Genomic DNA, 68,476 nt, shown 5'->3' on the forward strand with positions numbered 1-68,476 from the left:
AAATTACAAGGCATAGAATGCGACATAAGATACAAAAAGGGGAAGGAAAACGTCGTCGAAGGAAAACGCCATAAAAACAGATTTTTCATCTCGGATGCCGCAGAACAAAGAAAACGTAGAAACAATTGCAGTCGCTCTACACGAATCACGGAGTACTCTTCAATTTTCTCGGTGCTTACAGGTTCCGAAACGTTACACTAGCCCCAGCGGATCGCCGAGCCCGCGACGGGCCAGTTTTATGCTATCGCGGCAACCCAGTTTCCGCTCGGAAGGTTCTGAATTCAAAACAGCCCAAAACCTACAGCCAGTACCTTTGGACGACACACATCCCCGGCCGCTTTCTACCCAGCCAACCCGTCACCCTAAAACGGGCGAAAACCCGTTCTCCCTCCCCAGGAGAACGACACTCCATACGGAACTGGGCCCATACCGGTGCGTAGACAGTGTAAGGTATCCGCTTGTGTGCGTTTTGGGTGCGCATATTTCCACGAACAGGTAGATGCACAAGGACTCCCTCTACGGCGCCCCGGCGACGCATTAATCCCCCGATCGCGAACATTAATTTCCACGATCACCCGGCCCACCCGGAAGGATCCGGAAAAAGAAGGTGTTGGTGGCAACCAGAAAATGGTCAATCGAGATCCGGCAACAGGTGAATCAGTGTCCATGCTAGTCAATTGGCAGTGTAACGCGTACACGTGCGGGCCCGAAACAAAAATCCGGAAATCCCATCGCAACGAAAAACACACCTAGTAACAACATAAAAGTTCGAGCCCGGACCCCCGCCCAACACCCCAACCAGCCAGATTCCAGCTGCATAAACGTCGCCTCTCCGGAAATACCAACCTCGTCGAAATACAGATAAGTCCCCACCACACACCCAAAAACTGATACCAATGACTATATACAACTTTAAATTAAAATTCAATAATAATAATGTGGGAAGTGGACGAAAGGAATCCCCACACACGTCAAGGAATGCATCCGCCAAACTCCCCACCCTCCTAAGTCAAATCACAAACAAATCTTAAAGATAATCACTCCAGTACACTAACGCTCCAAGGCCCTTAGCAGGGCAAAGGATGCACTAACACAAAAACAACAAAACCTCCAAGTCAAAAGTCAGCCAGCTCTCCCAGAGCCAGCATTTTTGATCTCCACATCCCCACTGGAGTGGTCGTCCTAGGCCGTTGCCCAAAGTACAATTTAGAATGTATACAAACATTCATAGACTGTTTTTGGTGGTGATGAATAATCGAATTTTAAATTACCAAACATGAGAGGTGAACTTTTTTAGAGTTAAATTGAAAAATGCCCATAACCATAACCATGCGAAAAGTGTGTACAATAGTTCTTGCAAAAAACCGCATACTAGAAAAATGAGTAGTGGATGAATAAATGGATTGGAATGGAATAAACTGTACCTAAGCGTTGTGTTCCTCGGAAAGCGAGGGGGAAAGTCCCAACAAAAATCCAGCAAAAACATCAGCGGTTCAAAAAGGAACCTTGAAAAACTAAAACTGTCAAATTAAAATATCAGAAATTCAAGTAATTGCATGTTGGAGCTACAACAAAGGAGCTCCAACACAACTTCTATTACGTTCTAAAGGCACAGAAGTTTACCATACTGACCACAAACGACGAGCAAAACGAGAACATTTAAGCAATTAAAAATATGCTCAGAATTTGGCACATCTCTAAAAGTGCTTGAGTATGCCCTATTCGCAACATAAAGTTGACCACTAGCGATAAAGAACTTGGCGACTTTACGTCAAGCCACGTTAACACATGCGAATTTGTCTAATAAAAACTACGGCCTATAAAAACCGTTTCGGCCTATAAAATCGTCTATATTGTTTCTCATTATCTCACAATTATCACAATCACCGAATTTCATAATTACGTCACATTTTTTCACTGACTTTTCGCACTTACACATTGATTATTATGAAATCACTCACTCTCCTTATCTCACGCTTAGACTTATTACGGCCGTAAGGATATGACCACCACTTGCTTAATGTATGGATCACAATGCCAACGACTCGGAAGCCAACTACCAACTGAAGGATTCATTTCAAATTTGCGTTATTTATACTTCACTTACGTTACCTGATCATTCCCTAACCGAGCAACGGTGCAAAGTACAGGTGCAAAAGACCACAGCAAGCACGGGAGGAATTAATACCTCCTACCCGGCCCATCGAGAACCAGCCAAAGCACCCTGTTTAGTACGGGTACCACATCAAGATAAGGGTGTTTTCTTTTCCTTTTCTCTACACTTCTAACATACCTAAACCCTAACACCTGGGATAGGAAATCCCAGTTTTTGAAAAAATGTCCACCGTACCTCCGGGCGCGAACGAATACATCTTTTCCACTCGAAGTAGAAACAATTTAACCGGCTCCTTACCCTTTAAAATTTGGCAACTGGCGAACCGATCATAACACATGCTACGCGCGCTTAACAACTATCTTTAAAATCAATGAAAAACGTCCCTCCTTACCCCCTCTTTAAACCTCACCAAAATCCTTTCCCTCCAATCCCTCTTCAATTCCTCCAGGGTATCAGATATTTAAATGATTAAGTTATTGAATGTTGAAGCTATAATAATGGAGCTCCAACAAAACATCTGTTATGTACTAAAGGTTCAAAAGTTTACCTTATTGACCAACGAGATGTGTAACATTTAAGCAATTTGCTCATGCTCAGAAGTTGGTACATCCCAAAAAGTGCTGGCGTATTCGCACTTCGCAACATAAAGTTGAACTTGCAGCAGACAGTTGACCTGGCGGAAACGATTTGAAAATGAAATAGAATTGAATCGATTTGAGTGAATCAAATAAATCCCGATCAACAGATCGTCCGACAATTCAACAGCGCATGTTGGACGTTTGCTTATTTTCAGTACCTTTTCATTTATGGCGTATGAAACTAAATTAAATTGCACAGTCTTCTCGTTCCTTGCCCACGTTTACCGAGAGTTTGAAAATATCAGTACGCCGCAATCCAAAGAAAGAATTGACTACGAGACAATCTTTTTGTGGTTGACATTTTCTAATGATTACTAGCGGCAAATGATTACTAAAAGTGAGAAATAACTATTTTAAATTTTTTTTGTCATTCGCACCTCAACCTGTTGCCTACTGTGCTATATGAGGCACCCTGTAATGTGAATGTGTCAAAATCTTGCATTTTCAAAACGAAGAAAAAACAAAGAACTAGAAGAAGGAACGTATCTGGGTAGGGTTGAGTCGGACCCTTGCGCTTGCACAGGGTCGAGTCAGGAGGCTACAGCTGCAATAATCACTGCTGCCAGAGTAGATCTTGCTACAGCAAGAGGGAAGAGGGAAGAAAGAAAGGAAAACACAGCATAGAATCGAAATAGAACCATTGTAATATTATTTGTTATTGCGTTCAGCTAGCCTGCGATGTTTACGTTTTTATAGTGTAGCGTATTCCACAATCCAAGTGTAGTGCCTGCGAACAGCTGCGGAATAATGCGCGAATGCGAGCCAAACTGTTACAACATCGCCAGGGCGCTCTAAGATGAAAACTCGCTAGTGGAGGCTCACGCGAAGCACAAGCCGAGTTGGGGGTGGCAAAGCACAAGAAGATTCCCCGCCCAAGTGCGCGAACGGCCCATTGACTTTCTGGCGGTTTGTTCAGTGTGTGCAATTTATTGCGACCCGCGGTTCTTCTTTCGCAGCTATAATTGAACGCCGTACGAGAGGGCGTTTCCGATTGGAGTCGGAGTCGAGCGCAACCGATCGAACGGTCCGTCGATTGTTTCGAAATGATGGTTCCGTTCAGACGCCGAAAAGCGAACAAGCAGTTCCCGGTGAAGGTTTGCACGTTCGATTCGGAATTGGAGTTTCATTTGGAGGTATAATTGAGCCCCAACGTAAACGACCCAAGCCAACGACGCAGGATGGAATGGGCCACTGATTGATTTTGTTACTCTTTCAGCACCGTGCCACAGGTAGGTTCCTTTTCGACCTAATATGCCGAACCATTGGCCTGCGGGAAACGTGGTACTTTGGGCTGCAGTACGAAGATTCGAAGGGCAACCTTTCGTGGCTGAAGATGGACAAAAAGGTGCTGGACCAGAGCGTGAACATGCCCAACGGTAGCTGCATGTTTATCTTCCTGGCCAAATTTTTCCCGGAAAATGTAGCCGAAGAGCTGGTCCAGGAGGTTACGCAGCATCTGTTCTTCCTGCAAATCAAGCAAGCCATCCTTTCGATGGACGTTTACTGTCCACCGGAAGCGTCGGTTTTACTTGCCTCATACGCGGTGCAAGCAAAGGTAGCGGTTTCCGGAACGCCGCCGGAACTCTCGTTGTGTACTCTCACCCCAGTCTCACCCCATTCGGTCATTTACAGTACGGAGATTACGATGAGGCGGTCTGTAAGCCTGGCATGCTGATCAGTGAGAACCTGTTGCCACAAAGAGTGATCGACCAGTACCAAATGACGCCTCAGATGTGGGAGGAACGCATCAAAACGTGGTACGCGGATCATCGCGGCATGTCACGAGATGAAGCGGAGATGGAGTATCTTAAGATAGCACAGGATCTGGACATGTTTGGGGTAAACTACTTCCCAATCACGGTAAGCTGCTGCACCCAGTGTTCGCAACGAGTTTCGTGCGCTATACGCAAGCTTCTCCGGTGCTTTCAGAACAAGAAAAATACAGAAGTGTGGCTCGGTGTGACGGCACTGGGGTTAAACATCTACAACAAGGAAAACAAACTGCTCCCGGTGACGACGTTTCAGTGGAACGAAATTCTTCACATTAGCTTCGACGACAGAAAGTTTGTGGTAAAGACCAACGACAGCAAAAACCCCAAACCAGTGATATTCTACTCGCAGAAGCTTCGCATCAATAAGCTGATTCTCGATCTTTGCGTCGGGAACCACGATCTGTACATGAAGCGCCGCAAACCGGACACGATGGAGATACAGCAGATGAAGGCGCAGGCGAAGGAAGAAAAGCAGAGGCGGCAAGTCGAGCGGAACAAGCTTACACGCGAAAAGCAGTTGCGTGAAACTGCCGAGCGCGAGAAGGCCGCGATGGAGCAGCGTCTGATGCAGTTGCAGGAGGAGATGCGTGCCGCTAATGAGGCTTTGGTATATATTTCATTTTTATACCGCTAAACGGTGTGCGCATCAATAGAGAACCCCCATTAGATGTGATTTCGTTGCCCCTTTTTCGAACATTTTAGCGACGCAGTGAGGAGGCAGCCGAACTGTTGGCCGAAAAGAACCGGCTGGCCGAAGAGGAAGCCATGCTCCTATCGCACAAGGCACAGGAAGTGGAGCAAGAGATTAGCCGCATGCGTATGACCGCACGCAAGACGGAGGAAGAAAAGATGTACCTGGAGCGCAAAACGCAAGAAGCGGAGCTGCTGACGGCGCGCATGATGGAAGAGTCGCGCAAGCGTGCCTTTGAAGCGGACAAGCTCAAGAACGAACTAATTCACGCCCGAGTCGCCGAAAAAGAGGCCAAGGAAAAGCTACTCAATTTCCTCAGCCGGACGTCCACTGAATCGATACTCATAACGCCATCATCCTCGCCGGAGTCACCGATGCACGAGCTGAACTCGTACGATCTGTTAGCCGATGGCGACATGGAGCAGTTGTCGCTGGAAATCGAAAAGGAAAGGTAAGCCGCCTCACAGCGTCACCAAGTTCGGAAACTGTCTAACTGCCCGCTTCGTTGTTTGTAGAGTTGAGTATTTGGCGAAATCGAAACAAGTTCAGAGTCAGTTGAAGGAACTTCGGTCGGAGATTGAGCAGCTCAAGATTGGTGAGAATCAGTGTCCGTTGGATGATATCAATGCCGAGCAGTTGCGGCTAGGTGAGACCAAATATTCCACCCTGAAAAAGGTTAAGTCCGGTTCGACGAAAGCACGAGTAGCATTTTTCGAGGAACTGTAAGTCGTTTGTTTAATCACTGCATTATCACATAGTCGTCTTCATTTTGTGTACCCTGTTTTTGGTTTTGCCTTCTTTGAATGCGTTCTTTCGGAAGAAAGTTGTTTGGCTTTACCGCGGCTGTTCGCTTATAGAGTCTTGTATGTACCGTTTAGTTTCAGTTTTATTATTGTTCTGTGTATTCTGCTGTCCAGGTTTAAGAAATGATAGGACCAGATTTGTTTCCAATCAACCCCCATAGTTCATTCGCTTCGATCTCTCTTTTGAAACAATTGGAGACTATTGGCGATATAGATAAGATAGCAAAAATGATATTACTGTTTTAAATTGTGGCTGGTTACGCGGCAAAGAGACCGTTGTTTTAAGCATAATAATCAATGATTTAACGCTCCTCGGAATTATCCACAGATCATAACAATTCTTCAAGCGGTTGACTACTAAAAACATAAATTGTTGCAGAAAGTTTGTTTATTCAGCATTCCCGTGCATAGGAAAGGTTGAATTTGATATTAATAATTTAATTCAGAGCTTGATTTTATTTATCTTAGCAAAGTATAATTTACATTAGCGTATATCGTAGAGAAAAGTTGATGCATCCTGAATGCGATAAAAATGTGTTTGGAAGCTAATAGTTCTTCATACGCGTGGCTCGAAAGACGTTACTCGTATAAACGTGTCCCCATTTACATGCCATTTGGACATCAGTTTGTGTGCAGTAGAACAGTAATGTATCATACTAGGATTTCAGATTTCATCACAATCAACTGCATTTCACAATCATTTATCAGTATCGTTTCTATTCATTAGTCACTGTCCTGTTGTGTACTAGTAAAAAGGGGTAAAATCCTTGTTCAATCAGTATGTAGTACAATGCATAATAAAGTTTACAAAATGATCTATAAGCTAGTTTCAATTTATGTTCCTTGTGGTTTGTTCACCATTATTTATTGCTCATCATCGTCTTCATTATGCGCAACTGGGTTGGTTCATTGGTTTTAGTTGATGTGTGTGTTTGGTTCTTTGTTGTACTTAATTTGGTGTTGTGGTTTTAGCTCTTTGTAATGGTTCGTTTGTTCTTTCTTCCCTGGACAAAGCAGCGTTTCGTTTACTCGATTTTGCTTTTAAAATCGTTGCTAGTGGTGTTTCTTTTATTCTTTGTATTTAGTTGGTTTATATTTCCATCACTTGTTCTATCATTGTGCATTTACGCCTTTCTCGTACGTTTTAGCCTCAGGAGTATGTGTTGGTGTTCCTAGCGCTGGTATTATTTGTAGCTTTGCAAGTTCATCACCATCCTGCTATTATTAGCAGTGACCGGATACAGTGTTTGTTTAAACGCGGCTATAATTAAAACCTGTTGAATGTATTCTATAAATTACAGGGAACCGGAGGAGTCGATAGTGTGAAAAACACGGAGTATTTATTTACGATTTCCGTTGAAAGTCTCAGGAATGCCAACTACCGTAATTAATGCTCGCAACAAGAAAGCACCCGCAAAACTATGATGCGATGAAAACGAATAGGTTACGAATGAAATCATCTCAATATGCCTTATCCCCTTCGACTGTTTTGAACTGCCAACCTGCGCACGGGGACCAAACCTACAGGGACTGATTTTACGCTTGATAAAACAGAAAAAATGACATTTCATTTGATGACAATAAAAAAAATGATGTTTTAGGTTGATCCTGTTGGTAATTTTATATTGGTTTTTTTATTGTTTGGACGTTTTGGTAGCAACCATATAATCCTGTCGGAGTTAGATACAGCGTCGCGAAGTCTAGTAATCTTTGCCTAAAGGATTATAGATTGAGGCAAAACGTATACACTCGAGGAATGGGCAATACTTTTTTTTGGAAACTGTATGCTACAGTTGTAGGTAAAATGATTTCAACTATCTTGCGTTTTTCCATTTCGGCAAATAATCTTGGTCGAGCTTTTCTTTGCTCTCCAATACACGCACAGTTTGTACAGGTGTACTTCTTTTAAAACATATTGCCAACTGCCGATTCAAAACAATTGCAATACAAACGTGAACTTTTCGGCAGTGTTGCCTGCTTTCGGTCGACAAAGCGCGCTAATTGACGTTTATCCCCCCCGCCATTGTTGTGTCTGGGAATTTGCTTTGCCTTATTTGTTTTCTACCTGGAAGGAACAAATCCAACAATTCAGTATTACAATTTTTTGTAGGTCCATTAGTTATTCCTTCTAATAATTCACTCCATTGCTCTTAGTCAACATTATTTCTTAGGGAAAAACCTTAGCGAACGATAGCAAATTAGGTTGCATTTCCTCATTGTTTTTGCATCGGAAAGCTTTACGCTTACAACTTTCTCTCCTGTAGTACGTGGAGAGAATGTCTGCGAAAACTTATTTCTCGTTCAATGATCAATTCACATCCATCTTTTGAATATCCCGAAATCATGGAAAAAGTAATAATAATTGTTTCCGGTTATTTCTTTAATGGACGAACACGCCGGAAAAAACGCGTTTTAGATATAGATGCACATCACTGTTTCGGCTAGCATCAGCTGCATTCGATTCGCCATCTTGGTTTACCGGGCAAAAATCGATGCGATGACGTGCACACAGGGGCGTAAGAGAACGTCGCGGCAGAAGTTATTATTCGACGCCCTATTGACCAAAACTCCACAATTACAGTTGCCACGCCAAGCACGGAATTTTATTCCAAGCTCCGCAGATGCATATTTTGGAAAAACCGCATCTCTGCAACTCTTTTCGTGAAGTAGCGACTTTGTAATGTAAATGCAGATGTATAGTCGTGAAAAATGAAGCGATGTAGAAGCGAATCTTTCAGAAATACAATCGTTGGCCCTGAAAAGGGCCGTTTTGTTAAATTGATGATGATGCTGTTGATGACGGGCCTAGCAGTTTAGCCTCCGAAACCGTAGAGAGTACGGCCCTGACGCTTCAGAGCGTACACCACATCCATGGCGGTCACGGTCTTGCGCTTGGCGTGCTCGGTGTAGGTGACGGCATCACGGATCACGTTCTCCAGGAAAACCTTCAGCACGCCTCGGGTTTCCTCGTAGATCAGACCGGAAATACGCTTCACGCCTCCACGGCGGGCCAGGCGACGGATGGCCGGCTTCGTGATGCCCTGGATGTTATCGCGCAGCACCTTTCGGTGACGCTTGGCTCCTCCTTTGCCCAATCCTTTTCCTCCCTTACCGCGTCCTGTCATCTTGATGCGATGAGATTTCACTAACGACTATCACGAGTTCGAACGATTTTCTGGGCACTGACCAGGAAATCCGCGATCTCACCCTGTTTATATAGACGGCTATGCTATAAAAATGAACCATAAAATAGCTGTGTTGCCAGAAAAGCGCGCCAAAATCCGTAAAGACGCTTTTCACAAGGGAAAATTTGTTTCGATTCTACCGACTAGTTTTGCTCATTTTAGCACTTATGCATTTTAGCACTTAGCAATGAATCAGTTCAATGCACAGAATGAAAAAACATTTTGCATTATAACCGAATGGTTTCTGTTCCAAGCTGTGTTTCAAGCGTTCGTCCGCGCTTCTATTCCTTTTCCGCTTACATTGGCATTGGCAACTGCATAGAGTGAAAGAAACAGTATGTTTGCCGTGCTCGTGGCAACCTAGAAATATGGTGGTATTAAAAACAGTCAACATTTTCATAACCGCGAGAACATTGTTTATGTATTTTGTAAACATTTCCCACTCGGTTAATGGTCCAACCATTTGCTTCAGAGAACCGCGTTATGGCACGGACTCTACTGTAAAAACCACACCAATCCAACCATGAATCGCCCGGAACCTCACATACACACACTGCTGAACTGTTTTTGCATTTTCGCCGATAAACCGAAGTCTTGCCCACGGCACTACTATTCTGCCGATCGTACAAACCGCGAAAGAACACTTTATCAGGAAGCTCATTCAGTTGCGACTCAAAAGTACGTGAAACAGTGTAATCGATTGAACCGAGGCTTACGTTTCCGGCGAATTCTACGTTCTCTGCAATATGCCGCTGAAAGCCGTGTGCGTTTTGAATGGCGAAGTAAAGGGAACGATTTTCTTCGAGCAGAGTGTAAGTATTTCGTTTGCACGCCTTTTTGCACGTAAATAAGCCGCAAAATGGCTGGCAAGATAGTGTAGGTTCTCCCCACTGCTATTAGTACGTCTTCCGGATCGATGAGAATTTATGTAATCTCTTGTTTTCTGTGGCTTCTGCGATTTGGTGCTCCTCTTAAGGGTGTACTTTCGGGAAGCAAACCCGGTTTTAAGTGGGGTTATTCTGAGCAACCCTTGACTCCGTCCTTTGAAGTTTGCCTCGTCATGCTAACTTGTCATTATTTCGCAACAACTCATTTCTTCTCTCTCTAACGCATAAGATAGGTGTTGTGAACAAACTCGGCGCTCAGGTCGAATAGTTTACTCGTTTTTTTGCACCCAAACACGTCCTCCGATAAATGCAGTTGTAAATAATTCAACTATTAGCGCACCGTCGCTCCGTTTCGTCCGTTTCGCTTTCGTTAACATTAATCCATCTCATTACGCACATTTTAGGGAGAATCGGACCCCGTCAAGGTTACTGGGTCCGTTACCGGCCTGAAGCCAGGCGATCACGGGTTCCATATTCACGAGTTCGGAGATAATACCAACGGATGCATGTCCACTGGGGCTCATTTCAATCCGCACGGCAAAACGCACGGCGCACCGGACGCAACGGAGCGTCATGCCGGCGATATGGGCAACGTTGTGGCGGACGCTTCCGGTGAAGCTAAAGTGGAGTTGACCGTGCAGCAGATTGCGCTCAGCGGACCTATGAACGTGGTCGGCCGTTCGCTCGTCGTTCATGCTGATCCCGACGATCTTGGACTAGGTGGACATGAGCTGAGCAAAACCACCGGCAATGCTGGGGCTCGGCTGGCGTGCGGCGTGATTGGATTGTGCAAAATTTAAATTCATTCAACCGGCGAGGGTCTCATCTGTCTGAAGTTGGCTGTTGAAGAAAAGACAACATTTATCTTAGATCACATCACACTCCGGAAGCTGCACACTAGGTGTGTCTTCACAAATATATATATGTGCGTGTGTGTGCCTGTGTGCATGATTTTAAAATCATCAGTTCCGTGGGAAAGGAGAATTTTCTAACCTGTACGTGAATGGATATAAAATTACAATAAAATCTGTCATCCTTACGCTGTTCTACAAGAACTGGAAACAATTTAAAACAACTCCCATGGGAGATGGTGTGTCGCTTTTATTGCATTTCGTTTCGCAGGGTACATCCGTGGCCGTAACCGGTGCGCTCGAGGGACTAAAGCCCGGAAAGCACGGTTTGCACGTACACGAGTTTGGGGACTTTTCGCGTGGATGTCTGTCCACCGGGCCGCACTACAACCCGGACGGCAACGACCACGGGGCGCCAGAGGACGAAAACCGTCACGTCGGAGATTTGGGTAACGTAGTGGCGTATGGCAGGGGACTGGCGAAGGTGCAGCTGGCGGATCCAAAGATAACGCTCACCGGCGAGCGCAGCATCATCGGTAGGACTCTGTCGGTGTCGGAGTATGAAGATGATCTGGGGCGGGGCGGACACGATTACAGCAAAACGACGGGCAACTCGGGCAACTGCATCGCTTGCGCCATCATTGGCGTTGCGCGGGAAGAATACTTCGCCGAGCGATTGCATCTGACCTCTGGCTAACGAAAGACTGCCGATAAGGACGCGAGAATAAAACAAACCCATGGGTCGACTTTCAAAGTTGAGGTGTGGAATGTAATTTCCTAAAATTGATTAGATTTATTCACTGTTCGATAGCGCCTATCATTCATTCTAACAAGCGTATAAGCAGTTCCATTCCGCCGTTAGTCACGAATTCGCACGTTTTTATCTCTATGACAGGTTTTTCTAGTGTAGGTGTAGGCGGTAGCTCATCGGCTACAGTGGCGTTTGCAGCAAGATCTTCCGACGGTGCCGTACTGGAACAGGGTACGATGGGCGGCAAGGATTGACTTTGTAGCGAACCTACCGATTCATTCGAAATCACCGGAACCGCTTGCAGTTCATTCGAAACCACCGGTGCCTGCGCTACCGATTGGGGTGGCACGCTATCATCCCGTGGCCGATCCCGTAAGCTCCGTTGTATGAAGCTGAGCATCCGCTGTGCCTTGTCCGAACAGACGCTGCTGGGCCTGGGCGGTGATGGCCTCGAAAGCGTGTTGAGTTGGTTTAAAAATTCGACCGGTGTGATAGCTTTCGTTTGGACCAGTGTGTTTGCGCTGCTGGCCATTACCATGGTCGGATTGTACGGCTTTACGGGGCAGTTGCTTTTCGCAGGCGGATTCATCTTTCTTCGCTTGCGTGGAGAAACTTTCTTTATTCGCAGCTTGGTCGGTGTGATGGATTCTACAACGTGTACCGTCCGTTTACGCGATTGCTCCGTTTCCGTTGGCACCCTAAAGATAACATCTTGAAGGCTTTTATTTGTTTGCTGGACCGCTTTTAAACATTTTTCCAGCCTTCGGCCGGATGGCGGTTGATTTGACTCCGTTGTGCTCTTTGGTTCTTCGGAGGGCTGCCAGTTCTTCACATCATTGGGCATCAATACTGTTTCGTTAGATGGTGGTGCGGTAGAGGCGGACTTTGATGGCCATAAGTCCTGCAGGATGTCGTCGATTAGACCGACATCGAATGTGGTCGCCAACTCCTGGCTTTTGGGCTCCGTTGGCAAAGATTTGGAAGCGTTTGCGAAAGAATGCTGGCCAAGTGGTTCGGTTGATGGGAAATCGACATTGAAATCGACCGGAGCGAAATCATCGAGGGATTGCTCTGGACCGCAGCCATAAGAATCGGAGACGCTGCATGGAGTAAAGTCCGAGCACAGCAGATCAAGGTTCAGGCGATTTTGGTCCAGCAACTGTTCGTACTGATACACGGTGTTGTCGTCATAGTTTTTGAACCTGAAATTCCTGAACGGGTACATACAGTTCGGAGCCTCACATTTGTAAATAGCTTCGTTGAGGCTGATGTACATGTAGCGAACCATGCTTTGTTGATTACCCCGCGAACAGCGTGGGCATGGGACCGTTTCCTCCTGAGAAGCGCAGAGTGTATTATTAGGCATGGCATTACAATGCAACATGTCGTATCTGATATTTACCTTGGACGGGTCCTCGTTTAAGTATACCTTCTTAACCTTAACCTTCGCTCGATTACACTGGCCACTACTGATTTCTTGAATTAATGCTTCCATAGGATTTCCGGCGTCTCGGGTCATGTTGTATTCCAAATCATCCGGAGTTGTACATAGTTTTTTCCGTTCCAAGGCGGGAGCTGTCATTTGAAGTAGCGCAGCTCATGGTATAGACTGACACGAACTATTTCAAGGGAACAACGAAGATGAAACATTTCATTAGCCGTTGCTGGAAACTTAAGCTCAAACTTAACTTAAACTCATTACCTTTCCTTAAAAACAATAGAATGCAGATTACGGTCAAGCTTTTGTAAAACGTATTCATCATTAAAGACTATCCCTTGAAAGTAAATTTTAAACCCCAAGCTTCTGAACACAAGGAATCCACCACTTTTTACGTTTTAACTAAAGCATTTATTTATACAGTACATTTTTGCCAGCTTTTGGGCAATTCCAATTAAAAATATGGTATTTACATATACGCGTTCGTAAGAAATACTATCGGAGAAGCAAAGTACGTTTGTACAAAATACTCCTAGCGAAACGATGTAATCAAGCTTATATTATATAACCGAGTATCGAAACATCAGAATGCGAATAAAAAAGAAGAGACAATAAAAGTCCGTTCTCAATCTCAATATTTGATTGATCGTCAGCATTGTTTGTATACAGATTTGATAAAATACATTTGATAAGGGTTGCCACAGCTTTATACTGAAGAAAAGCGTTGTATAATTCGGTAGTCGATTTGCTGCCGATCGATCAAACTGATATCAAGAGACCGGTGGGGAAATGACTGTTAATTAAATCATCATGTGATAAAATCGTAGAAAAATTGTTAGAATCGGAAATAAATATCAGAGAAATAAATAGTTAATCTCTATCAGGGCACTTCCGCTGGAATGGTGGGCTTCTGTTGCACAGTGCGTTATCGAGCCTTGCACTTAAAGTGATGCTTTTTGCGCGGAATTCCCGTGGGGCCGTCCGTCAGCTCGCATATGTGCAACCCGATCCGTTTCAGTGGATGGCATTTGGTCTTCGGGTTACCCCATCGTCCGTTGAACTTCATCCACTTTGGGCGAAGCGAACTGCGTCCTGGCGGAACGACACAAACAAGTAGAGCAAGTCACAGAGTACCCCACGAGCCGTGAGCAAGAGCTTCCCTTACCTTTGGCATCATTCTCGTGGATCAGCTCAACGTTTCTCCAGGTGGACCAAGGCAACCCGAACCTGTGTGAAGGGAAGTGGCAAAAGTGAAGGTGAGGAATTTTTCGCTGTCTATAATGTTATGGCTGAAAAAGGGGTTTTTCTTTCTATTGTGATAGTTATACGAACCCATTGATGTCGTACAGACGCGGCACCCGGACAAACTTGTGCTTCCCCGGTGCCGTCCACAGACCGTGCGATCCTTCGGCGGCGAACAGCACCGGATGGTTCCCGGACGTGACGACTGTTTTCGGGAAGGTTGGCTGCTGCAGTATCCCTTTCCTCGTTTCCTGACTGTGGTACTCGAACGTTCCCGTGAGCCGTTCGTACGAGTAGAATGCTCCTGCATCGTGGGCCGATACATACATTTCCTGCCGCCCGAGTGAGACATAACAAAACAGTGTGTTAATCAGGGGAAAATCCGGAAGCTCCACTGCCGGAAAATATTAGTGGACGCGTGTAAGCGCATCAGTGTCTTTACGTCAGGTTCGCGCCGGCCACGGAACGAGAGGCTCATGTGCTCCCAGTCTCCAACATGGCTGCCGAACTCCTTCTTCGTGCCCAGGCACATGCCAAAGATCAGCGGTATAGGCCACGGTCCGAATGGTCCCAAATCGATGGTGCATATCACTTTACCCTGGAGAGGAGAAATGTAATCATGCTTTGGAAGTCGAGACGGCGAGCAACGCTGTGCGTGCTATTGTTACCTGACTGTAGGGATAGAACATCCAGTAGGTGACATGGAAATGGGGGTATTCCGACGCACTGTCCTCCGGGTAGCGTCCCTGGTCATGCCGACGCTCGGTTATGGTTTCCCATTCCTCGTTTTCCTCACTCGGCGAGGCGCTTTCGGTCGACTCCTCGGCCGCATACTTAAAGCTGTTGTCCACCGCGGTGCCAATGGAATCAGACACTACTTTTCGCCCCGTTTCATCCGCCTCATTAGGATCGGTCGGGACCTGTGCCTGGATGTCGTTGTCGTTGAGTTGGTCCGCCTCGTAGGGCCTCTCGTCCGGAAGTTCTCTTCGTTTGCGTATCAAGCGAATGCTTTTCTCCACCTTGTTCATCCCCTGCCGGAGGTTGGGCTGAAGCTCGAAAATGTTCTTCGGCGTCGGTGCGTACGGGTTGCGCTTGAACGGCGGTCGATCCTTCGCAGCATATGTCACCTCTGTAAGCGATAAATGTAATAAAAAAATATTACTTATTGTAAACATGTTTAGAAAAAAAACCACGCTTCTTACCATTCTCTTGATTATTTATACTATGAAACACAGGGGTCGACTGATACGCGATCGTCGTCGTTGGCAGCAGTGGGAATGGCAAACTGTCTGGTATGTGCAACGCCGGGCCGGGCAGCGACTGTTTGCACATACTGATCACCGCGTAAATTGGCACATCATCTTTCAGTGGGTTCTGTCCGTGAATGAACGACTCCTTGTCGGCGATCAACTCCTCAACTCCTCCATTGGTCACCAGGTACCAGCTCTTCGACTCGTTGCCGATGGGCAGATCAAACAGCAGGTCCAGCGACGTCGACGGGTCCTTGAAGTTGCGCTTGTTGCGAAAGCGTCCTTGTCGCTCCTGCGCCATCGGGTCGTAGTACGACAGCTCGTTCGTCAACCCATTGTCGTAGCCACTCAGCTCCTCGAGCTCGGTAATCTCGCTGCCCGGGTACACGGTCACTACTTTGGCTTCTTCTGCGTGCACATGCTCGAGAAACTTGGACACATCGCCGGGCATGTACTTTTCATTTGGCGCCAGCCAGACGAGAGGAGCCCATTGTTTCACCAACGCGTCCACTGTAACGAGAGAACCCGTTTCGCAGAAGTTAACTAAGACGTCTGGGTGGACGTAACAGATTTTGTACGGAAATGTCCGTTTTCTTCGGTTTAATTTAGATCGTAAAATTAACGCCTCACCCAGAAAAAAAAACCCTTCATGAAGGGCTATGACGGACGGGCTGCCCCCGAAAAGAACCACCATTTTGCATACAGTTAAAGCCCGCAATAAAAAAATCGCTCGGAAATGGGGGAAAAAAACGGGTGTCAATACATTAGCGCATCGCGCACGCATCGCATCATCAAGATCCGGACCGGTATTCCGGTAACGAGCATAACCGCAAAGTGAGGAAGCAGATAAGTGCCTTTCGCGGACAATTAACAAATTTTAAGTAATAAACAAATTTCACGCGAACTTTAACGAAGCTCGCCGCCTGTTCGGGCATCGAAGTCGTTTGTTTCGGGCGGCGGACCGAGTTGATTCCATTCTGCCGATTCGAGGTTGGAGATGGACGCTTTGGGGGGGAACTTTCTTCACCAGCAAGGTGAGCAACGCACGCGGCCGCGGGGAGTTTATTGACCATCGGAGGTGAGTGAATAGATTTTTCCGCTCACTAGAGCTAGAATGAGGTTCGCTGAGGGGATTACTAGAAGGAGGTGAGTAAGGTGAACTACTAAATAGATCACCGTACCGCAGATATGGATTAGGGTTTTGGAGGGTTTTCTCTCTCTTTCTCTCCGATTTTAAGAAAGGGGCTTACGTTTGCCGTAGTACAACCATCGGCACGTAACCAGCGCTGGGTTGGTTGAGGTCGGTCGTTTGGGTCGCCTGATCGCCTGCGCAAGCAAGCGCGGGCGCGTTTCTCAAACTTTCACTTATTTCCGCAGGCGCAGGCGGGCGCTGGTGGTGCTGGTTCCGCGGAACCAGACAGGCGGTAGTAATGCGCTCGGGCGCCCCGCAGGTCCAAAGTCAAGTTCATATCAAGGCCCGCGCCGAAGGGGGTGAAAGAGGGAACAAACTCCCCCAGTCCCTAGCGGTCACACACGTCAACGCGCCCTAGTCAGGGCGGCGAGTATACCGAGGCGGGCAAAACAGTGACTAGATGAAGCGATGGTGTCCGCCCGAACTGCGCCGAAACACTAGTGAAAGGTGAACTAAGCCCCGCGGTGCTAGACACTAAACCTGGACGAAATGTCGTGGAAACATTTGGACGCAGGCCTCGGCACGGCTCGGCCCCGGGACCTACCTATTTCTCGATCCAACAGGTGCGTCAGGTCTTCGCTTTCTAATGTGTGACATTTCAGTACCGATAGGAGCGCCAAAAAGAGGAAGCAAACGCTGTGGAACGGTTTCAGCAGCAAGTTCATGATCCCGGCGCGAGAGGAACGCGAGACACGCTGGGCCTGCCCAGTACCGGAAGTGCGGTTTCCGTTTGCCAACGTTGCTGGACATAGGTTTTGGCACAATTTTATTCCGGTTTCTGCACAATCACACGCACGCTGTGGGCGAACCACACCAGCCGGACACCGGACCGGAGGTTTATGGGCACATTCAGTCGGATTTATGGTGTCGAAAGGTACGACGGACGGACCACCGCTGCTGGGTGATAACGGCCTGTTTTTCTCCGAGTACTTCGCCCCGGATGGATTTCTATTTCACTGCACACTGCGCGTGTATCCTATAAAACAGAAATCGGGAACAGTAAAGAAACACTATCGACGCAGGGTGAAACTGCTGCGCTTGAGCCGTGACTCAATTGGGGGTTTGCCAGTCAGTTGCACTACACTTTCAATGGGCCACCATCGGGGCAGCTACGTTTCGGAGCCGTTGAAACCACGGAACACTGCACTTTCGGGAGAACGACGCTTGCCGACTGCCGAGAACCTGTCGCAAACCTGGTTTGGGCGCCGTGTGGAATTAGGTTGTTAGGTACCGTTTCTTTCCTTCTTTTGCGCCTTTTTCCGTTTTCTAGTGACTAGCACACGAAACATTGCAACTCCCCAGAAGGCAGCATTCGAAAGCTGGGCAAACAATTAGCGGGCGGTTAGCGATAGCTGTAGTGCTCTGGTATCCTCAATCCGCGTTACGCTAACCGGTGACGCTGGGCGAGTGCGCGAATCACCAGCGCGGGACACGATCGGACCACAACAACGGACAACGGCGCCACCACCGCGATTGGCGCGGCGAAAGCTGAACGGAACCGACCCGAACGAACCGAACCGCTTCAAAGTCTCAGGACCAACTGGCCGGACCGAGTCGCTGCGCCGAAAGCAACCGCGCCGCCGATCGCTCGCCAAATACCCCCTGTGCAACCCCGTCTGCGGATGGGGCAAAACAAACACTAAATGTACAGGGTGCCTCCTGTTCCGGGGCGAACGGAAATATCTCGAATCTCTGGCTGAAATTTTGAGCAACATCAATATTTGCACAAAACACAGAAGAGCATAACATTGGAATCAACGTTCCTATTTTGAATATTTTACTGTTACTTTAAATTTAAATGGTTTAGTTTGGAAAAGGTGTCCTTTGTTGTCTTGTCAGTTGTGATGAGTTGTGCTATAGTATAGGATCATAAAAAAAAAATAATAAAAATAAAAAGTTAATAAAGAAATAAATAAATAAATAAATAACTTGAAAGGAAAGATGTTCATTTTCGATTATTTTTCAAAATCATATCTTACGTTTTCGAACATTTTTGGCAAGGTACATTTGTGTACACTGAATCGTGGTGAAGGCTGAAAATATCAAACCAACAAATGCAGTGATCAGCTCGAAGTGGTCCACTATAAGATCATTCGAATCTGTTGCAATCAATGACGGTGACTGTCACCATCAACCCCGATTCAACCGATCATTGGAGCTCGACCGTTTGCCACAACGCGATTGAAAGAGTTCTTTCGAGCATCTTGGGATGCTGGGACGCGGATCTTGGGCACTTTTCCTAGTATTGTCGGGAAAATGGAACAATGGTCTAGTTAATGTGACAGACAGTACTTTAAAGTACATTTTTTTTCTCATCTTTCGTGTCATCACCAAAGTGAGAAACACAATACAAAAATGCCGGATTCGGTGTCGTCAGACATTGCTTTGCTTAAAATATGGATCAATCTCTCTACCATCCCTGAGCCACCCTGTGCGCCGGCGGAGACCCATTCTTTCTGACCAATTTCCTTTCTTTCACCGACGATCGTGGCTCGCTGATCGACGGCCCGACGCTGCCGATGCCAACGGCCCGAACGGGTGGTGCTGGTGGTCTGGTCTGGTAGTCTGGCCCACCGAACCCTGCGGGGTGGGGTGGTGGGCCCCCGAAGCCTGGGTGCACTGGTACACTGCGAAATGTCCAAAAAGGGTGTACCTGTGAAGTGGTGCCCCGATCGGTGTTTAGCAAGAGGAAAAGCGTGGCCGATGCCTGCCCCCGGGAGGAGGCCAACAAAAACAGTGTGGCAATGCGGAGGTGAAGGAACGGCCGCTGCGCACCCTCCTGCTGGTGGTCAGCGCAGTTCGATGGCGCACACGCGTTCATCAACATCAGACGGCGTCTCGAGAGTTTCCACTTTCGCACCCCGTTTCGGAGCCCCCGGGAGCGCCGCACCTGATCGGGCCGCCTCGATCTTGAGCTACTTTGGCGCGGCGTGGTACAGCCGACAGCGGAGGCCTATTGCTTCGTGCAATCGGCCCCGCTCACCCCTTTCCAGTGGGCCACCGGGCAGTAGCCGCAGTAGTAGTAGTTGAAACAATGGGCGCGAATTGGCGCAACCGCAAGTGGCGCTGCCGCGAAGGAACGCCGCGCGGGTAGCCTTCGGACCATCACCTCCGCGCAGTCCTCAGGATCCTCGGTCGGAGTGGTGCGAATTTAAACGCACCCTCATCTGCCTGGCCTGGTCGGCGTGTGTTGATTGGCCACCGCCATCGGGTGGCGCTTAACCTCGATTATGCAAACTCCCTCCGAGGTTCGATCGCCGCGAGGGAGAAATTATCGGCCGGCCACTGTACCGAGTCACTACACCGCAACTACAACTACTACCATCCGGGTGTTCAATAAGTTTTGCGGTTCAACAACAGGGGGCGTTGTTAGTAGCCTAATTTTTTTGCTATGTTGGTACACTCTTCACATGAACGTATGTGAAGTTTCTTTTTCATGTGAACGTGATGGAAATTTTTTGGAAGGTTTAAAAGAGAAGGAAATTTATGAAAGTATACAAGAATTTATGCATTTCAATGTGGTCATACAAGCCTTGAAGACGATCCACGTCAAGGACGTCCAAAACAGTAGCAGCACCTGAAGTCGTAGAAAAACTACTTGATATCGTATTGGAAAATCGTCCAGCCCGAGTCCAACCGACTGAAAAAGGTTTAATAGAATTTATTTCAAACCATAAAATTGCGCTTTTCCTATCGAAGCACAAAACTTATTGAACAGCCTGGGTCTACTGCTACGACTAGCGGTGCCCGCGATCGGAGCCTTCGCACGATGGTGGGGAATTTCGTAACAAAAAAAAGCAACGCAGATGGGTCTATTATTACACCGGAACGGCCTGATGGCCAGCGGGCTACGATTCATTGATGAATCGATCAACGGGTAGCCTACCTACCTGCTGCTGCTGCTCATCACGAATGCACGGCCGGATCGCGATCAAGACCCCGTGAGAGATACCGGTTTAGTTGACCCAATTTTGGGGAATGGAATAATTTCTAACCGTCAGAGGCGCCCTTCAGAGGCGAATGGAGAACCGTTTTCGGGCCGTTCTGAAGCGGTCTGTTGCATGAAATTATGGAAATTATGTTGTAGAGGGTCAACAGCCGTTCGTTTTTGGGCGCGGGATTTCTGGCCCACCAAAGAATGTGTGGAGGCTCTCAATTTGTAGTTACCAATCGTCCTGAAGTGGCTCGTCCGTCGATCATCCGTCTGCGCATGATCGGTTTCCAAGCGAGAGCCGTCAGTTCGAATCCTGACAGTGCGCATCATCTTGAGTGGTGTTTTTTTTTTAAGTTTTTCCAAACTTTAAGTTGGATCTTAATATAGTTCTGATCGTTCTAAAAATAATCAAAATATTTATACGTTGACTAATTGTGAATAGTTTGGAGCACCCTGTCATTTCATTCGCCCTTCGCGCTACCCTAGTGCGATAAAGTCGACAGCCCCGTAAAGAATGCTCTCCCCACAGCGGCCCACCTTGACCTATACCACTGCTCTTTCTCCGATGCTGCGGCCCAATTAACGGTCCGCACCGTTTAAGCCGTCGTGAAGGCCATCAGTTATGCTCTTTCTCCGTCCCGTATGCCGCCACGTGGCTGCTCTTGGTACCGCTGATAAAACGCCGGCCCAAAACGGTTTCCAAACCAGTTCCTCTGTGGCCGATAGACGTTTTATTGGCCGTCGATATCGGGTGCGGGTGCCATACCCTTGATGCTGGACCATCGCAACCGGAGACCACCGAGACTGTGGGGACGTGTAAAATGCTAATGGCAATAAGGGTAATTGAGCAATCAAGTGAAGCTATGCTTCGTGGCCGTCGTGACCGTTTTCTTAGGCCCCGGAGATCCTAACGAACGGATTGATGTTTATAATAATTTGCGCCAGTGCGCAATCGTTTAATTGAGCCGTTTCTAGCCATTTGATGTTTCATAATGCTGTTTTCATTTAAAGTATTTCACACTCCACTGCACCGGCAAGCTGTGCTGGCCGTGGTTTCTTCACATTGAACGGTATCTGCTGATCGCACCCGAGTCGAAACCCCTGTCTGTTGCCCATTAATTTATGAAGACAGTCCGGGCACTAGGCTTGGATAGGCTGCTAACGAAGAAATCTGACTAATCGAGCCTTAAGATTCGCGCGGTAATTTGACCGTTCGCTGCCGGGTACTTTAACTTCCCGCATCATCCGGTGGCAGCGTCCCGTTGTCTCGGTAATTGCGGACGTCGTTTGCACCGCGTCGACGGGTAATCGAAATACCTTCCTGCAGATTTGCGAAGACTGCTCTCGGAGGGACACAGCCACAGCACAAAAAGAAGAAAAGCAACCCCACCGATCATGTTCCCAGCTCGGAGAGAAAGTATGTTTGCACGTTTTACTTGCGCGCTGAACGCGCACGTGCATGCTGCGGCTCGGCGGAGCGTCTAAACCGGATCCAGTGGAATGCACCGGCTTTTGGTTTGGAAGGCCTCCGAGCAGACAGGGTCAACAGCTGGAGAAGTATTTTGAAGCGTGGCCGGTAGTTGAAAAAAGCTCTCAAAGGCGACCCTTAAACCGCATCAATCAAAATGTTCGTCCGTAAACAAGGACTTTTGTTCCTCAATACGGGAAGCCGATACTAGAGGCCCTTACAAGCACTGCTCAGAACAAATGGGAAACAGCGGTTACCGGGCGCCAAACTGGTTGAATATCTGGAGTGGAACTGATCGAACCGTACTTTCGAAAGTTTGATGTTTTCTGCAAACTGCGAAATTGAAAACGAAATGTCTAACTACTTGTCGTTTGCAATGCCACGCGGTTTCGACCGTATCCTCGTCGGCGGAGAGATCGACTTTCGATCAAGCCGGCAGCATTTTCTATCGTGACAGCTACACCGTGTTTATGCTGCGCTCAACACGCTCACAGAAATCTGCCTGCCAATTTCGATGGAATCGGTCCACTTCACCGTTCCGTTCCACGGTTCCATTCCACGAGATCGCTCACAAAAGAATGCTTTATGTGAGTACTATTACATTACGTAAAGCGTGCACCATGCGCAGCCCCCAGAACATCATTCGTCATCGATTTGATCGATCGAAATCGTTCATCAGGATAATGGACCCCGAAGCATTCGGCAAATTGCTGATAGCACCGACCTATATCTAAAACTCCGTGTTGTGCCGTGCTGTTTTCCATCCACCGTGGCCCGTGTTTCCCTGCACCGGATCGTTTCGCACCGATTGATCCTATCAATAGCGGACACATTATGCCGGGCGCACCTGCCATTAGTGGAAGGCACATGGCCCATAACGTAATAAATAATTGCATCACAACAAAAAGGGCGCGCAATGTGCTTGGCCCATTTGCTGGCGCCTGCGCGGCCGTTTGCTTTGTAGCATACCGGGGGGTACTTGGGCCTCCCCACGGACGGCCCCAGGACGCTGTTCCCGCTATTACGCGACTCATCAGCCTTTTGGGTTAAGTAATTTATTAGAAACCCCGCCCGGTGGAGTGGCCCGCCGGAGTAAGTACCTAGCGAAAAAAAACGGCGTTAGTTAAACGCGTAAGCTTTCGCGTAAGGCGAAATGGTAAAAATCCCCAAACTCGATTAGTATCAAATGATGCCTGATTGTGTCGGGGTGTTGCTGGAGCGGCTGGTTAGCAGCTGTGTGCGATGAGTGCCTTGAGGAGGGCAAAAAATCATGGCCGTTGCCCATCATGCTTAATGTATTTCTCACCTGCCCGTGAAGGTGATTTGGATTTTTGTTGTCCATTTTTTTTTCAATATCACCCAAAAGACGGCACGACACCATGATAGGTGTTTTGAGGCCGCGAATCATACCTTTCACCGAACACAGGGGAGTCCGGTGCCATTGAGCGATTGCGATTGCGTTGATATGAATTGATTTGATTTCAATTATGAATAAAAATATGTTGCCCCGGTGAGCCTCAGTGGGAATGGGCGCAGTGGGTTCACTCACAGTAAAGTAATAATCGTTGATCCCGGCGATTTTTAATTTAAACTCAATTAGCTAAACTGAACTACATATTACAGCTGGCACATAATATAGATTCAAGTTGTTGGATTTTATGACTTCATAAATAAATGTAATAATGACGAGATCTTTCAGCATTTCCGCTATTCCAACAATAGAATGCAATACAGTTGATCCCTCTATTATTTCCGTTATTCACGATATGGACATCAGGATTTAGCTGAAATGCTTTGTTTGTAAAAGATATTCAATGATATAAACTGACCCAAAAAGAAATAGTTGTGGCCAACAACGCTAGAGTGCATTCTTAGTTAAGGATGTAAAGTAGGATGTCTTTTTCTGTTAAATGCATGGATGCAGATGCTTTTAGTATATGATCGAGCTCTCTGAAGCGACACGATGTACAGCTAACAAAATACAAATTGTACAGCTAATAGCACGGAAACGTATTTTCATAGGCGAATGGTCCTACCGCCATTCAAGCCGTTCTTCGTTGGTAGCATTTGTTCACCAAAAAGGGCATGATAAGGCACCAATAAAAAGGTTCAGCCCTCAGCTCTGCGTGGCCAGCAAACGGTGGCGAAATGGCAAACCCTAATTTGGCTAGGCGTAACACTTCCGAATTTAAATCCACTTCCGAAAGTCGCCAGCCCGATTACGCGCGTAGCACGCGGCCGCATATACTATTGCGCCACGCCGTCGCGGCTGCGTTGATTGTGGTTTAATCGAAACCACACCTGCCGCTGCTGGTGCCGCCGCCGCAAGTCTCTAATTTTGTTAGTCAAGGAAATAAAACTATCGAACGGTGAACGCAGCATGAGGGAATTAAACAAAGCGTTGAAAAATACCCACCCATCAGCCGGCCTGCGCCAATCTACCGGCCGTGAGGTAATAGAGCAGCATAAAGCACCGCAATGCTACCCACCGTTTCATATACTATAGTGGCACTTTCACCGATTCCCAGCGGGGCGCTCTCCGCTGGGGATGGCGGCGGCTTGGATAGTCTGAACTAAATAAAGTACGAATCGCGAATGCGCTACGTCCGTGTGGTTCCGCCTCGGCTCTGTTTGTTGTTTGTCGTCGCATTACAGTCGCATTGTTGTTTCTTTTTCTTTCGCCTTTTCCGTCAGCAAATCGCCACAACACACCCCGCGTGAGAGACCGCGTCTGGTGAAAGGAAACGAAAGGGAACAATAGGGGAGCCAGCGCCCGGCGATATTTCCGGCAGCTCACAGCGGGTGCGCCACTTACGCCCGGTTCGGCGCGTAGTAACACTTCCTACTTCCGAATGCCCTACTCAGTCGGATTGTTGTTTGAATTGTTGCGCCACAGGTTTATGCTTTATATGTGGCCTATTTTGTGGCGGTGTCTTGGCACAAATAGGCATTAATTTGGTCATCAGGTTGTGCGACGTGTGCGCCGTGAAGTATTATGAAATAGGCAAAACCGGAGTTGGAATGGCCCGGCTAATGGCATTATGTGGAAATTCTCGATTCGGCTTTGAACTTGATCCTCGGCCACGGCGCCTTACGCAACTAGTGGAGGTCAATCCTGACCTAACAGAACAGCAGCCTGTTGGCCTGTGCGGGTCTTAGTTGGATATTCGGATCTCCCACAATAATGCGAGCCATCCATCGGCTAGTAATGTTACCCTATCGATTGGCAGGCCGCATTTCAAACGGTAATCAAACGGCCGATTCGCTGCATGCATCTTTCCACGTTCGTGTGGCCTCATTTTTGGCCACAAGTAGATCGAGTAATGTCGGACCGATTGTTTTGGTACACGTCTCTGAGCGGTCCGTTATGCAACGGACAAAACGGACCGCTTTTGAAGATCGCCATTAGGCAGTGCGCCGCCGCAGCCGCTTCGGCACTTGAGTGTCACTTGCGGTGCGGGGCACGAGCGCATAAATGCTATACTGCGCTGCGTGCGGACCAATAATTGACCTAAAATTTATCGGTAATTCAAAGAGACCCTTCTAGAGTTTTGTAGCAACCACGTTCGAGACGCCAATTTTGAACCGTTTGGCGGTTGATCTCTGCAGAGAGAGTGATTGCAGAGTGTTAGGAGTACACTTGAGTTGGCTGGGGCCCTAAGCAATCAGGTCGCTATCAGATAAACGTTGTTGTGTAGTGTTATACATTTCGTTATTCCTAACTTAACCTCTGAGGATCATTGTTTTTTAACCTAGCGAATGCGAAATTACGAGACTTCCGATTCGCTTGCAAAGGCTCCTCAGGACTCTTGTTTCCATGGTGGAGATTTTTTGATCCAAGACAACCCGATTAGGTGGGATACGCTGGAAGTGATCCATTAAGAACTACTAGACAAGCCTCAACGCACATCGACACTACCACTAATTGGTACGCGAGGATCAGGATTGTCCTGGTGAAATCGATAAGACAAGTTTAAAACTCGAGCGTACAGCTAACTAATTGGAAGTTGTTCACACGTCGGTGACGTTTCGACACAGATAGGAACCACGTTTGTGCCCTTGGAGTGCGTCCCCCGAAATGACCTTTTGCGTTTTGTTTGCAGCGGTTACGCTTTGCGGATCACACTTTTAAGCCCCGTGTTTCTGGTTTATGTTTTATTTTGCTATGCATACCTTTCGCGAGTCGCTCCGCGGTCTGTTGGGTGATTCCGTGACCGAGGGCGCGACCTATCACCATCAGCAAAGCACACACAGGCCATCGGTGTGTTCAGCGCCGCTTCTTAGCGGTAGCGATAGTGTGTCCGCGTACTACAGCAAGCGGTTGCAAGTGTGTTCGAATTAAGGAAATCCCCTCGATCGGCGAGATCGTCGGGCGCCATGCGCCAGTTGTCTGTCCGTCGTCCCTTCGCGAGAGCTTAAAAATAGCACCTAAATTACTCTCTTGCGACCTGATCTTGTGACGGCATCTTGAGATTATTCCTCCCTGCTGCTCTCTACAGCCTCTCTAGAACACGTTTGCACTTTTGTGCGTGACTCGGTCGATCGGCGTCGGAATATTCCACAGACGCACTCATTGGAGCGTAATTCTTCGTTACGTGGCAGAATAGGGAGACATCGATCTCTGGCCAACCGGTGCCACAATGCTGTTCGCAGTACGGCCCAGTACTTCGCTTCTCGCGGTCGGTCTATTGTGTGTGTTGTTATCAGGCCGAGTGACACGCTCCGTGAATGGGCAAGAAAGTGGCGCCAGTAAGGAAGGTAATCAATCTGGCATTCACGTACTGAAAGCGGTACTCATAGCGGGTCTACTTTGCCAGGAGCACAACCGGACACCCCTGATGCGCCCTACGAAACCCAAACCGCCCAGTGTACGATCACTTCCGGTGACATCGAAGCGAGCGCACAAGCCTCCATTAGCAAAACGTTGGTCGGAGTGTGCGGGACAGGTAATAGGCAGCAGAACGCACCGCTGATCGTGCCGTGTTCTCTGACCATCACAATGACCACCGTTTCTGTTTCAGATGAAATGCTGACAGCGTTTCGGACGTTGGAGGCTAAACTGCTGGATGAGCTGAACAACCTGAGGAGAATGATACGCGATCCGTACTTTAATCCTCCACCACTGCAACCGTCCGTGTACAAATCGATCCGACGTGTTACGAGCGCCTCGCAAACCGCGTCCAACACGGCCTTACCTCAGGCGGCCCAGATACCGGGCGGCGCCACTACAGATCGCCCTGCGGCCATCACTCCAACTCCGACACAACTTCCGTCTACGACACCGATCGCAAGTGTCGTGTTTCCGGACGACGATTATGATGATGATGAGGACGGCGCAGTGGCACTGGCACCGAAGATCGGTGACACCGCGCCAAGCAATAGTGATCTAGTGAAGCAGCTTCCGTCGGCGCTCGAGCGGAACACTTCCGTAGCATCGTCGCCGGCGAACGATTTTTTCAAACCGATCGATAAGCCGACGGAGAAAAAGTTTCTTACGTAGGTATTGCGCAGTGAAAGTCGGTGATGAGAAGTAATAGCTAAATATCGGTTCCCATCTTTCAACGCCAGCGGCGGACTGCGGGACTACGAAGTGTATCGGTTCAACAACACGGTCATCTCTACCGGCGATGCGAAGGTTTTCAAGTACTTTTGGAAGATAGAACACTTTACCAAACGCTTGCGTGCGGCCCCGACCGGTAGGGGAGCAACGTTTGGCAGTGCCGTGTTTGTGATTTCGGGACTGAACTTACGACTGCGTGCCAGGACGGCTACGAAGGCCGACGGCGATGTGCTGAATGTGCAGCTTGAGCAACTGTCCGCGTTCGACGACGAGCTGCGCAAAACGCCCAACGTGATACTGGCTTCCGGTGCGCTGTACGGCCAGGTGGAGACGAAGAAGTTCTTCCGCCACAAGATTATCATACTGAACCAGGTAAGGGTGCGGTGTGCCCATTCGGTTCGCATAATATGATTTCGTTTGATTTTTAAGGACATGCCGTTCAGTGACATGATATCGACGGATCTCACCAACACCAACGCTAAATTTGAAGCACCATTATCAGCGCTGACCGCGGAACCGTACCTTAAGGACGACAAGCTCCTGATAAAGGTCATCATTTTTCTTTAGAAATAAACCCGGGATTGAAGTTGATTAATGAGAAAAGTAAGAGCCCGTTTCGGATGTGTGACACTTTGCCCAAGCTCGTCCCTTGTTTTTTTCCATTGTACGTACGCTTTTGAGGTTTTTCGTTGGCTTAGGACCACTTTAACAACGTGAAAAAACGTACTTTATTGTACGCGTAACACAGAAACTGTAATATATTTCCCTTGGTTTTTATCTTCCCGTAAGTATGGTGTATCCAAATGTTTGGTACGTTATTCTTTGATTGTTGCACTGCAACGCACTGATTTGTCAATACATGTCCAAAGAGATCCTTAATGAGGTGCCCATTTTAAAGTAGTCATACTTTTTACAATTTGCAACGACCCCCCTTTGGCAAGATATCAATGTAAGGTTGAACCAATGGGAACAGCGAGCGGGACGATTTGAAGCTGGCCAGATCAGTTATTTTCGTAAAGTCCTTCGTAGTGGGTAGCGGTGTTGCGACAGAACTCTCTTCCGTTTGCTCGGTTGTAGGTTCTTGCTCATCTGGCGTTTTGATCACACCGGCACCACCTTCGGCCGTAGAGACCACGTGGACGGACAACGTACTCCTAGATGATCCCCCCAGCATGATGTATTCCTAGAAAATGCAGCGGAAAAAATGCCATAGTTTTCGCAGCTGTATTTTTCGAGAACGGAGCATATGGTTAGGAGAGTACCTTGTAGTAATCAATAACCTGCTGCTTGGTCAGCGTTTGAAGTTTTGCCGCTTCAACCTGCGCACGGTTGAAGTGATATTGCCGCAAGGAAATTTCGTGCAAGTAAATGTTGAATTGGCCATACATTCGTTTTGGTTTCTCTAGCAACAGTTTCGTCAGCGCCTCCTTATTGCGATTGAACTCGGGTTCGGTAAGTTTTTCAAGATGATTCTGCAATAGACAGCATGCCGATAAACCGTATTATCCCGTTCGGCTATCTAAGTAACTTACCAACATGCTGTTCAAAAAGTTTTCGATGCGCTTTTCAACGTACAACGGATGGCGCTGAGATTGCACAATGATACGGAGTCCGCTAACTCCGTTGGCCTTTCGAGTGCTGCACAGCACAATGTACCCTAGTTGCTCCTTTGTGCGTAGCTGCGAGTAACACGGTTCGCTAAGTAGCTGCGCCAGGATGTCCACATACATCGAATGTGTGTCCTGTTGGCCACACTGCATGTACAGCTGAGTGCAGGAGCTTTTGTGGTACTGGTTAGTTGCCTCGAATAGACAATTTTCTCCTGCGAAAATAAAAATAGTCAAACATCATCCACTCCAGTATAGGATTTTCGTACCGTTCCGTAGCTTATGTTCGCGCTTCTGCAGCAGCTGTCTAGCCAACAGTGGCACTATTTTGGCATCCGAATTTTTCATTTTGTCCTCCACCATTTGCGTCATCTCCATTGCTTTCTCTCGGTTTACGTTTCCATAGATGAAACATTCGATGTGTAGCTGTGAAAGCAATTGCTTTATGAACGTCTGCAAACGTTCAACCGTCAGCACTACAGGAAGGGATGTTGGATGTAATATTATTGTTACAGGCGATTCGCGGTTTGGCGCACTTACGTTTGGTAGAGTCCAACAATTCCTGCCGTGACCACGCTTGTTCCATGAGCAGGAGCGCCAAATAGTAAATGGCGTGCTGGTATGGCTGCTCGGCCTGGTAATTTTTCAGTCCCCGGATGTAGTGTTCTTTCAGAATTTCGAACCTTTTGCTGTCGACCTCGAAATCAAACAAGCTGTCCAGCACCTTTTCGAGGAGTACCTGTTGCTTGTGGCTGTATCCTCCGATGGATAGCTATTTATGGTGATAAAAAGGGAACATTATTCCATCACTGAGCGCCTTTCAAGTAACTAAACCACTCACACTTAATCCTGACGTAGTATTGCTAACCCCGAAACTCAATCCAGCGAGATCGGCTTCGAAAAGAAACTCATTCAGATGATCCTTCAGTAGCTGCACGTAGAGATGGGTAAGGTTGCAATTCAACGGGTCCGAGTAAACGATGGGATTATTGAAATCCAGGTTGACGTGTGCTTTCGGTTTGAGGAACTCCATGTCCTGCTTGAACCAGGATCGAATTATTGGAGTATCGTGAATGACAACCGGACACTTTTCAAGCTCTTGCTCCGGCGGAAGTAGCTCGTAATCGGTCGCTATGAAGGGATTAGGCGCGGGTAGGTGTAGATTGTCATTCAAGTCCTTCGATGACCAGTACTGTAGAAGGAGAAATTATAATGTGACATATTTTTTGCCGTCAATCAACCCACCGAATGGACAACTAACCTCTAGGACCGATGGTTCGATTTTTTGTACCCCATATCTTGTACCGTACCATCGCTCTTGGTCAGTGGCCAGTTCGCTGCACTTTTGCCCAACGACTATCATCCTCGCATTTTTCGGTGTTAATTTCTCCAACAAATCGGTGACAAGATCGGGGCGCCATTCGCTAATCAAGCACTTTGCAACGAGAACGTCCTCCAGCGGGAACAGTTGCATCGAGGCAACGACATTGTCCACCAGTGTGCTGGGATTTTCTTTGTCCTTGAATCTGAACAGCATTTCGCACAAGCTGCAATATTCTTCGAAAATCCACTTCTGGGGCCCCTTCGATCGCAATAGGTTGATGTATTGAAAGATGATTTTCACAGTATCATCGATATGCTCGAACCCATCCTCGGTAAGATCCACCATGATATCCAGCGAACCGAAGCCTCGCCCTAAGCTACTGTAGCCGCTCAGCAGTTTGTTGCACCAACCGCGTGTCCGCAGCTCCGAGAGAATGCTTCCCTTGCCTTCGTGGCCAATCAAATGGCTAATGTAGTGCTCTGGCCCGGACTTGTAATACTTTTCGAGATCATCCATCTGAAAGGTAATGGTTAACGATCGCGTGTCCTTGATCGGTATAATGTAAAGTTTTGTCGCCAGTTGATCTTCTTCGTATGGCATCGCGGGCCAAGTAGGCGGCGTAACTTGCTTGTTTTCGATCTGCGCGAACATTTTGATCACCATCGATTCCAGTTCGTCCAAACTTTCTTTGCCAAAAACAGCCAAGCTCATCACATTGGACGAGTACCACTGGCTGTGGAATTTCATCAGCTCTTCGCGCACATTGATGCCCTTCTGGCGTGGGTGCTCGTACAGTGTCTGCTTGTTGCCGGTTCCGAAGCGATTGAAAGCGTGTGTGCTTTTGCAAAGCGATTTGTTCACCTGCTTAACGCGCCACAGGTCTTGGGAGACATTCTTTTCGTGCTCCGAGTTCACCGCGTTGATTTCCCGGTCAGTGACTCCCTCATTGAATAGTGGCGCAATGAAAAACTGCGAAAACCGATCGAGTGCATCCTCCAGTTTGTCGGGAACGATATCAAAATAATACTTTGTAATATCGGAGCATGTGGCTGCGTTGGAGCTTCCACCGTGCTCCTTTAGAAACGATGTGTAATCGTCCTCCTTTGGATATTTCTCGGTGCCCAGGAACAACATGTGCTCGCAAAGGTGCGCCAGACCAGGTATTTCCAACGGATCGCTTAGGTGTCCGACTGGTACCGAAAGCGCGGCTGCTGATCGATCGGTGGTTGAATCCGACACTAGCACAACTTTGAGCCCGTTTGCCAACTTCAGCCCACGGTATTCACGATTATCCTGAACCGATTTGATGATTGTATTAATCCGCTCGAACGAGATATCTGCGCCAGAGTTCGTAACCGTCGACACGTTCGCGAGCGATGCTTGGCTTGTGTATGTTGCCTCCATTATGAGATAGGGTTTATTTGAAGGAGCGCTCGAATTTACGCCTGCGGTATTTTTGAAGCGGCCTGAGCCAATCGTCGCAGCGTTCGTGAATCTTACCGACTGACTGTAAGCAACGAAAGGTCAAAGAAGTTAGAAATCGAGATAAAAATCAATAAAGGTGCGAACCGAATGCTGTACCGTGATGTTCCATTGCGAAAAGAATGCGCTGTTAAAGTGATGGGAATCCGCTGCAATATCACCTGGGTAAGCATGAACACACCGGATTTCAATCCTCCGATCCGAAAACCGCCAGACAAATAACAAAAAAGGACTGAAACTCAAGGAATCACTCTCACTCCTGATACTTACTGATCTTACTGATGTTGACGAATTGCGAATATGTGATGATTCGTGACATATCAAAAATACCCATAGTGGGGGGTATGACAGTTGCGATGATGAAAACGTCAAAATTCAAACTATTGACTATTTTTAACTGTGCATATTTGGTGCAGTGCGTTAGAAAATTAAGAAAATTAACATCTCTATAACTGAAACCTAAGTAAAACAATTTATTCCAAGATAAATCACGCATTTATACAATTATAAATTTAGATGAAATCTTAGATGTCATTCGTTTGACGCTTTTGACAGCTTGCGGAACCAAACGAAAACAAAGATTTGTTGACTGAGCAAGGATATTGAGTTTTGAGAAGATCAAGTTTTTCCGATCGAGGAATCATTAAATTTACTTTAAAATGGGGAAAGGAAAGGCAGAAGTCGGTACGCCAAAGTACCTGGCGAACAAAATGAAAGCAAAAGGCTTGCAAAAGCTTCGGTGGTATTGCCAGATGTGCGAAAAACAGTGTCGGGACGAGAACGGCTTCAAGTGTCACACCATGAGCGAATCCCATCAGCGACAGATATTGCTGTTTGCCGACAACGCGGGCCGATTCATCGATGGCTTTTCGCAAGAGTTCCTGACAGGATACCTGCAGATACTGCGCCGCCAGTTTGGAACCAAGCGAGTGGCAGCGAATAAGGTTTACCAAGAGTACATTGCCGATCGGCACCATCTTCACATGAATGCTACAAAGTGGCATTCTTTGTCGGATTTCGTCAAATTCCTTGGCAGAAACGGCCACTGTGTGGTAGATGAAACGGATAAAGGGTGGTTTATCACCTACATCGACCGTGATCCGGAAACCCTGGCGATGCAGGAAAAGATGGCGAAGAAGCAGAAGATGGACAAGGACGACGCGGAAAGGCTGGCAGAATTTATCGAGCAACAAGTACAACGTGGCAAAACGGAGGACGAACCGTCCAGCTCTGGCTTTTCGGAGCTCAAACGTGACAATGAAGAGGAAACCATCAAGCTGGACCTTAAAATCGGCATCAAACCACAGTCTGCGCCGTCACCCATTATCCCGAAAAGAACATTGGATGCACTGATTGATGTAAAGAAGGAGAAAAAATTCAAACCGACCAATGGCGGAAGTGACACGAAGAAGGTGTCGGCGCTGGATGAACTGATCAAAGAAGAGGAAATGAAAAAAGAGAAATCGAATCGAAAGGATTACTGGCTAATGGAGGGAATTGTTGTGAAGATGATAACAAAGGCCTTAGGGGAGAAGTATTATAAAGAAAAGGGCGTAGTGGTTGAGGTTTTCGACAAATATCGCGCCAAAATCCGGTTGCTAGAAACGGGCGAAAAACTTAAGGTAGATCAAGCGCACCTCGAAACCGTCATACCACAGGTCGGGAAACAAATTCTGGTACTAAACGGTGGTTATCGGGGTTGTACAGCGACTTTAAAAGCAATCAACACCGAACGTTTTAGCGTAACAATCGAGATTGCCTCTGGTCCGTTGAAAGGTAGATTAGTGAGTAGTGTTGCGTATGAAGATATAAGTAAACTCTTTGTTTGAGTTAAATCAATCACAAGGACAAATAAACATACCTTTTAGGGTAAGGACTCAAATGTATTATTCAATTCGTTACACTTGTTTCGTTTCGCTTAATTTCACTTTTATTTATTTTCTCGCTTAGCAAGTTCAGAATGCGAATGCAGAATGCAGAAGGTAAAGCATAATCAGGACATCGTGTGACACTACATTTTCCGTACACTGTGGTTGTTTTGATTTTTTGACACCTAAAGGGATATTTCAATGAAAAGGGGAATTTTTTTCGTTATGTCAAGAACATTGCGCCAAAAAGAATGTCAATGTTGTCAAAACAAAGTTTATCAGGAATTTTCGTGAAAGATCAGTAGTTTGATGAGCATAATGATCAAAATACAATGTCTTCCCCTCCTATAACGAGAACTCTTCGAAGCTCGAAGAGGCTATCACTTTCCTTGAGTGTCCGGAAACGTGTTGAACGTAGGAAAAGTGCCAAAATTGCCAGTGAAACAGAATGCTCTACCCAAGGAGTTGCAAGTTGTGAACCGACTTCGACTGACCGACCGACTGAAGCAAACATTAAGCCGGATCATCAAAGTCCTACCAGGAATAGTTGCCTTCCAGAGAGCATACAATCGACGGTGCCAGAAATTGTCATCATTTCCAGCGATGACGAAAACGATTCTCGCACCCCCTCGAAAAGCTCCATTCGAGAGTTCTTCACGCCATCGAAACAACGAAACCACGCCGGTCGGCCTTCTAATTGGACCACCGGAAGAAAGCTCACGTCTGCAGGTATCTGTGGTATCTATAGGTAGTATTTGGAAGCCGAATTATTGTTTTACATATTGTTTTACAGGCTCCACTAGGAAGCAAGCAGCGCCGCAAACGTTGCCACGAAAGGCGGCCGGCAAAGTACGGCGCAAGATTAGTCCATCCACAAACATTAAGATGCTGACGAAGAAGTACTTTGACGATTCGCAGAAACGGATAACAAACTTTTTTAACAAACAGAATGAAGACGCTGAACGTGTGGGCTATTGCCGGGTCCTGCAGAATTCCGTAATGCCAACGATCGTGACCGGCGATATGGACGTAGAACAAATGTTGCATGTAAATCTTGAAGAAGGAGAACATCACTTACGCATTGCTGCTGTTACATCGCTTGCTGAATTTCCGGAATTTTCCGGCGGACAATTGGGTCCCACAGAGATTATGGAACGCATTGAGCGTGTGCAGAGTGCGTGCTACGATCCTGAGCGGGAAGACTGGAATATGGAGCGGGTGGCTGTCCCGATTGTTACGACCCCATTACCAGTTGATGATACTACCGGTGATTCTGGTATTGCATTAGCAGCCTTTGAGGATGCACATGGAGCAGATGTGACAAAAAATCAGTTGAATGATGAAACAGTACGGCCACGATCGGCCACAGAAAAAGAGAGCACAAACAGGGGAAAGCATAAAAAGCCTTCAACAAATCGCTTTAAAGTTGCCGAAGCCAAAGTGTCGAAAAGCGCACCAAAGAAAGAACGCAAAAAGGTCGTTTGTCCAAAGCACAAAATAATCGCTGGCACGACGTTTGCCGTGGACGGGTTTCGGTACGGCGATATTGAAGGTGTGACGCACTATTTTCTGACTCATTTTCATGCGGACCACTACATTGGGTTGAAGAAATCGTTTTCGAAACCACTGATAATGTCTCCCATTACGGCCAGACTGGTGAAAACATTTATTAATGTTCCCGAGGAACATTATCTACTGATCGATCTTCATCAGGCCATCGTTATCGATGGCGTCGAGATAATTGCGCTGGATGCAAATCAGTAAGTGGCAGTTGTGCCTTTAAAGAAAGCTAAAAAGATGAATCAGTGGTCTTATGGACGATATGTTTCAATGTAACACATCGCTCAATAAGTCCGTAGGATAGCTTATAAAACAACAATATTTTGATATAATTTGTATTTATTCATCAACATAGTCTCCTTTTAAGGCGATACAGTCAGTCCAACGCTTCTCTAACTTTTCGATACCATGTTTGTAGAACGATTTATCTTTCCCTTCAAAATATGCCTCAGTTTCGGCGATGACCTCCTCATTCGATCCAAATCTCTTTCCCTGGAGCATCCTTTTGAGATCCGAGAACAGCCAATAATCGCTGGGGGCCAAATCTGTCGAGTATGGTGGATGGGGCAACAATTCGAAGTGCAATTCATTCATTTTCACCATCGTTTTCATTGACTTGTGACGTTGTTGTTTTTGGTCCGGTGTTAGCAAACGCGGCACCCATTTCGAACAAAGCTTCCGCATACCCAAATGTTCATGCAAAATGGTAAACACACTGCCTTCTGATATCTTTACGGCCTCAGCAATCTCCTTCAATTTCAATTTGCGGTCGGATAAGACGATTTTGTGGACTTTTTGTATGTTTTCTTCAGTAACTGCCGAATTTGGGCGACCGGAACATTCAGCATCATCGGTGTTCATACGACCACGTTTAAAGTCACCAAACCACTTCTCAACCATATGCCTCGATGGAGCAGAGTCCGAATAACATTTGTCAAGCCACTGTTTAGTTTGCACGGTATTTTTCCCCATCACAAAGCAATGCTTAATGAGCACACGAAATTCTGATTTTTCCATTTTTTTCAATTTACAAAAGTTGATTGAATTGTTCACACTGTAACTTGGTAAATAATAATCCGAATGTCATGAAACTTTGACAGATGTCGTTTGAAGGTTGGTACTGTCTAAAAATCATAAGGATTCTGTATTTGTTTCGCAATCTATATGTCATCCTGCGAACTTATTGAGCGATGTGTTATATTGTTATTTGTTACTATTTCTAGCTGCCCTGGTGGAATCATGTTCCTGTTTCGATTGCCAAACGGCACAAATATACTGCACACAGGCGATTTCCGTGCATCTCCCGAGATGGAAGAATATCCTGAGCTATGGAACTTTCAGATCGATTGCATTTACCTCGATACAACGTATCTTTCGTCGAAGTACGCATTTAAGCCACAATGTGAAAGCGTGGCCAACGCCCGGGATACTGTTCTTGCATTTTTAAAGAAAAACATCGGTGCTAAAGTGTTGATAGTTTGCGGCAGCTATTTGATCGGGAAGGAAAAAGTGTGGATGGAACTGGCAATTGCGACTGGCATGAAAGTGTGGACCGAACCGAATCGCTGGAAGGCACTCACTGCAATTGCAGATCCCAGGCAGCTCTCGTTGCTCGTTACGAACCCCGCTCAGGCGGACATTCACGTACTAGCGATGAACAAAATATCGTACGATGTAAGTATCGCCGCTTCATCTTTGGTTGAATACTGTTGTAAGACTTGGTAATATAACGCTACCTTTGGTTACAGGAATTGGGCGAGTACTTGGACCAGTTCCCCGATCGGTACGACTGTGTTATAGCTCTTCGGCCGAGTGGTTGGGAGAAAAACAGCAAACCACAGTATCGGGGAAGAATCAATATAGTGGGCATCGAATACTCGGAACACTCGAGCTTCGACGAGCTGAAGCGTTTCGTTCAGTTTGTTCGGCCGCGCGAAGTGATCAGCACCGTGCCTTATGGGAATGGGAATCAAAGCCGTACCCCAACGGTGCCAATGTCGTGGTACACGGGCGACATTCGGCCACAACGCAAAGCACTGCAACTGTCCATCACAAGTTTCATTACAGCGAATGGGGCACAGGCTTGCGGAGAGTCTAGCAAAAAACCTGCTGCCGCCGAGTTAGCCCAGGAATCGGTTAAAGCTGAACCAAAGCAGAAGAATCACGATACGATCAAGGTCGAATGCAGTGTCCAGGATATCATAGATCTCGATAGCGTTGAGGATGAAAATGAGCAACGTTCGGAGCAGGGAGAATACAATTACGACAGCGATTGGTTACCGTAAATGTCTCGCAATATCTTTGGAGTGTGTGAATTTTCAAACTGATTACGGATCACGGTACAAATGCAGGTGTGTTAGATGATGTAAATAGTTTTATTTAAACAATTTAAGAAAGTTTTCAATTGGGCTGTGCAGTTTTTGACTTAATTAAAGAATAAGTACATTTTAAAACTTTACTTCACGTACATTCTTCATGAAATTACCTCGAAACATGGTTTCACACATCGCAATACTTTGTTTCATTGCTTCTAGTGATTAGCCCTTTTAATACTTTCCTCTAAGTTATGAAAAATTCCTCAATTCGGTTCACTAATTGATCGCACCTTCTTTTTATGAAGAATCTTCTCCAAACATTGCAAGCATTTCCCTGCATTTTGTTTCCACAAATCATTCAGGAGCCCATTTATGAAGATATGCTCATTGTGGGCAGCTGCATAATATGAATAGGGATGAGCAAGGGCTAACTGAATAATGCCTAAAGGGCAGTCACTGAGATGTAAGTTTAATATAATATATTTAACATAAGTGTTTAATAGAGAATAAATCAGCATTCATTGTTGACTTTCGTTTAACCTAAAGATTTGTTCGTGGCACTTATCGATGATCGTCCTGCTGCAAATAGGACCATTGTGGACTTGCAATTGCCGGTAAATGAAGTATTTTTAACGGTGCTAATTATCATTTGAAAATAATGCGAATCGCAACGTAAAATGCTGCCGATCACGATTTTTTAGTAAACAGTTTTCAAAACAGTGGCAACAGTGCTACAAGTAGTTTAAGTGCGTGTTGTTTTGCCACTTCTTTCAATTTTGCTTCTGTAGGTTTAGAGGCTTAATAGCTTAACTCAAAGCTAAAATCCGATTTCAAAAGCATTTGCGTGAATAATGCAAGCGTTTCAAGGGATGGCAATGAGAGGTACGCAAATGTGCTTCGTGTAGCTAATGCTTTCCTGTAAATTTCACCCAGCCAGTTGACTTAGGTGCTTCTTTGTCGTACTCAATATGTCTGGCGTCGGACATAGCTCCCCCGAGCTTCGGGGTCGGGTTGAGCGGATGTGTCCTGGACCGAAAGGCGAGGATGGCAGTGTTCTCTTTGTTTTGCCCGTGGGTTCAGCGAGAACGGTCGCTAAAGTAACGAGCAAACTTGCTTATGCTGTTAGCTCATTGCTCCTGTCAGTGCAACGGCCGTAATCATCACGGTCCATGCTCGTTATTATGAATCCTCATTATGATTATCTCAAATCCCTCGTGGCGGGTAGGTGGCGGTGACAGGAGAGTTTGATGTGGAGCAAGGCGAAGGAAGTGACGACGTCTTGTGGGTGGATGATCCGGTCCAAGGCGATGGTGTATCCCTTGTCTACGTCTTGACGCACAAAACAACTTATTTTCTCACTTCTCTACTCGCCAGCCACTGAACGTTCGTCTTTCTCTATGAGGTTGGAGTTCTTTTCCGCTGCTTCGTATCTCATAAGCATCCATACACACAAACAAAAGTGCTGTACATTTTCTTCGCAGTTTTTCGAAAAGAAGTTGCGGACAGGAAAGCGTTGATAGTTGGACAAGCTCGCAACGGCGCACATCCACACGCAGGACGCCGGTTCTGACCAGGATTCCTTTGAATGTGAAAATTTTCCTATCCCCACACCGGCTTCAGGAGAGCGAGAGAAGGAGAGTCAAATTGGTTCGCGTCTGTCCGTCCATCAGGATGATCGTCAGCTCACAACGCGTGGCTCGTAGGACTCTCGAATGTCGATGGGACGGGTTTTCTTGTCCTGACGTCTCAATTCCCGTTGTGCCGCATTAAATTACGGAGCACCGGAAGGCGCCGGCGAAGGTATCGGGCACAGGACCGTGGGCACGGGCCCTGCACCTTGTCCCCTGTGGTGTCTGTGTGCTCGGAGTAATTTTTCAAGACGCGCTGTTTCTGTTTTGTCGCATCGTCTTATCGTCCGCCGAAAGCACACAATATGAAATATCGCACCAAGACTCACTCATCTTCGTCCTCATTGGAGCTGCCATCGCGCGGACGTCTGTTGTTTTCTTCGCTGCAGATAGCCGTGGCCGTTGTGCTGTCTGTCTTTTTCGTCGCAATTAAGGACGGACCGTCGCGAAGGATGGAGTCGCCCCGAGAATGAGCATTTCAATAGTTTCCGCAGGACGACGGCGGTACGGTGTACAAAATGTGTCTTGGGTCATTTGCATTGACATCGGCTGGGTGAAACGTTTGTTTCGTACTTTTACTCGCTTCTTTCAGTCACTAGCAACTTGGAGAAAAAATACGTAAAGGAATTCATTTCACCGAGGATAAAATGTTTTGAAAGTGATTTAAAAATTGTTTACTCTTTTGTGATGTAATTAACGAAATTGTTGAAGCTCACTGCAAATTGTTCACTGCATTAAAACAATATTCTGCTCTTTTTTCTGGTTTCGTACGCGATAACATAGATTTTTTTGTTGCGCATTGATAATTACATTCTTCGTAACATGAAATGGAATTTAATTAAACAAAGTATCTATGAATCAGCTGTTTCTCAGTTTCCCAATCTATTTGTTATGTCACAGAAGGTTGGAAAAATATCTCCTGATCACTAGCCGATCAACAATAAAGTGACTCGAAAAGGGTTTTGTAAGTTGAGAAAATAGTCAAAAACCATTAACTGATTGAAAGCAATGGAACAGGATTTCCCCAAAAGATCCGGATATCGTTTCAAAGGCTATAAATAATCGTAATTTTAAACTGAGACGCGGTCTCGAAATTGAGAAGGCGCATGACGTTAGGGCTTCCGAAGGTTAATTACTGCTAGGATTGAATGCACTAAGCCACAAAGGCAAATCCAAGGAAAAGGCGGAATGACTATCAAGATTAAAAGTTCTATGTTGTTTGAAATTTAAAAGGACATATTTTTGGCATTGATCCTGCTCGACTTGAATCCTTTGTTTAGTCTGAAACTATTCCATTGAATAATGAAGATTACACAGTGAAACCAGCTTGGCGCACGGGCCGTAGATAGCAATTCAAAAATAGCATTTAAGTAAACGTTTTGCAATAAATTTCCATGGTTATTTGCATGATTAGAAAGATGGCACGATTTCGAATAGCTTTTGCCCTAAAATAGCATAGTACGAAAGGTTTGTACAGGGTCGAATGGGCTCATTACGAAAGGTTCTATCGGAAAAAAAAAAACTACCGATTTATGCTACCCAATTATGTTTTCGACACCTACAAAATCGACTTACATATTTAACGTTCAATTCGAAGTAACGAGATATTCTTGAACGGTTCATCTTTAGTTAGTAATTCTTTCAAGAGCGATTGCGGAATTTTTATGGTCAAGATGTTAAAAAATATACGGAAAATGGCTCTTGCCAACATCATGCGTCTCAATGTTTTTTGATTGAAATATTTTCTTCAAGGGTTTTCCTCCTCTGTCTCTGATGAAAATGGGTCAGTACACTTCAACACGGAGGTCTAGCGAGGTTGTGTAGGGGCTTTTCGGTGTTCACAATGCAATTGAAGATACTGCAAACCAACTGACGATAAACGGTCGGACTTTGAAAAAAAATATACGTAGGAAGCAGCTTATGTTCCTTGTTCTGGATTTTTAAAGTAATGATTTCTTCGCAGCACTGGTTTTGTGGTACAACGCTTCGAGGCTTCGTAGCTGGTGAACACAGCTGCCTGAAAAAGTGTATGAAACAAAAGAAAAGCGCTCCCTTCGCCAGTTTTTAAATTTTCAGGCCATTAAAGGTAGGCAAATTAAACGTGGAATTGGCCGCGCGTGAGAAAAAAAACGGCGGATGTAGATAGGAAAAAATATTGATTTTTGGAGTCCATCATGAGACAGAGATGGAAAGAAAAAGAGGGAAAGGGAGAGAGAGATAGGGAAGAAAACATCATAAATTTTCTTCCACGGTAGCTTGGCACTTGCCACTGGCCATTGTCGTGGACTGGCCTAACAAAAACTTTGCCGTCACCTTCTCGGCAGCAGTAATAACGGGCCATTTGCAAGTGTGAGTGAGGCGGTGTTTTTTTTCTTTGCTCCTTTTATGATTTTTTTTTATTTAGTAACTCATTCCGCGAGTCACTCACCCTCTCATGGCAAATGGCAAAAGCACTCACCGCCAGTCAGCCGGATGGGGCGAAGAAAAAAAAGCGCGTCGGGAGGGCTAATTGCCATTCGCTGCAGAAGCCGATGGAGCCGCCTGGTGGCCGGTGGCCGAGTGGCTGTCGGTCAGAGAGCGATGCAGCAAAAAGGTTCGATGCAAATTAACACATTAAAGCTGCCCGGCCACCGGCAACCAGCCAACCGGAAGTCGTGGTAATAGTCGCCTTGGTTGGTTTCGGATCTTCGGGCCAGCCTGCAAAAACGCCGCCCGGTCCGAGCTTCTGGCGCGCAGGACCTTTGTTTGCCGGTCTCCGGCCCGGGCCTTGGTCTTTGTTTTTTCACCTTCCACTCCACCCGGGGCCACTGGATTTTCACTCCAAAATCGATTTGCTCGCTGCGGGCGGCGAAGAAAATTGTGTGAATGAATTTTTGTGCTCACTTTTCTTGAGACTTCGTCGCCATCGTCCGAAACTGACCTCCGGGCGCGTTCGGCCCGCCCGAAGACGCGCGCAGACGACGGTAAAAAGTGACGACGGGAATGCAACAGCAGTAGCAGCAGCAGGAGGGAAGAAACAGGTCCCAAGAAGTTCGGCCGGACACTTCCGCTGGCGGGCGGGCGCTGCGTTGGCTGCGTGGAAAATTTCACTCAATTTGAGGGTTTGAATAATAAATTAAATTATGCTTTCGATTTCACTTGACCTACCTCGGGATGTCCGGGATGCCGCCGGATCGGTGCGCGGCGGCTGCCAGATGACCGGAACCGGCGAATGACCGGTGGAATAACATTGGATCGTCGCGGTGGCCGACGCTTTGGCACTTTAAAATTAGATTCGTCGGCGACTGCTTTTTGCGTGCGACACAGCTTTAAAGACTTTAGCTGTCCATCGCAGGATGCGTACCGGGAGTTGCGAGGACACCACTTAAGATGGCATAACGGCAAACTGGATTCTACTCAGCAGAATCACGGTGTTTATTTGCGTGGTGTTTGACTGAAACACTTGCTAAATATTCGATCGGCCAAAAAACGCATTTCATTGTTCTTGAAGGTTATCTGTGTAAAGAAGAAAATAATCCTTTATTGAAAGTTATGCTGTGGGAGAAACATGTTTAAGAAATGCCAACTGTTGCCAAAAATCTGAACTCATCCTTAGGCCATTAGTGTATGAAGTAACTCTACATCGGTTTCAAGGTATCCAAGGGATAGAATGAAGAAATTTTCCGGTACGCATAGAATAAACTAAATACCGAAATTATATCGAATGCTAAAGATAAGTTTGATAAAATTGAACCCTTGAATTGAATTATCAGTGTTATCGAACAATTCAATAGAATTTACGTTTCGATTGCAATTAGTTGAAATATATATATTTTTTTATAATTTTCGGGAGTTCTGAATAGCACTTCCGATCACATAATCATTGGGATGTGGAGGATATGAAGTTGCAATTGAATATCATTCTTCTACGATTGGTTGATTGAGGTCGGCCAAATTGATGAATATTATCTTCAAGCGGATGATGATTTCGCCTTTGTATGCATTTGACCATCTACTGGTGTTCCAACGAGATGGTTTGTCTTGAGCATTCTTACGGCTCCAATTAATTCTTTTCATAGAGGACCGAATTCTTCCGGGGATTCTTCATAGAAACTTATTTTGCCATCACCAAGCTAAGCACCAAACTTTGCATTTTGGAATGAGTACTTTTCGTAACAACGTATCTTAAAATTCCCACATCACAGTTGATGTACCGCACTTGCTAAATATTGACCCAAGTGTCGGGGCTGCCTTCGAACCTGTGCGATGCCAAACAAGTGACCCGAAATCGTACCATTTTCCGTAATGGTAGCATTCATTCCAGCCATCCCATATTCATTAAACATGATGGCTATTACCATCATTTAGCCACCAAACGCCTGGATATTAGGCAAAAGCAGCCGCAGTGTGCGAAACAAGCCGGACGGACGGAAAGAAAAGATGACTCGTCATGTTATTAAAGATTCATACACCACGACCACCAGGTGTGCGATGAAGCTGTGATGTGCTTTCTTTGGCCGGTTTTTGATCCTCCCCCATCATGGTTTCGCCCGCAAGAAATGGCCCAGGCTAGTTGGGTAAAGACCACAAAAAAACGAGAAAAAAGGCAACGACGACGATGACGTGTTGTATGTATGTTTAATTAGAATGATCTCATCGTCGGCCCTCGGGGAGGGTGGCGCGCCCACCGCCGGGGAAATCTCAATTCATTACAGTTTCATGATCCACCATCACGCACATCGTTGTTGGGCACACGGGGGCACGATAAGCAGATTCGGGCCCGGGCACACCGAAATGAGTGAAGATTATTCCCTATCGTGTGACGCTGGCGTGTCCTGACCGAAAGAAAGCCGGGCCCTGCCGTGAAGCACATACACTCACGGGGTGTCCATAATCCGCAGCATCAAATATTATACGGTAATGTTTTTTTTTAAATTAGATTTCTTTTTTCCCGGCGGCCCCCACAGCCGTGGCCGCATCGTAATAAGCTGTCCTCCCAATGGGGAGGTTCTGTGCCGGGGCCGGCCAGAGACAGTTTCGCTGGGCGATGAGTTGAAATAAAAGTCAATTTTAATAATAATACTATTAAAGTCAGCAGAGAGCCTGACGCGCACACACAATCGCCGCGTGCACGCGCCATCTGCATGCGTGTCTGCGTGAGCAGTAAGTGTGCCGTGATGAACCACTTCTTCCCGGTTCTTCGGCGAAAGGTTCTCTGGAGATGTATAAAAAGCTAAGTACTTCTTCGCCCCCGCCAGCTGGCCTCGGCACTCGGAAGAAAGGAGAAATGTATTTAATGATTTTTCCTACATTCGCTGGACCCTCGCGGATTGCCGGTGGTGTCGTCCTGTGCGCGGCGAATCCTGATGGCCCGAGGCGATGACAGCGGTGCGTGTTTCTTGTTTTTTTTTTGGGCGAGAGAGAATATTCATATTGCTTCGTGCGAGACGAGCGGTGACTCTGCTGTTTATTGGCATCGATCCTTGTTGCCACTGGAAGACAGTTTGATGTGCGTCAGCTACATTCAGGAATTAGATTCGCCATTTGCCTATTCTCATTTCTCTAAGTCTGTTGTCGTTCATTATTGGAATTCTTCAACCCTGGGCGTTCAGTTTTGTAGCGCTTTTATTCATTTAATAGAAAAATCGCACACATTTTTATGCTACAAAACTGTATAACAGACCGCGAATTAAATATATTTGCTCTTGTTTCTATTTATTTATCCGGGACAACCAAACGTGTGTCCAATGTTCATATTTACTACTGTGAAGCTCTTTCCAATAACAATAACCAACCTCCCGTGTTCTGATTGATTCTATGACTTTAATAATAAGCTCGACGGCATGAAAATGATAGCAAAAGCAATGGGTGCCAATGGTAAATGAGCATTCGTTTCTTTTCTCCAAAGCCAAAGATGCCGGACGCCACATGGAATTGATTGAAGTATCTACATCTTTCGATTCCACCAAGAAACCTCCGGTATCCAACGATGGGTTTGAGAGTAAAACCAATTCAGTAACAGCGAGAACAAAGAAATAAGAAAATGTGGAAAGCAAACCGATTAATGGCGAACGGAAAAAGAAGCAACGGTTTCCGATACAACTGCAACTTTTGAAAGCAACTTTTCGTGCGTTTTTGATGATAATTATGATGGAAAAATAGTAATAAATGTATACCGTGTATAAAATGATACATATGGTTCTATGCGTTCGTATAAAATTACAGAAAAAGATCAAAATGCCAAGAATAAGAAATGTTATTTTATGAATGGTAAAGGGTTTGAAACCTTGAAATGCGTGCTGACAGTTACAAGAAAAATGTCAACGAAAGGGCTGCGGGAGGGATTCGAAACGAATCGTTCGCCGATCCCAAAGTAATGAGACTGGAACGACGTTTAACCTGCGCTGCTCTGGACCTAATTTACCCAGCCCACCTGTCGGTCCGTTCTGTCAGTGACCCAGACAGCATCGTCGTTTTTTTCTCTGGTCGTTGGTCTCCCCAAGTCGTGGGATGGCCAGGAGGTTCTTGTGTCAGCAATGGTCAGCATTGAAACTGGAAAAGAAAACCGCTGCCGTTGTAACCTCTCCCAGGTAGATCCACGCGGCACCAGCATATTACCATAATTTCACATAATTGCTACATTAAGAACCCACACATACACAGGCAAACTGGTGGCACCCTTACGCCGGATTACCAACGCACACCGGGTCGATCCGTAGTAGTATGGGCGTTCTTCTGTCTCTGGCCCGAAGTTTGGCGGTTTGGCTTTAATTAATTATGAAAATGGAAAACTCGTGCTGACCGTTGTTTTGACGGTTGCCGGCTTTTGTTGCCGATTTTCTTTTGTTTTGTTCCCGAGATTTTCCCGAAACGAAACGGCAGACAAAAAATGGGAGACCCAACGTGAGTAGAAGTTCTACTCACGACTTTTCGTAGTCATCGAGCAGTACTTTGCAAAGTTGCGTCTACATTGTAGGCCAAGTTACGGGCCGCCGTGTCGGTATTTTTTACTCACATCCCGAGGGCGTAACTATCCCCGGAACGAGTTCTATTCGACAAATGAAGTGTTCATAAGGCCGGGGTCCCCAACTTGATCCCCGCCGAAGTTGATGTTCTCATTACGGATCTACGGATTTTCGGTCACTTTGGCCGGACGTCGGCTGGGAGCGGAACTTGAATATCCATCCCAGAAAACCGTCCGGCGGATGGTAGATTATTTTCCAATTAATCGGCCGATTCCAAGTCGCGAAATCGGATTGGATTCGAAGCTACTTGAAATGAAATACCCGCTCGTCGGCTGTTCTGGCCCCCGCTACATCCATCAGGACTTCCCAATTCCATTTCCCAATTCCATTCGAGAAAAGAGGAAGAAAAAAAAACGGGCCAAAAAGTGAAACAAACCCGGCCCGGAAAGTACTCCAGCACTCCATCACTTTTCTCCGCTCCGGTTCCGGTTTCGTGTTCCGCGCAAAGTTCGTGCTCGCAATCAACCCGCTTTTCCCGCGGTACCCTCGTCGTCGTCCGTCGTCCATCCGCATCTCCTTGGTCACGGTTGGGATGTACACGGCCGGTAGGGTGGGCACTGGAATTTACCCTCCTCGACCTTAGTGCCAAAGGCGACCGGAGTGACAGTTTCAGGGTGATTTCAATGCTTGACAGATGAAATGACGTAATGCACACATACAGGGGCGCACTCATCCACTTAATGTTTGGGGATATTTGGTGGACTGCACGCACGTGTCCTGCACGAATGGTATTGGCTGAGGTTGACGAAATAAGGCTCTCCAAACGGATCGCATGCCACAGAAAGCGGTGAGCAATTGAAGTCATGGTCACACTATGAAATTGACTTAAATTTGAAAGTGAAATTTGTTTTAAACGCAACCCGTTGTTCAATGAATGCTTTTTCATTTAAGTTTTTGTTGCTGAATGGTTCCTTTGTTACATTAAAACATTGATATTGGATAACATTTTTCAGGGGTTCGTTTCTAGTGAATCCTACGTTTCCTCTAGTTCGTTTGCTACATAAGTAGAATGTCTTGATATCAGTTGGAACAATGATCGCTATATAGTGCATAAATGTTGATCTCATAACGTTCGTTAGACATCGGAGAATACTGAGACAGTGAGAAGAGAGAGAGAGAAAATATTTGATTAAAATCAAGTAGAGTGATGCAATGATCACAAAACATTGACTTCATATATTGTGTCACGATGAGGACCCTGTATAATTTCCCAATCACACAAAAAAATCTTCTTTTCTTTTCATATACTCATGTAGAGAATGAACAGACATATAGACAGACGTAAGTGTTCAAATGTGAAACATCCGTCGACAATGATATAGATTTTCAGATTTGAAGCTTAGCAAAGAAATAGAACTGTTATCGCTGCCAAGTGTAGAGTATTCTCCTAAAAACTTAAAACTGGTTCGGCCAAATGTAAAGGATTTAAAATAACTGGGTAACTAAACATTCAAACCAGGGTTTCTAAAGCGATAGTTCTAATTAGCCTCGATCGAAGATGATATTTAGAAGATGTTTTGCAGCAAAATCTGTTGCCCGCAGCATTGATGAATTGTAGAACCGCTTAATGCGATAAAATAAAATTGTAGAGGGAAAACCCGTGCGAAATCTGCAATAAAATCGAGTCTTGTTTGAACCGCTATGGTGTATTAACTACCTTCTAAATTAGGTAAGTGCTTAAAATAACGTTTTGAAACAAATTTCGTATTGAAATCACAGTTTTGCATATTCCGTCAGTTAAACACAGGAGCCAGTCCGCCATTCCGCTACTGTTCATTGACACGGTCAACATAGTAATTCATCTCACCCTTTCATATCCAACCCGATGTAATTACGATTTCAAAAACCCACTTTGCAATAAATTTCAGCCATTGGCTTATCCTATTGAGCGGCGTTGGCGGCGAATAGATTTCCTGAGTGCGCGAGAAAATTAATCTGCCCGAAACAGTGCCAGTGGCTGTTGATGGAAGCGAAATTTCTAAACCACCTCATCCAATATGATAATATGCTCGCTACCTCTCTCCCTCTCTCTCTCTCGCTGGGTGATCCGTAATGTATGGAAAAACTGTCGCGTTCCTGCCGGTGCCACCGTTTTCCTGCTTGAAAGCCAGTCAACTGCATTCAAATTTCAAAGGGGCAAACACCAAGGGCAAACAGTCCTTCGAAGCCATCTTCGGTCCTCGGAACCCGGCACCACCGCACACCCGGAAAGGTGTGCAGAAGGTGCCGTGCCGTTCGATTTATGTAAAGAAAAGCGGCTTAAGATTTCGATTCTTCTTCTTCGTCTTCTTCTTTTCCCCCGCTGAAAACGGTGTGATGGCTTAAAGAAAACGCCAAGAAAGAAGCCCACATACACTTCCGTGCGCAGGAAAGCGATACGGTTGGAAGATGTCGTCCTCGGCGAAGAAAGAAAAACCATCCTTTCCGGCCCGTTTTCCCTCGCCTTCGTTCGGCTTTCATTTTGTGAAAGACCCAGCCCGTCCCCAAAAGCCTTTTGGGAAGGGGAATGTCGTCCATATCCTGTCATTCGGCCGCCATTTTTGCGCGGTCCGAACTCTGGTGACAAGTGCGTGTGATAAGAAAAATGTCAGTCGACACTTGACGGCGGCGGGCGGGCGAATGTCGGCAGAGTCGGCCCACTCAAGGAGGCAGCAAGAGGGGCTACGGGAGGGACAGGAGGGATTCGGCGCCAAATGACATGGCACGGACGACCTTATGGTGCCGGCCGGATATGGCACATAAATCCACGGTCCCTTCGATGGCCTATCGAAAAACCCGGCTGCCCGGAACGCGGGTACCCGTTTTCGTTCTCCTGATCTTTGGCCCAGGACGTGGGCCCTTGGGGGAGAGCGGGCCTAGGACGATGACGGTGTGTTCGGCGATCCGTGAAGCGAGGTAATAAAATTTAATTTTCTTCTGATAAAGGTTAGGCCTTGGGTGGTGTAAGCGATCGGGATGATAAGGGATTTTTCAATATAAAAGTACGCTGGAAATGTTGAGTCCCAACGCCATTAATAACAAGAAAATCGGCAGTACATGCGAACGACAAGGCACGGAAATGGAGTTTTCACTATTTGTTTGTTGTTTTGCTAATAAAAGGATTTAAACTGCTAACAACGTAGTAGTAATGGAAGTGTAAGTCTTCATAATATGCTTTACACAATATTTATAAATTATATTTATATTTACAGCCAGCCATTTTCCAGATCCATATGGCTGATCGAGCCCCTTGGCAAATGCGTAGGGTTGGATTGACAATACCTATCAGTAAATTCTGAGGTAAATTCCAAATTCAATTCTATAAACTATTCTTTAAATTTCCGATTTTTCTAGGTTTTCATCTGTTTATGATGGTTCGAAGCGAGTACCCTCTGATCTATTGCGAAACGAATGCTCGTATTGTATTGCACATCATTGTACTAGTTGCGACGTTTCCGTGATCGACCGAAATCGATCGATCCATAGAAAATTACACCGACATTTTTGTGATCGTTATGGAGTGTCTACTGCCAATACATTTTGTACCAATACTTTTGACGAGATCTGATATCGGGTTAGTATGGGTGAAGGCTTGCTTTAAAGTGAAACTAAACCTTTTCTGAAAACATATTATTTTAAACATTTAGTTTTAAACTTAGGGGTTTTGTATGCTAACACTTTATTCTGACTTTCTTCAACATACCCAGATGCCAAGAAGCTGCATTTGTTCTCGATTTTAGAAACTATTTCTGAAAGTTTGGAAAGTATGTTGCGAAAGATAAAGCGAAAGAAAGGAACGCCTATTCGAAATGTACAAGTTTAATATTTCGAACCGAAGTAATTTCAACATTTTAACACACAATCAATCTTTTCCGCCCTTCGAATGCTTTAACCGTTAGCATCTGCTCGATGCTCGAAGCGCAATTTCAACAAATGCAACCATTGCTCCAAGTGGAACTCATAAGTTTGCACCAGAGAGAGAGAGAAAGCACAATGGTGCGAAACGAGATGAAAATGGAAGTTTCCTTCCGATACGCTTTTCATTCGACGCATTTGATTGAAATCGAAAAAATGGTGCCCTTTTTTTCGGCAATACATCTTGATGTCCTTTCGAACTTTGCGCTTGTTTTACGTTCGTTCGGTATCAAATGCACCGCCTGGACATGTAAGCAAAGCGAAAGGGCTCTACCGTGGAAAGCGTGAGGCGGATAAGAAATGAATGATGATAAACTTTTGGCGTACACTTTTGTTTCGTGGGCCAAAAATTTCACAGCCAACCGAAGCTGGCTGGCTGGCTTCGAAAGGGATTGCCGACTTCGGATCCGTTCTGTGTCGGGCACCCACAGGGGCCACTGGATTCAATCTCGTCCCGAGGAGCCGCGAACTCGCAGGACAATTTATAATGAAGAGCGAAAGAATATTAAAAAGTGGAAATATAAGTACATACACTCGCCACTTTCGGAGGGCCCGGACCCGGAACGTTCGTTATGATTGTGGCCGCCGTTCGTAAGCGCCAACGGAATACGGTACTTTACGTGGCCCGAGTCAGGCACGCTGGACAGGAGCGGACATTTTACGAATTGTGTGGCTCGATGCTGAATAAAATATTACAATTTCAACTTTTGCCAACCACCCGAGAACCCATCTGCGGAGTATCGGAGCGCGGAAGGGTGGTTGGAAAAATTTATGAATGTATTTAAGTAAGCAGTCAGTGGCACAACTCGTCCGCGGCGACGTTCAATGGGTGGTTGAAATGTAGATTTTCCACCACTTCCGTTTCACTATTTGCATGGGCCTGTGTCCCTGCGGCCGGGCCAGCTGATGGGTCGCTGGCTAACGCAAGCCCCGGACAGGACACTTTTTTCTTCTTTCCAGTTCCGGTTCGCCAGCGGAAGCAGGAGCGGCCCGGTACTGTGGTCGATCAAGATGTCAAGCTGTACGCGGTACGTGTCATCGGCAGGCAACGGTTTTGGGCGAGCGAATATTTGAGTCTGCCAAGTTGCGGCGAGTCTTGTAACGGATTGATGTATGCTTTATTTATTAAGGTTTTGGCCGGATGGCCGGGTTGCGAATGGAAAAGCGGTGTAAAAGTAGTTGGGGTGGTATCAAACTACCAATGAGAGCAATGATTGCTCGAAAGTCATGAGCAGAAAGCCTAGCGACTTATACTGTATGCAGATATTGGGTGGCCTCGAAAGTTATGGAGTTTTTCAATTTTAGGACAGCTGTCACTTTTCGATTTGTTTCTCCAGAGAAATATGCTTAAAGTCCAACGTCTTCGTCAACGTGCCGTTAACTGTTTTTCTAAACGTACTATTTGTTTTGTAAAGTGGCTATTGTACTTGTAAAATTTGCGAAGAAATAGTTTTAAGTAGAAGTAAAGAATGGTTTTGAAATTCCTGACTTAAACGTTGGCTGAGCGACGTGTAAGGAATTTCCCAGCACAAGTAAAATATTCTCACATTCGGCCAACAACCTTCCTATCATTTGAACGCATTTCAAATGCATTTCGAGATCACTTGCAATAAACTTCAGAAAATCTATGTCGTGCATTACTGCCGTCCATATTGTAATTATCTGATAGCATGCTGCGGATTAGACATGTACATTCGTTACAATATCGATCAGAAGTGTAGGCTGATAAAAGTTCCCCTTTTTGGAGGAAATAGAAAACCTGTTGTCAAAATTCTGCTCGACAAACCTAACGACCTTCAGTTAAAGCGTGATCCTTGATGATCTGAAGTGACATCCCAAGTACCCCAAATACTCCTCAGAGCCACCTGAAAACACGCAGTTCTGGAATTTCGATTTTCCGAATTTCGGCACCGGCTCGCCTTCGAACAATGGGCCGCGAAAAGGGACCAATAGAGCGCCAGCGTTGCAAAACACCTAGACAATGGCCCGACAGCCGTACACATTTGAGCCCATTGAACACGCCACAAACAAGGCCACCGGTGACCAACAATGGGCACACGGGGGACAAGCGACTGGGAAGTGGAAAACATAATTTTTGGGCTCGAAATATTGTTGCTGTCGTGGCACATTTCGATTACTCCGACAACGTGGCAAATGGGTGAGCCGAATGCCACTTCCTCGCTGTGTGTATGTAGGAGTTGTTTGTGTCGGCATATTGCGTGGCGTTGGTGGAGTGAATCGATTAACGGACGGATTTTTCGCACCGGACCCCGGACAGCACTGACAGGCAGCGCGCGGAACGGACGACGACGGCTGGACGAACTTGAAGAATATTTCCGGCGCAGTGAAATATTGATTGACAGGTTGCCTCGCTGAAAGGCCGCACCCCGAGCTGCCGGCAGTTTCAAGGAAACCAGGATAACGAGGGTCGGGCTCTGATGAAGAAAAAGTTGAACACATCGCTGATGAGTCCCCGATAGACAGGAAGGAAGTTGTCGTGTCTTCGTTGATTTTAATTTTTCCCTACCCTGGAGCCGACGCGAGGGTTGCGCCTACCGCCCTCACCGGTCGCCCGCCACTCGGAAAATGGGGCTGTCTTAGGAAATGATAAAGTTTTCCTAGATAATGAGTAGGAAGAGAGAGAGCGAAGTGAAGCAACAAATAAGCGATACGCAGGGTTTGGGCAGGTATCTAGGTTATCGGTCGGTCGGTCGGTCGCTAGTTTACGTGGCATTAATCGTTATATCGATTGGGTCACTAATTTGGCTGAAAAATCGAATCGGCAATCGGGCACGATTGATGGGCGCGTGCTACTTTCTAAGAAAGTGTGTCATATCATTCTGCGTCGTCCGGAGCCACTCGAAACTGTTACCTGAAGGACGTTTAACGAGATGTTTTGGCAGATGCCTCGTTTGGAAAAAGATCTATACTTAACTAAACGTGAAACATGGAAAAGTAACCTAGAATCGGTAATTGTCTGTCTGCAAGAGTCAGGAAAACTCAGAATCGAAAGATATAAAATGAAAATTTGCAAATATGAAGTAAGATACATAAAGTATGAAAATAGAAATGAAAAAAGAGTGGTTGAATGAAAAGATAAAACATGATTACTTTAAGATACGAAACATGAGATGAATGAAGAATCTGATACAGTTTGTAGTATGTCGTATATTGTTTTGTGAAACATTTTACATCCGAGAACGAACGAAAAGACTAAAGTCCTTGCGCCCACCTAGGTCCTGTCAGCAGCCACCTTTAATTAAAAAACCTCTTATCGCCGTCGTCACATCGTTGACCGCTAAAATTTGAGGTTAATAGAATTGAAGGCTGCGCCCGTGAGCGTGAGGGTGCCTAGACACTGTGTCACCAGGAACAGAAAAGTCCATGGCCGCCGATGTGGGCCCCCAAACGTGATGCAACCTGGCAAACATGGCCTGTGATGAGAAGGCAATCTTTGTTTTTTACCTCTTAACTATCACGCTGCCAGCAGCCAGCACGGTGCAGGTCTTGGCACTTTGGAACTCATTTTTTGAACGCGTCCCACGGCGGAGTGTTGACATCAGGCTCACGGAGTGAACTAAGGGCGAAGGATAGCAACATGTGTACTTAAGATATTTTATTATAGATAACGGTTCGCGTTTTGGGCGGAATTGGGTGCCACAGTGTTTTGGTAAATGGGATCACATTCGGCCAAAGTTCCCTTAAAGTTGATAGTGATTCCCTTAAAGATGATTTTCGTATTCCTTTTCTCGCGCTGCAAAGGGGAGACCAGATTTTTTCGGATGAGAGTTTCTTTAAAACATTCCATCTTCTTAAACTTTTCAACAAAGAGATTCTTTTTTCAGTTTGCTGTTCGTTTGCTTATCGTTAGTGCACGAATGGACGATGGATCCCACAATTGCACAGATTGACGAACAAGGCTCAATACCTGAGTGGCTTCTGATAAAAGTCTACGTGGGGACAGATATGCAGTTAAGGTGAGTTTTGTCAGCATGATACGACAAGTTGCTATATTGTTTAACCAATCTCGAGGCTACACATAGAATGTATTGCTATCATTAGATTCCGTTTATAACAAAGCATTATGTTTAAAAGTGCAAAAATTTGTGAGAACACTTCTTCAACATTTTTAACAATGAATTGCAATCACAGAAGAAACTAAATCTAAAATGAATAAAAAAGGACATAGGACATATCAAAAGGGCAGCTCGAAAATCAAGGTCCACATTTTCACAAAGTTCACCAAAAGAACAGGATCCCGATTGATTTGTGAATATGTTTGGAAATATGCTACCAAAAGTTCCCGGACGGTCGCGGATCAAATCAACAGACAGATGCTGGTGGAAGCTTCCAAACATTCCAGTTGTTAAAAAGGTGATATTTTCTCTCAAATTCCAGGGAAATATTAGGTGCAACATGGTGTAATGCCTTTTTTAATTTAAAGGACAGCAGTTATAACTAGCCAGAAAATTGTTAAGAAAATTAGTGCGATAATGAAAGAGCGTTGATTGTTTCATAAACCAATAAATTTTGGCCCCAAGGTTGAATAATAGTCGATTGGAGCTTTCAGTGTACAAACAATGAGACTGAATTTGGATGGCGTCTTACGCGCTCATCTTAGAACGTACGGCGAAAGCTAACCTCTTTTCCGCGATACGCGCACCGTATTTGGGACTTTGTTTCCGGATACACCCATTTCCGGTTTTATTTCCTCACCGGATCCCATTCCGGGCGCTATGTGCCTCGTACGCTCGTAGCATCGGTCCCCGAGCCTCATTCGGCAACATCCTGCCATCCAGAGCCATCATCCATCTATCCAACCTGCGCCTGACGAAGACGTGACGGTGCTTATTTGCCCCGAGAAAGGCACACAGGACGACGGGGCCCGGGTGGGTTACATCCTTCGCCAGGATATGCGTGTAGCAGCGCGCTTTGGAAAATCGGCGATCCGGGGCGAAGCGGCGCCGCAGAGAGTCCTCCGAAGGGGATTCGGAAAGCCGAGGTGTGTGTGTGGGTGTGTTGTGCACATCGTTTTGCGCCATCGTCGTCGTCGCTTTCGTGGTTGTGTGGCTGGGCTTGGAGAGATATACAGAAAAATAGGAGGGAATGTATGGTTTTATCAGGACCTCCGCTCCCCTCGGGTGGTGAGAAGGCGATGGGAGTTCGCAAGAAATAGTCACCCGCCACCCAACCGCCCGCGGACGGACGGACGGATGGAACGGTGGAAAGTGTTTTCCTTTTTCCGACGCTTTTCTCCGACGTCGACGTGGCGTGGCGAGTGTGGCGAGCGAAAATGGGGGCACACCACATTTTATTTCGCATTTCGCCTCTGCCATTCGCGAAGTTGACGAATGCCAGGGTGGGTTCCGGTGGTGCCCCGGGTGTGCACGACGGGTAAATGGGTGGGTGCAGGTGGTTGGGTTGTTTTTATATAAAATTTTGCCCGAGAAGCGCTCGCCGAGCCAGCCGAGGCACGTACGGAGTAGCAGCTGGCGTTGGCGTATGTGTGTTGGCCGATCGTGCGAATGTGCGGTGCGATGCGTGTGTTGGCCCGGGCGAGAGCGAGACAGACGGTGGGTTTCGTGGCCCGGGAGAGAAATCCCTCCAAAAGGACATCCGAATGCGCGGCGAGCGAGCGAAAGAGAACGGGTTTGGCCGGGCCACATACTGCCACAAACGCGGCCCGGGCGCTGGGCGAGAGTGTCAAACGAATTGTTGGCAGGCACGCTGATAGCGCGCTGCTTTATGTGGAAAGATATGCTTATGTTTCGTGGTGGTGCCTCCAACGGCCACGGGCGCCCCTTGCCGCACGGGGGTGGGGTGGAATCCTTCTTTTTCTTTACCGTTCTTTCTTGGGCGCCGTCGCCACCGCTATGTTCCACCGACATAACCCGACCCCGGGTGGGGCGGCCGGGACGGGAAAACATAAAACTGGGAATGCGACAAAGTGTGAGACGTTCGTGCTGGAACCCATGCGCGACTGTCACCCACCAACACGGTGGCGCCGATGCATGTGAGAAAAATAGTAAAAAAACGCGCAAAAAAGGGCACGTTCCGCCCACACGTACGAAGGAATCGACGTGACGACCGACATTTTGTTTCCACCTCGAACATTCTGCACTGAGTCGCGTTTCGATACCGTCCGTACGCCAGGGTGCGCCAATCGAACCCGTTGAAGGCTCTTTATTTACGGAATAATTTTATGCAACTAAGAATGGGTGAATGAGAATGACTAAGTCAACCTGCTAAAATTTGTATCAAAATCTGTAGGAGTTTACTTCGAATCGATTGCCATTTGTTGCCGAAACGAAGTTTGAATGGCTTTGTTTAACGAGATCCATTTACATCTTCTTCTCACATCATCTCAAACTCATGTTATTCACATGCTGGCGAAACCTGTTAAAATGTCTCCTGCTGTTGCTTCTAAAACAACTTCACGATTTATTTCAACCAAAAGAAACAACCGATTGCTTATAGGGACCCATATTAGGAACGGACATAGTGAAGTCGCACTCCAAGATGATATCTCAATGAATATTGGAACTGTGTCATTATTTACGATCAATTTCTATCCGAAGGCTAGAGTCCCAATCAGTGATCCGTTTCTCGGGCACCTCCACCGTATTTCATGACGGGTTGGACCTGCTTGACGATCGCTAGCCATGATTTTCATTGCAAAATTAAATTGAATGTACTATTAGGTTTGAATTTAGAACCATATAACGTTTTTTTAATCACATAACTGACATTCTGTCGCTAGAATACACTTGAATAGAATACACAGCGGGAAACAGTTTTTATCGTGGTGTATTGCAGCTTGAATTCAATGCTACTTGAGTATTGAGCGTCGTTTGCGCAATGCTGTGCGCCACAAAAGATCAAATTTGTGGAGAGACAACTCTTGGTTTTTGCTTCACGAGCCAGTTTTGGCATCATTTTTTGTGACCTTTCCTGATTGCTTATCAATAAACTCGATCCATATCGTTCCATATTTGCCGGACTTCGTATCATGTGCCTTTTGTCTGTTCGCTAAGCTCAAGTAGCCGTGGACACCGCTTAGAGCCGAGATAGTGGAGATAGGATAGGAGCTATTGCATAGACTAGGGACTGTGATTTAGAAGATTAAAGTAAGATTGATAGAGTTACAAGCGAATTCCCGATATTTTTTGACAACAGAACTATATCTGTGTACGATATGAATGGAAGTTTTCATAAAAACGTTTACATCTTATATTGGTTTACGTACAATTAAATACTTTCAGCCAGGCATCTGGTAGATGATTCCATGTTTATGTGAATGCGCAAATATATCGATTCGCACAAATTTATGGTGTTGAGTAATATTTCTGCCATGGGCTCGAGATAAATCAATTTAATTTGCTGGTTGGCCAATATCTGTTCCAAATTTCTTATTTATTAAACTCATTAGCATCATCTGTGGGTGCGTGTTGTGTGCTGTGTGGGCATTTTTACTTACGCGCTATCGCACCAAGTCAAGGGCTTGGTCCGATAGGGCGAGCCAGAGCCAGCCCCCGTACCGATGGAGACACCTGGTGGGTTACTAAAATTTTACTACTTGCAAAAGGTATGAAATTTTATTGACTTTTCACTTTCCGCTGTTTTCTTTTTTCGCGGTATTCGGTGTGCCGCGTGAGCAGCGAGCTGCGCTACCGGGCCCTGCGCAAATGAAATAACAGAGAAGTGGTTTCGCTGAAATTTAAGGATGATAACAATAAAATTCACGTAATGACGCCCGCGCCTAGCAATCGCACCGGAGCCAGTGTACGCGCCACGCTGAGATGGTGATTGTTTCTGGTTCGGGCCGCGACTTCACCGGTCCGGACTTTGAATTCGCGGAATTGGCTGGCACCCGCTCGGGCCGCTGCGCGAGTGTCTCTTATCTAACTCTAATTATCCTCGCCCGGATGCTTTACTGTAATGTCTTAACTTTTTCCTCTCCGCGCTGTTTTATTGGTGTATTTTTGTGCCAGCCCCCTGAAGACACCCCGGTGAACCCCACCGGGAGCGAGCGCGATGCTATCACGTTTGATGTTTTCCCTTTCATTTTATGAAAATTCACGATCCCCACGGCCTGTGGGTCTTTTCATTTACTTTCCCCGTATGCCGGCGAGTGGCCACGGGAGAAAGGGATTGGGAAATCGTGTTACGCTCGGGCGTTGCGGCCCCGTGCCCGTGTAGATTCGACTGTCAATACGTAAAAGATAACTTCGGCAGCGCACAGAAAGTGTCCGGTTCGTCGGCAAAGTGCGCTTTTAGGGTCGCTCCCGCGAAGGGATGATGAGAGTAACGTTAAAGTCACAGCGTGTATTCGGAACACACGCAAACCTGAACCACCACATACATAGAGCGCGCCGGGGCTGCGAAAGGAGCACCAATTCCAATCAGCGATGGAGACGCCACAGGACCGTTCGCCTCCGCACAAATGAACTCCACTTAATTATATCATCGAAATAAATGACTTTTTATTATTGGTCCCGAATCGAACTCAAATCGAATTTTCGCATTTCACTGACACACAGACGCGACACAGTCGTCCTTTTTGGGCCATTTCGGTTCCTTTCGCTCTATCTCTGCGCGGCGGTGGCGGCGACGGCGGCCGTGTAGTTTATGGAGAAAGTTTGGTGCGCTTTTGATATCTCATAATTTTGCTTTCTTGCTGCGGCTGCGGATTTCCCATTCGCGTGGCGCTGTCTTGAAAGGGCTTTCCTTCTTCTTTAGTTCGACTTCGGCTTATTAGTCCGCTCGTTCGCACCGTGAAGATGGCTGGCGGGCGACTCTCCATCACAGCCAATGTCCTTTAATCGAGCCGGTTCGGTTTGAAAGCAAAAAGCAACAACGGGGTGAGTTTGCTCAAGAAAACCACCAACAACAGAAAAGGACAAATAGTTTCGGTTACCCTCCGGGAACGGGCCGAATGCTGCGAAGCATTTGCGAAATAATGATGCATTCCGTTCTTTTATATTTTATTGTAAAATTTGATTATTTTTTCGTTGCAACTTTCGTTCTTCCCTTTGGCGTTTGGTAACTATGACATTTTGACAGTGCAAACAGAAAGGGTCAACAACTTATTTGCATTACTTACTAGCCGTTGATGTTTTAATGGAAAAGAGTTTCTATGTTTGTTTCTTTGTTTTTGGTTTATTTTATTTTACTATTTTCTTGTATTAAATTTATACACTTCATTAACTTTTCATTATATTTTTGTTTTAATTTATCTGTTGTTTTATCTGTTATCTTATCTTTTCAAAACGTCATTTGTGGCAGCGTTGTAAAATTGTAATTATCAGGCGTACAAATAGAAAACCGCCGTTTTCCCATAGCGGCGCTAGCAGCTGCAAATTAAACGATAAAAATATGCAAAACCCTAGCAATGATAGTTGAGGCATCTGTCTACAACTCCACAAAATCTCGTTTGTTTATTTTCATTCTGCTTTGTTTTATTCATGTGCGAAAATGGCGAAATTTGAGCCGAACAAGTGCCATTTGCGGGAAGTGTTGCTTTTTGCGTTTCATGCTACAAAAAATGCAGCTGAAGCGTATCGCATGATAGTAGAAGCTTATGGTGAAGCCTACATTAGTGTAAGAACGTGTCGGGAGTGGTTTTGCAAGTTCAAAAACGGCGATTATGACGTGCAAGACAAGGAGCGTCCCGGACCGGTGAAAAAGTTCGAAGATGCCGAATTGAAAACATTGCTGGAAGAAGATGCTTGTCGAACACAACAGGAACTTGCAGACTTATTGGGTGTGACGCAACAAGCAATATCGCATCGGCTAAAAGCCCTAGGAATGATCCAGAAACTAGGATAATGGGTGCCGCACGAGTTGAAGCCGAGGGACATCAAACGGCGTCTTTTCATTTGCGAGCAACTCCTTGAATGGCAAAAAAGAAAAGGTTTTTTACATCGCATCGTGACCGGGGATGAAAAGTGGATACACTATGATAACCCAAAGCGTGAAAAATCGTGGGGGCTTCCCGGCCATGCATCAACATCTACAGCTAAACCGAACATTCATGGCTCGAAGCTGATGTTCTGTATTTGATGGGACCAGCTCGGCGTTGTCTATTACGAACTATTGCAACCAGGCGAAACCATTACAGGAGCCCTGTATCGGACACAACTAATGCCGCTGAGTCGAGCGTTGAAGGAAAAACGGCCACAATATTGAAAAAGACACGACAAAGTTATCCTTCTTCACGACAACGCTCGACCACATGTTTCCAAAGTCGTGAAAACATACCTGTAAACATTGAAATGGCACATACTACCCCACCCGCCCTACTCTCCAGACATCGCCCCGTCAGACTACTATTTATTCCGATCGATGACGCATGACCTGGCCGAGCAGCGCTTCCGTTCTGTCGAGGACACCAAAAATTGGATCGATGCATGGATCGCGTCGAAAGATGAACAATTTTTTCGACGAGGAATTCAAAAGCTGCCCAAATTGTGGGAAAAAGTTGTGGCTAACAATTAAAATTACTTTGAAGAATGAGTTTGTAAGGAGTTTTTTACAATAAAGCCTCAAATCATGAGAAAAAACGGCGGTTTTCTATTTGTACGCCTGATATTATGCGTGGAGTGGACACTATTTTTAACTTTCGTTCCTTTTCTCGAAAGCAATCCATTGCAAAGGCTTCCCCCCATCTACCGACAGGCCTGTCGTATTTAAACAGGGCGAAATAAGTTCCATTTGACATTGGGAACTGGAACTGTCACGTTTTATTGCACGAAGTATGTTGTCAAAAATACATTTACCCTCTATGTATCATGTGAACATAAAAAGGACAACAGAACGCGCGCCGCAAGCTCCGCAGGGATACACCAAGCCACCATGTAAGAGAATCAGTGCAAGAGTTACGAAACTCGCATCGTACTCGCAATCCACCGAAGCCATTCGAGAGGGACTCCCGCCGAAATGATGGGAGCTTTCCACCCGACCAACAACGGGGCAACAGGCCGTGCCGCTGAGTCGTCGTCGTCGTGGGTTCGGCTCGGTTGCGGTTTACTAAAATATTGCCGACCGATCGATGCCGCGTATCCTTTCCCAGCACCGGGCCGCTGTATCGATGTTTCGTGCATGTACTCCGGCTCCGGAACCATACACTCTCTAGCTCTCTCTCTCTCTCCACCTCTCGCTCTCTCTCTTTCCGGGCTAAGACCCAAATCTGCTCCGCTGGATGCTGGATCATCAGAGCACCGTCGTCATCGGCAACATCAGCGTCACTACCACCACCGACCACCGAAGGCGCGCCACATGTTGGCAGCGTATGCGCACACTCGTATCGCACACATACACAGGGCACGCATCAACATCGCGTTTTGTGATATTTCGCGAAATGTACATGCTCTCGCGGGGGCGGATGGCGGTGGCTGCGGGGGTAGTGGGTGAGAAAAATACACGCATATACTCCGGCGCAACTCCGGAGCGCGCGTTAGTGAAAGTGACGTGAGCGAGACCGAGCACGTGAGCGTGAGTGATGCGATACACTCTGTGTGTGTGGGTGGTTGAGTGAGCGAGAGAGCGCGATAGGGAGAGTGAGGATGGCGAAGCGAGAGAGCGAGAGAGAGCCGCGCTCGTGACGGGCAGGACGACGGTTCGGAAGGAGCCCGAGCGAAAGGGAGCCGAAAAAAGCTCAACTCGCTCACAACAGGACTGCCGGAGGTGGTCCTGGGGGGGGACGCCGGGGAACGGTAACCCGTGCCACGTAACTCAACTCGTATAGTATTTTTGGTGTTATATAATCAACTTCGCATGCGGCCGTCGTTCGCAAATCATTCCATCCCGGGCGGGCACGGGCCACGGGCAGGGACAGGGACCTAGGGAGAGGGCTCTACGAGCGGAGAGAAAAATCAGTTCGCAGCAGGATTCGTCGCGTCGCAGGAGAAAGCACAGGACACAACACACACAGCTCGGCCAGGATGGCTGGTAGGATACGTTCTGCACCAAAAAGCTTACGCCACCCGACGAGAGGGTATGTGCCTGAGATCATCAGCGCGCGGCCCAGCTGGAGCAGAGAGAGCGAGAGAGAGAGAGAGCCACCACTGAGTGACAGGATGGTAGAGTTGTGCATACTCCCCCTGAAACCCCCCTCGAAACCCGGGCTTCCACCTTAACCGGTTCCAGTGGCCCGTCGCCCCGGTGTGTATGTTTTTGAAATATTATGTTTTTATGTTTTATGTATAGCATTTAAAGCCCCATCTCCTAATGTATGTTGGTATGTAGTGGGGTGGCATAGGCAAAACCACGCCTTTTTCGGGTTTTTTCAACCCGAACCGCGGCGCTCTAGCTGCGGGACCCAGCAGCGCTCCATGTCAGAGACTCCGCATCCTGCCGGTGTGACGTGATGTGGTCATAAGGCACTAAGGAGAAGGGTTAGGTCCCGGTTTCTTGTGACGGAGCATGTGACTTCTAGTAACCGGGCGTCGAGCTCCGTGGAAAGCTCCGCAGGTGCTGGCACCCCATCAACTTGTAATATCTCCGTTCCACCGATGATGATGAGCCTGGTGATTAATTAGGACCTCGGAGGGAACCTCCGGCTAATATCTGCGGGTCAGCGGGTCACTCGTCACATAATTTCTGTTTGAAGCTGCATTCGAAAGTCTTCTCCGCCATGTTTTATGATTCAAGTAAACAGCCCGCTTGAAGCCGTTTGAAGTCCCGGACAGGACTAGACTCTAGACTCTGGCTATAGGATCCGCAAGAACAACATTTGGTTCAGTCCAGTTGATTAATCTTTCTCGCTCGGCGGACCGGGCGCGTTAATTAGCTCGGACCGGACTCGGAGGCGATTGCTTTTGAAGCCGGCGTGCTGCACGTGGGCAAAACGGGGGGCAAAACTGCTGACATAATCGAGTTGAAGAAGGAACCGCAGCCACCATCATCAGAGCGGGCAGAAACTTTCGGGCCAAACTTTGGCCGAAAGCAAGCGAAATCACTCCGGAATTTGATTAGAGTGACGCGCGCTGGCGGACACTCTGATTGTGATGGGTAGGCCCGAGCTCCGAGTTTTCCGAACGGGCCGAATGAACGGGTTACTTGAAGGTTATTGGATAATCCTGATTGAGCGCTGTTGGCTACGATGTTGAAAATTCGAAACTTATTAACAATGATTAAGATTTCTCCGTGGTCCGGCAGAATAGTGCCGATGGAGAGGCCCGCTGGAAAGTTATCAATCTTGGCACCGTTTAGCTGTAGCGTTTCTAATTGAAGGGAGCATTGAATGGGATAAGGATTAGATGTCCTTTTTTTTGGTTTGACATTTACTGGTAAAATATTCTCGATTCTCGAAGAAGATGCGTATCTTGCCTTGATTGAATCAATGTGACCGTAAGCTGGTTGTCTGATGGTGATTGTTAAATAATTACAAGCTTTTGTTCCATCAAACGATCCTCAGTAGACCTGTACGGTGAAATTAAAATGAAGGACTGAAAGTAACGAAATAAACTAAGTAAATAAATAAACGCTTGTGAAACTTATAAAGTAGTAAGTTTGATGCAAAAACTAGTCCTTCAACAAAAATTGAGATAGTGAGCAAAAAATAAGATACCCCAAAAACAAGCATAAAAATAACGGACAAACGACATTATTCCCTTCCAAATTCGTTATTTGACAGTAGAAATAAGACATAAAAGCTTCATAGATGATAAGAATTTCCTTTATGTTTCGTTGCTCCGGGGGTGAAATTAACCTTTGGTTAAGATAGACTTCAGCATCAAAGCTAAGCCCCGAACGCAATTTCGCTAGCTGACATCTTACCCGTACGGTGCCGTTATTCGGTGCAAGATATTCGTGGTCGTGGCCCGGGTTGTTGTGGTTATTGTTTCTTCAGCTCCAGGTTTCCAACCATCCAGCTCGCTTCGGCCGCTGATCCTCCGCCCGGTGGCTGGATGGAAAACTAATTTATGGCCGTTATCAGTGTGTAATTGATATTTTAGAGCAAAATTAATAATTAACGCCTCCTATGGCTTCGGCAGCCACGGCGTGGCCACGATGGCGCCCATCGTTACCAGGCGATGGTTTTAATGAACCTCGATCCCGAGCCTCGCTGGGCTAGCTCGCGACTCGCCCACCACCGAGGCGATCCCATTCCGGGCAATATCGCAAGTTAATTGACTTTTCCGAACGCGTCAACACAGTCACCGGGGTTTTGGTAGCGGCAGCGTGAGCCACCTGCCACCTGTGTGGACCACCTTGGGGCCACCCGCCGTGGCGATGAAACCTTTTAAATTTCGCGAAACAATTCGGCAGCATTTATTTACCGGCGGGGCGTAAACAAATTTATATCGTTTCGCGAAAAGGGAAAGCTGGTTGGTGATGTTTGACGGAACAATTCGAAAGGCGACAAATGCAATTGTGGCAACGGAACGGACCTCTTTGGTTACAAAACTTAAATTTAGACGCTCTATGGCGTTCCGGAAAGAAATATTTCATTAGTTTCGTTGATTTGGACAATCAGTGTGTTCTTCTGAAGGAACAATGTCTCGATTCGTTGAAATTCTATTTCTTCCTGAAAATTTGATTCGATTTTGGGGAAAGCTTCTAGGGTAAACAAAAACCCGATCTTTAGGTTAAAACTCACCCAATGTGAGGAATGAATTAGAGCCAACATGAAGCTGTAAACCGACAATGGGTAGCGAAAAGAAGTTTAGTTCAAGAACAATAAAGTTTTAACGAAATAAAAGGATGGAGAATTTACTTTATTTGTATAAATTTAGGCAATAGACAATAGAGTCTAGTTGACAAAAAACTTAGCTAACTAAAAGAAAACCTTAGCCAACCTAAAACTATTACTGCCAAAAAGCCGATAGCCGTACCGGCCGTGTAAATTAGAAAATAGTTTTACTGTTTTTAAGGATCATTGATACACAAGAAAAAATCCAACCATGTATATATAATAAAAATCTCAATTCCACTTACGCGAAAACAACTTTAGTATCCGCAATGCACAATATTCCGACGAGACACTATAGCCGAACATCTTGTTTTTTTCGTGGTCATGCAGTCCTTTCTACAGTCCGAAGGTATTTATTTGTCCCAGAATGTGTTAATTAATTCAGCTAATTCTGTCCTCAACAAACTTGTAGGCTTCATGTAAATAATGGACAATGATGCCGTTGTAATTGATTTTCAATGTTGATTTAGACCCCATAGCAGCTTTTCTTACAGTAAGGGAGTTGTTTAAAAACACGCCGATAGTGAAATGTCTATGCAAATTTACCTACCAGTCCTACTCTCACTAACTTTCAACCACTCAACAGAGCGATTCCAAAAGAAGATATTCTCGTACATTCTTTCTGTTCGTATTCAAATGTTCAATTGCTTCTTTTCGTTATCCACTGTAACGAGGTATTACTATAGAGATCTCCGTTTGGGTGGAGACCAAATTACAACCCTTAACCATTTTTGGAAGATCAAACGGAGAAGCGGACGACGGTTATTACATTCTTAAATGCAACCCAGCCCGTTTTACTTTTCCAGTGATTCAGAGTCTTCTCTTTTCCAGTGCTCTCATACGTGGCTCCTTTATTGCTATTAATTCTTAGTTAATTAATTCCTCTTTACTAGACTCATAAGAATTATTTCCAACTAATTCGAATTTCCGTCAAAAATTAACTCATTAGCAATAGTCTTTTGGTTGATTTTTCGTCTCCGTCGATGGGTTTGCTTGTATGAGCTCTTTTACGATTACCAGTTAAAGTTGAAGTTGGCTAGCAAATCATTGGGCCGATGAAAGTTTTATAGTGTATGCAATGGGTAAACACTGTGTTTTTTATTCTATGGTTGAACCTTTAAATGGTAGAAAGTAAAGAAACAAAATCGGCCAAGATGCTCTTTTTTCTTTCTAGTTGCTCACCTCTACCTTTCTGATGTAGATAGATAATTCCGTGATACAGCGATACATCGGATCTTGGCCGATGGTTGGAACTCCCGTTATGGACTTAGAAAGCATAATTCGGTAGCGATTATGTCTGCGTGCCCGAAGAAAGCAAATCAGCACGCGGCGCAGAAATTGTCCCGGACACGGTCACGTTCCTGTCGCTGCTGCCTACCGGTATTTTCGGGCTCCCGAGTAGCCGATCGATGCCTGAAGGATGCCACCCAGGCCCAGGGCGGTGGCGCGATGGTAGCGGCGAGCGTTAATCATAATTTTATATGTGCTTGCTTGATTTACGTCGTGTTGGCCGCCACATCGATTTCCTTCGATTCGACACGAGATAATTTCCTGCGTGCCCGATGCTTCCGATGGTTCCCGTATCGGACCCGTATCAGGACGACGGACGATTCGATTATCTCGCGCGGGCTGCCGGTGCGCGAAGCAATCTGGCCGCCATAATTCAACACGTACGACTTTGATCTTGATCTTCGGCGTGGTGCGTCGTACCCTCCATTATGTTTCGCCCCCGGTTGCTACCATCCCGCGTGCCTTCCGCCGGCACCGTCATCATCATCGTCGTCAGCACCCGTCAGCGGGACCGTAACTCGAGTGGATCGCTCACTCCCGGACGGACACCGTCAACCGGAAGGACCGCGAATCGAAAGCAATAAAACCGAACACTCGACCCGCGAGACCATGGACCAGCGACCGGGGCCGTCGTTGCGCGAGTGTTAGCTTATGCTACTGATGCGGATGCTCATCCCGGGTGACTGCTAGCGCAAATGTTGGTTCTTCGGTTGAAATTGGCAGCCCCAGCTGCAGTATGTGCACAACGTGAGCAGTGCAACCGAGCTCAAGCTCGCTAGAGGCAGCCCAGTTTTGGGCCAGTTTTTTCGCACACTGGGCAAATGGTGACTGGTAAATAATCCCAACGATCAGTGCTTTGTAGATTCCAAGTTTTGAATTTGCCGCAGCACTACGTTGCTGTAAGTTTGATCAAGATTTGACCAGAGAGTCAATTTTGTTTGTTATGTTGAATTGCGCAATTGAGACTCGCTTTTTCGTAGCATTGAACCTTTTTGTATTATTTTGATACATGCATTATGTATTAGCCCAACGTCTTCGCTGGTGTTTCGCCAGCAAAAAAGCACATCTTCGTCGACAGGGCTTCGTCGGTAGCGAGTTTGATGGAGCATGTCACGTGCGAGGTTTATCATTTTACCGACAGCGTTGGCGATTGATTGAATCAGATACCTCCGGGAAGGGAGAACCTTTCGGGCGATGCTGTGTCATATCACGATCGTAAAAGTTATGAAAATGAAGCCAGTAACTAAGCAAGAAAATGCAACTGAAGTAAGTTCTGAAAATTGCAAAACAATGTGCTGTAATAATATGCAAACGTTTTCATAGAAATAAAGTGTCAAAGTATTAATACTCACAGGTCGTTTATTCGTGCTGTCCTTTTGCAATTGATTTCATGAGGGATTTCCATAATAAAGTTTCGATAGTAAATTTAACTCATAATTTCTAAAAAGGTTTACCTGTGGCATCAATACTCGATCAAAAGTTGGTTGATACCAATTACATTTACCAACCATAGGTAATGGAAACCACGAAAATATTTTACATTTATAATGTTAACAAATTTAAGCCTTGTTTTTTTGTGAGTTAGGAACATTACGCGAAAATCTAATTGCTAATTGTAGTATGCAAATCAGTTTGTTTTTGCACCAGTTGGTGGTACATGCAAATAAGGATGTAATGGGGTATGGCTTCAGAAAGTGTGCAAAACTTTCGACGTTTTCGACTCAGAAGGACATAAGAAGCACTGTGTGGCATCCAATTAAGCTGAGGGCACCCATAGCTCACCGAGTGATAATTGAAATATTCAACCTTTGAAAAATTATCACTTTTGAATGCTGCTGCACCGGATGCAACTATGCCACGCGCTGGTCTGGACATATTAAGACGCGCTGCACCTAGAAAGCTCAGCCCAGAAAGGTAGAATCCCAGCTCGCAGCGACGTCGAAAGAAATCGCTCAAGAGTGCGAAATAGCAAAGCATTGAGATGGTTTCTTCTCATTAAAATTCCGTATACTTGTGCACCGTCTTGAGGCC

General features: G+C 46.2%; 10 protein-coding genes across 13 annotated transcripts; 6 read left to right on the forward strand and 4 right to left on the reverse strand.

Moving 5' to 3' along the window:
• Positions 1-3,354: 3,354 nt before the first annotated feature.
• On the forward strand, positions 3,355-7,591 carry LOC131206129 (moesin/ezrin/radixin homolog 2). Of its 4 annotated transcripts, none has more exons than XM_058198546.1 (7): positions 3,355-3,887; positions 3,971-4,309; positions 4,387-4,614; positions 4,684-5,133; positions 5,229-5,668; positions 5,733-5,939; positions 7,322-7,591. In XM_058198546.1, exons 1-7 carry the CDS (start codon positions 3,798-3,800, stop codon positions 7,344-7,346), a joined length of 1,779 nt encoding a protein of 592 aa, XP_058054529.1. In that variant the 5' UTR covers positions 3,355-3,797; the 3' UTR covers positions 7,347-7,591. The 4 variants fall into 4 exon arrangements, with proteins under 4 accessions (XP_058054529.1, XP_058054532.1, XP_058054531.1 ...); XM_058198549.1 differs by having other exon boundaries at positions 5,733-5,863; XM_058198548.1 differs by having other exon boundaries at positions 3,355-3,848.
• A 1,242-nt stretch (positions 7,592-8,833) lies between these two features.
• Positions 8,834-9,145, reverse strand: LOC131216603 (histone H4). The gene has a single exon (XM_058211136.1). The coding sequence runs from the start codon at positions 9,143-9,145 to the stop codon at positions 8,834-8,836; it is 312 nt and encodes a 103-aa protein (XP_058067119.1).
• Positions 9,146-9,792: 647 nt separating this feature from the next.
• Positions 9,793-11,158, forward strand: LOC131216681 (superoxide dismutase [Cu-Zn]-like). Its single transcript, XM_058211236.1, has 2 exons — positions 9,793-10,017; positions 10,497-11,158. Exons 1-2 carry the CDS (start codon positions 9,952-9,954, stop codon positions 10,890-10,892), a joined length of 462 nt encoding a protein of 153 aa, XP_058067219.1. The 5' UTR covers positions 9,793-9,951; the 3' UTR covers positions 10,893-11,158.
• Positions 11,159-11,172: 14 nt separating this feature from the next.
• On the forward strand, positions 11,173-11,682 carry LOC131215268 (uncharacterized). The gene has a single exon (XM_058209656.1). It carries the CDS (start codon positions 11,173-11,175, stop codon positions 11,638-11,640), a length of 468 nt encoding a protein of 155 aa, XP_058065639.1. The 3' UTR covers positions 11,641-11,682.
• Positions 11,683-11,711: 29 nt separating this feature from the next.
• LOC131216682 (uncharacterized) lies at positions 11,712-13,219 on the reverse strand. The gene is made up of 2 exons (XM_058211237.1): positions 13,097-13,219; positions 11,712-13,030 (listed from the first exon to the last, which is right to left on the reverse strand). Exons 1-2 carry the CDS (start codon positions 13,211-13,213, stop codon positions 11,765-11,767), a joined length of 1,383 nt encoding a protein of 460 aa, XP_058067220.1. The 5' UTR covers positions 13,214-13,219; the 3' UTR covers positions 11,712-11,764.
• An 838-nt stretch (positions 13,220-14,057) lies between these two features.
• On the reverse strand, positions 14,058-17,481 carry LOC131216260 (uncharacterized). The gene is made up of 7 exons (XM_058210704.1): positions 17,361-17,481; positions 15,577-16,134; positions 15,043-15,503; positions 14,817-14,972; positions 14,465-14,706; positions 14,298-14,359; positions 14,058-14,224 (listed from the first exon to the last, which is right to left on the reverse strand). The coding sequence occupies exons 1-7, from the start codon at positions 17,479-17,481 to the stop codon at positions 14,058-14,060; spliced, it is 1,767 nt and encodes a 588-aa protein (XP_058066687.1).
• A 9,121-nt stretch (positions 17,482-26,602) lies between these two features.
• On the forward strand, positions 26,603-28,352 carry LOC131216585 (uncharacterized). The gene is made up of 5 exons (XM_058211116.1): positions 26,603-26,976; positions 27,036-27,164; positions 27,240-27,714; positions 27,787-28,150; positions 28,208-28,352. The coding sequence occupies exons 1-5, from the start codon at positions 26,859-26,861 to the stop codon at positions 28,343-28,345; spliced, it is 1,224 nt and encodes a 407-aa protein (XP_058067099.1). The 5' UTR covers positions 26,603-26,858; the 3' UTR covers positions 28,346-28,352.
• Positions 28,353-28,461: 109 nt separating this feature from the next.
• On the reverse strand, positions 28,462-32,438 carry LOC131209314 (insulin-degrading enzyme). Its single transcript, XM_058202359.1, has 8 exons — positions 32,291-32,438; positions 30,647-32,216; positions 30,227-30,577; positions 29,926-30,157; positions 29,655-29,861; positions 29,311-29,600; positions 29,041-29,250; positions 28,462-28,961 (listed from the first exon to the last, which is right to left on the reverse strand). The coding sequence occupies exons 1-8, from the start codon at positions 32,362-32,364 to the stop codon at positions 28,689-28,691; spliced, it is 3,207 nt and encodes a 1,068-aa protein (XP_058058342.1). The 5' UTR covers positions 32,365-32,438; the 3' UTR covers positions 28,462-28,688.
• A 355-nt stretch (positions 32,439-32,793) lies between these two features.
• On the forward strand, positions 32,794-34,040 carry LOC131216350 (DNA/RNA-binding protein KIN17). Its single transcript, XM_058210816.1, has one exon. The coding sequence runs from the start codon at positions 32,851-32,853 to the stop codon at positions 34,018-34,020; it is 1,170 nt and encodes a 389-aa protein (XP_058066799.1). The 5' UTR covers positions 32,794-32,850; the 3' UTR covers positions 34,021-34,040.
• Positions 34,041-34,391: 351 nt separating this feature from the next.
• On the forward strand, positions 34,392-38,124 carry LOC131215269 (uncharacterized). Its single transcript, XM_058209657.1, has 4 exons — positions 34,392-34,788; positions 34,853-35,819; positions 36,843-37,293; positions 37,368-38,124. The coding sequence occupies exons 1-4, from the start codon at positions 34,392-34,394 to the stop codon at positions 37,902-37,904; spliced, it is 2,352 nt and encodes a 783-aa protein (XP_058065640.1). The 3' UTR covers positions 37,905-38,124.
• Positions 38,125-68,476: the final 30,352 nt, after the last annotated feature.

This window comes from Anopheles bellator, chromosome 1 (genome assembly GCF_943735745.2).
Source record: "Anopheles bellator chromosome 1, idAnoBellAS_SP24_06.2, whole genome shotgun sequence".
NCBI lineage: Eukaryota > Metazoa > Arthropoda > Insecta > Diptera > Culicidae > Anopheles > Anopheles bellator.

Excerpts from the sequence above, each read along its gene's own strand:
- LOC131206129 (XM_058198546.1), top strand. The coding sequence starts at position 3,798 with ATGATGGTTCCGTTCAGACGCCGAAAAGCGAACAAGCAGTTCCCGGTG. Across the intron at positions 4,615-4,683 it reads TAAACTACTTCCCAATCACG|AACAAGAAAAATACAGAAGT; the intron begins GTAAGCTGCTGC and ends CGGTGCTTTCAG. Across the intron at positions 5,669-5,732 it reads CTGGAAATCGAAAAGGAAAG|AGTTGAGTATTTGGCGAAAT; the intron begins GTAAGCCGCCTC and ends CGTTGTTTGTAG.
- LOC131216603 (XM_058211136.1), bottom strand. The coding sequence starts at position 9,145 with ATGACAGGACGCGGTAAGGGAGGAAAAGGATTGGGCAAAGGAGGAGCC.
- LOC131216681 (XM_058211236.1), top strand. The coding sequence starts at position 9,952 with ATGCCGCTGAAAGCCGTGTGCGTTTTGAATGGCGAAGTAAAGGGAACG. Across the intron at positions 10,018-10,496 it reads CGATTTTCTTCGAGCAGAGT|GGAGAATCGGACCCCGTCAA; the intron begins GTAAGTATTTCG and ends CGCACATTTTAG.
- LOC131215268 (XM_058209656.1), top strand. The coding sequence starts at position 11,173 with ATGGGAGATGGTGTGTCGCTTTTATTGCATTTCGTTTCGCAGGGTACA.
- LOC131216682 (XM_058211237.1), bottom strand. The coding sequence starts at position 13,213 with ATGACCCGAGACGCCGGAAATCCTATGGAAGCATTAATTCAAGAAATC. Across the intron at positions 13,031-13,096 it reads TAAACGAGGACCCGTCCAAG|GAGGAAACGGTCCCATGCCC; the intron begins GTAAATATCAGA and ends TGCGCTTCTCAG.
- LOC131216260 (XM_058210704.1), bottom strand. The coding sequence starts at position 17,481 with ATGAACTTGCTGCTGAAACCGTTCCACAGCGTTTGCTTCCTCTTTTTG. Across the intron at positions 14,973-15,042 it reads TGTTCTATCCCTACAGTCAG|GGTAAAGTGATATGCACCAT; the intron begins GTAACAATAGCA and ends TCTCCTCTCCAG. Across the intron at positions 14,225-14,297 it reads CCACGAGAATGATGCCAAAG|GACGCAGTTCGCTTCGCCCA; the intron begins GTAAGGGAAGCT and ends TCGTTCCGCCAG.
- LOC131216585 (XM_058211116.1), top strand. The coding sequence starts at position 26,859 with ATGCTGTTCGCAGTACGGCCCAGTACTTCGCTTCTCGCGGTCGGTCTA. Across the intron at positions 26,977-27,035 it reads AAGTGGCGCCAGTAAGGAAG|GAGCACAACCGGACACCCCT; the intron begins GTAATCAATCTG and ends CTACTTTGCCAG. Across the intron at positions 28,151-28,207 it reads AGATTATCATACTGAACCAG|GACATGCCGTTCAGTGACAT; the intron begins GTAAGGGTGCGG and ends TTGATTTTTAAG.
- LOC131209314 (XM_058202359.1), bottom strand. The coding sequence starts at position 32,364 with ATGCTTACCCAGGTGATATTGCAGCGGATTCCCATCACTTTAACAGCG. Across the intron at positions 29,862-29,925 it reads ATTGTTGGACTCTACCAAAC|TGCTGACGGTTGAACGTTTG; the intron begins GTAAGTGCGCCA and ends CCCTTCCTGTAG. Across the intron at positions 28,962-29,040 it reads AGGTTATTGATTACTACAAG|GAATACATCATGCTGGGGGG; the intron begins GTACTCTCCTAA and ends TGCATTTTCTAG.
- LOC131216350 (XM_058210816.1), top strand. The coding sequence starts at position 32,851 with ATGGGGAAAGGAAAGGCAGAAGTCGGTACGCCAAAGTACCTGGCGAAC.
- LOC131215269 (XM_058209657.1), top strand. The coding sequence starts at position 34,392 with ATGTCTTCCCCTCCTATAACGAGAACTCTTCGAAGCTCGAAGAGGCTA. Across the intron at positions 34,789-34,852 it reads AAGAAAGCTCACGTCTGCAG|GCTCCACTAGGAAGCAAGCA; the intron begins GTATCTGTGGTA and ends ATTGTTTTACAG. Across the intron at positions 35,820-36,842 it reads ATTGCGCTGGATGCAAATCA|CTGCCCTGGTGGAATCATGT; the intron begins GTAAGTGGCAGT and ends TACTATTTCTAG.